The sequence below is a fragment of the Hordeum vulgare genome, chromosome 7H, assembly GCF_904849725.1.
Source record: "Hordeum vulgare subsp. vulgare chromosome 7H, MorexV3_pseudomolecules_assembly, whole genome shotgun sequence".
Lineage (NCBI taxonomy): Eukaryota > Viridiplantae > Streptophyta > Magnoliopsida > Poales > Poaceae > Hordeum > Hordeum vulgare.
In genome coordinates this window covers 601,092,797-601,154,614 of record NC_058524.1, presented here as the reverse complement: position 1 = coordinate 601,154,614, position 61,818 = coordinate 601,092,797, and the positions used below count along the sequence as shown (strand labels likewise).

General features: G+C 42.7%; 2 protein-coding genes and 1 long non-coding RNA gene across 3 annotated transcripts; all 3 read right to left on the bottom strand.

The window, feature by feature from the left end:
* Nucleotides 1-20,598: 20,598 nt before the first annotated feature.
* LOC123413448 lies at nucleotides 20,599-21,982 on the bottom strand. Its single transcript, XR_006613752.1, has 3 exons — nucleotides 21,903-21,982; nucleotides 21,155-21,357; nucleotides 20,599-21,066 (listed from the first exon to the last, which is right to left on the bottom strand). It is a non-coding gene; the product is annotated as an uncharacterized LOC123413448 (long non-coding RNA).
* An 8,546-nt stretch (nucleotides 21,983-30,528) lies between these two features.
* LOC123408333 (endonuclease V) lies at nucleotides 30,529-33,503 on the bottom strand. Its single transcript, XM_045101457.1, has 9 exons — nucleotides 33,399-33,503; nucleotides 33,110-33,222; nucleotides 32,724-32,994; nucleotides 32,155-32,217; nucleotides 31,639-31,678; nucleotides 31,253-31,317; nucleotides 31,025-31,141; nucleotides 30,768-30,896; nucleotides 30,529-30,684 (listed from the first exon to the last, which is right to left on the bottom strand). The coding sequence occupies exons 2-9, from the start codon at nucleotides 33,163-33,165 to the stop codon at nucleotides 30,631-30,633; spliced, it is 795 nt and encodes a 264-aa protein (XP_044957392.1). The 5' UTR covers nucleotides 33,166-33,222; nucleotides 33,399-33,503; the 3' UTR covers nucleotides 30,529-30,630.
* Nucleotides 33,504-35,641: 2,138 nt separating this feature from the next.
* LOC123408332 (probable E3 ubiquitin-protein ligase LOG2) lies at nucleotides 35,642-38,835 on the bottom strand. The gene is made up of 3 exons (XM_045101456.1): nucleotides 38,478-38,835; nucleotides 37,309-37,813; nucleotides 35,642-35,997 (listed from the first exon to the last, which is right to left on the bottom strand). Exons 1-3 carry the CDS (start codon nucleotides 38,747-38,749, stop codon nucleotides 35,863-35,865), a joined length of 912 nt encoding a protein of 303 aa, XP_044957391.1. The 5' UTR covers nucleotides 38,750-38,835; the 3' UTR covers nucleotides 35,642-35,862.
* Between the last annotated feature and the right edge of the window lie 22,983 nt (nucleotides 38,836-61,818).

Genomic DNA, 61,818 nt, shown 5'->3' with positions numbered 1-61,818 from the left:
CAAAAGAAGAACGACGTCCATCCTTGCTATCCCAGGCTGCCGGCCTGGAACCCATCCTAGATCGATGAAGAAGAAGAAGAATAAGAAGCAACTCCAAATGTGCAATCAACGCGCTCGCGTCAAGTAACCTTTACCTGTACCTGCAACTGGTGTTATAGTAATCTGTGAGCCACAGGGGACTCAGCAATCTCATTTCCAAAGGTATCAAGACTAGCAAAGCTTAATGGGTGAGGCATGTTTAAGTGGTGAGGTTGCAGCAGCGGCTAAGCATAAATTTATAGTGGCTAACTTACGAGTACAAGAAATAAGAGAGGGAAGATCTACGCATAACAGACGTGAACTACTGATGATCAAATGAATGATCCTGAACACCTACCTACGTCAGACATAACCCCACCGTGTCCTCGATCGGAGAAGGAACTCACGAAAGAGACAGTCACGGCTACGCACACAGTTGGCAAGTTTTAATTAAGTTAACTTCAAGTTATCTAGAACTAGTGTTAAACAAAGCTTCCACGTTGCCACATAACCGCGAGCACGGCTTTCCGAAAAGATTTAACCATGCAGGGATGCTCCAACTAGTCCATCACAAATTACCACAAGCCGCATAGAAATCCTCAATCACGAAGCTCGCGATCTCGTCGGATTCCCTAGTGGAAAACCTCAACTCTGAGATTACCCAAAGCATCACCGGAATCCCGATGCACCAGATATCTCGTCAAAGGTAAAACTAATCCAGCAAGGCCACCCGGTGTGTCGACGAACCCGATAGGAGCCGCGTATCTCGTTCTCAGGACACACCATCTATGCAAAGTGGACGGGAACCAAACCTCGAGTTTCCCCGTGGTGGCACCGCCGACTGCTAGGTGGGTGGACCAAAACTCATGCGGAGCACTGGCCCGGGGGGGGGGGGGGGGGTTGATTAAATTATCCTCGGAACCCGGGAAGTCCCTATGCAATTTTATTAGGTGATTAGGCAAATGTACTACCAATGTTGGGCCTTGCCAGACCAGCTTTAATCTAAAATTAATTATCAAGGGGGTCCCCATAACAACCCCGATCGTGTTAGGAGCGCTCATTTATGGAACATAACACCGGTAGCCGGAAAACTAAGGGGGCAAAGGTGGAACAAAACACCAGGCTAGAAAGGCCGAGCCTTCCACCTTTTACCAAGTATATAGGTGCATTAAATTAAATAACATTTAAATATGGTGATATGACAAGGGACCCATGCTTTCACATCGAAGCATCTGCACCTGCAACTAGCAACGCTAAACACAGGGTTAAGCAAGCAGTAACATAGCCAATCAGTGGTTTGCTAGGTCAAACAGGTTGAAGGTAATCACGGCATTGTTGAGAGGCTGATATTGAACAGGTGGTAGGCAACGAGACATAAATGATAGAAGCGATAAACTAGCATGGCAATGATATAATGGTATCTGGGGAAATGGTCATCTTGCCTGAGATCTCGCTTGGAAGAAGAATGCCTCCGTGAAGCAGACGAACCGACGTAGTCGAACGGGTCCTCACTTTCCGACACGCTGCGGAACTCTATCGAGACGAAGCAAACCGGAAACAAGAATCAACACACGAGATTCACCACACGATGCACAACACATATGATGCATGGACAGGCTGAATGCAAACAAGTCATGACAAGACAATTCACACAATCAAACACTACACATTAAGTGAAGTTCAATATGCAACGAGTTGCATATTGACGAAACTCCACGTTAATTATTTAGTTCTATACCGATTAGGTACACGGCAATATTAAATGTGGTTAAACATGGCAAGAGGTGAAGCACGAATTAATCTACCTAGCTAGGCATTTTAAATGAGACCGGAAACGACATATAGCATCTCCGAAATGACCCCATGTGTTAAATCTTAATTCTGTCCAGATTTGTCTTAATCACATTTTATGTTTGTTAAACAGCAAAACAAAGTGGTTCACGTGATTCTATTCGTCGTTCTGCTCCATTTACATATATGGCACATCTCCAACGGAGCTACGGACAATTAGTTACGATCTAAACCGTTTATATTACGTCGACATGCAAACCGATGCAGACATCACACTAACAGTTGTAATTATGCATGAGAGTTAGAAAAAAATATTACCCTACGCAAAATTCTAGACAAGTTACATAACTAACTTGTTGCGACCCGACATACGGATCTAAAACTACGAGCGTTTTAAAATATGCCGCTTTTTTTAAAATGATGCTACTACACTACTTGTGGAAAATCCAGGAACGGTTTACTATTGATGGATGTCCCCATGCAGTGTTAAAATGATGCTACTACACTACTTGTGGAAAATCCAGGAACGGTTTACTATTGATGGATGTCCCCATGCAGTGTGCAAATCACGCAAAAAAATTATATTGGCAAAGCTAGGATTCGAACCCCAGTCCTGTGGGAAGAAACCCAGCGTTGCTAGCCGACTCGGTTGTGCTTGTCGGTTGGAACTAGGAGTAGAGCAGAACCACAAATACTAATGATGCTGCAGTTTATACTTCTACACGAACGCACAGAGGCATACGCGGTGGAAACATACGCGGTGGAAACAATGGCTACAGACCTGCAACGAACGGGGATTCGCAGGGGGTGGCACGGGCAGAGGAAATCGAAGGCCAGCAGGTCCACGGCGGCGCCGGATCGGCCGGATCTGGCTGAGGGACTCGGGATCCAGCTGCAGATCGCCGGATCAGGAGCGGGGCGACGGGGAGCTCCGGCAAACGGGGGTTGCAGGGGCTCGTCCATGGCGTTCCAGAAGTCTGAAAATAGAACAGGAGAAGAGAGAATTCAGAGAGAGGGAAATTAGCAGAAGGGGAGAAGAAAGAGAGAGAGAGGGGACAGGGGCCTGACATCGCTCTTGCTACCCCGGATATCGGTGGCACGGTCAGCGGGGATGGCGCCTGGTCGCCGGACTTCGAGGATGGCTTGCATCGGTGGCCGGCGAGGTCCAGGTCGCCGGTGACAATGAGACCCGGGCGGTCTCGGGGTGGATCGGGAGCTGCGCGATGGATGGCTTCTAGAGCAAAATGTGGAGGTGGGCTGGTTGGATGGCTCATCGTGGATCCAGTGCTGGTTGATGGGATTTGGAAAACGAGGAAGAGGCTGGCGGCGGCTGATGGGATAGCTCTCCTAGAATTTAGGGTTGGACCTATTTTTATAGTCTAGGGTCTATATGAGGTCTAATACAGCCCTCTGATCTAGATCGGATGGTTAAAAAATAGGTTAGGAAGACCAATTGACAAACGATGATGTTTTGCGGTAAAACGGTGTTGATCCGGATCCAACGGTTACGACCGTCTGGTTCGGGTTTCGGGAGGTTTTTGGACTGGCCGCGGGTAGGGTCGACGCACTGTGCAGAGGGGCTAGGAGAAGATGAGAGGGAAAACGGGCGACCCGGCAACGTTTTTTTTAAATACCGAAAAACGTCCGACGATAGACCGAATACGGCGCCGCTACGGTCGACCGTTCGGGTACCAGACGGTCTCCGATCGCGACGAAATTCGACAGGCGGTCTAGCGATAACTAATTACGACCACACGTCAAATCTCAACCCGGTCAGAGAAAGTTTTACGCACACTTTTAAAACAGGGTTTCGATGGTGCCGCGGGCGCGTGCGAGTGCGGTCGGGCTCAGAACGGACAACGACGTGAACCGGCAACTAACAACAGATGCAAGTTTGAAAACTGACGGCAACGGAATGTCGATGCAATGCTGATGATGCGCATGATGCGATGATGATGCGACAAATAAAAATAACCACACGGCGAAAACGGAAAAGAAGGGGAATCTTCTGGAACGTCGGCATCGGGCTGTCACATCAACTATACTAAAAACTCAGCGAACCTTAAGTGTGCATACCCTGCAGGTTCGAGAACTATGTAGACATGCCCCGAGGCACTCCTCGGTCAATATCCAATAGCGGGACCTGGATGCCCATATTGGATCCTACATATTCTCCGAAGATCTTATCAGTTGAACCTCGGTGTCAAGGATTCATATAATCCCGTATGTCATTCCCTTTGTCCTTCGGTATGTTACTTGCCCGAGATTCGATCGTCGGTATCCGCATACCTATTTCAATATCGTTACCAACAAGTCTCTTTACTCGTTCTATAATACAAGATCTCATGACTTAAACTTAGTCACATTGCTTGCAAGACTTGTGTGTGATGTTGTATTACCGAGTGGGCCCCAAGATACCTCTCCGTCACACGGAGTGACAAATCCCAGTCTTGATCCATACTAACTCAATGAATACGTTCGGATATACCTGTAGAGCACATTTATAGTCACCCAGTTACGTTGCGACATTTTATGCACACAAGGTATTCCTCCGGTGCCAGTGAGTTATATGATCTCATGGTCATAGGAATAAATACTTGACACGTAGAAAACAATAGCAATAAAATGGCACGATCAATATGCTACGTTCATAGTTTGGGTCTTGTCCATCACATGATTCTCCTAATGATGTGATCCCTTTATCAAGTGACAACACTTGTCTATGGTCAGGAAACCTTGACCATCTTTGATCAACGAGCTAGTCAACTAGAGGCTTACTAGGGACAGTGTTTTGTCTATGTATCCACACGTGTATTTGTGTTTCCAATCAATACAATTATAGCATGGATAATAAAATATTATTATGAACAAGGAAATATAATAATAACTAATTTATTATTGCCTCTAGGGCATATTTCCAACAGGGATGGTTCTAGTCTTGGTGCGCCTATGCGAGATGAGGTGACAACTTCTTCCACTTGCAGCTGCACAAATAAGGTTTGTGTTTGGTTCTCCCCATATTTGAAGGTGATTCTTCCCTCTCTGTTCTTCCTGTATCACCTCGTGGTGGGAGGAAAGTTGTGGAAGGGAAGAAGTCGTATCTTCACCAAGCTAAACAAGTGGTTTGTTCCCATTGCAAATCATCGGTGCTGCTTGAGCGGGAACAACAAAGCTTGCTGGACTCCGGTGATCGGCTATCGGTTTCAGTCGCTCCGTCACCAACTTTTCTCGTTGAATGGCAACCAATCCCATATTCCTCCTGGTCGACCAGCCAAAAGGGAAATAGTGCAAAGACGATAATGTGGTTGCTTCTCCTATCTCTGGTTGGCCACTGGAGAAGGACTGGCGGCAAGCTCGTTGCTCCAAGTGCCCATGCCCCAGGCGGTAGCGATTATCCCCTCTTGCAACTTCGATTAGGGACCAAATTGCAAACTCTTTTTTTATCTGGGGTCCTTTATGCAAAATTCTGGACTTAGATGTCATTTATACTTTTGTTTGGGTCCATGTAAAACTTGTGTTTTATCTGGTTATATTTAATATAAACGTTGGGTCCTTCGGGGTCCTTCCCTGTTCAAAAAAAGGTAGTACGTGGGCAAGTGGGCGCTGCATTTCGTATTAGGCTGGGCTAGTTTTTTAAAATATTGTATTTTTATTGTTTTTGAAAAATATAGTGTCATCTGAGAAATTTTCAAAAATGTGATCTTGTTGGCCTAGCCAAGACCAATTAGTCCCTGTCGGCTATGGCTAGGACGACAGGCCTGTCGGGTTTGCATGCGGGCTCCTATCGGCCTTGGCTAGGCCAATTAGTACTAATTGGTCGAGCCGTGACCAATTAGTACTAATCGGCCTAGCTGTGACCAGTTAGTACTAATCGGTCTAGCCATGACCAATTAGTACTAATTGGTGTTTGCAAAGCCAATAAGTGCATGAAAAAAAATTGGTCATGCAATGCACAATTTTTGATGTCCACGATATGAAAATTGCCCCTCTATAAATTTGCCCGCCCTTTCTTTCCCGCCAGGTTTTCCCGCCAATTTATTCCCACCTCGTTTTCCGCTATTTTTTTCTCGCCTCGGTTCCCGCCATTTCTTTCCCGCCTTGTTTTCCCGCCATTGCCCTTGAGCTTGTCATCTGAGTCTATAAAATGAGGCATTGGATTGTCTTCTTCCTTCATCCAGCCACACTTGAAAACACAAATGCTTTAGTCATTATGAGTTTGCCTTGCTCGGATCAAAGCATTAGCCCTCGGAAAATGAAGAGTGATAGTTTGCCTCGGGGGGTGGAAGTAGTGCGTTGTTGGTGCGGTGATCTCTACAAGGTGAAGGAGGTGACAGATTTTTCAGATTGGTTGGGCATGAAGTTTTTCATGTGTGCCAAATATGAGGAAGATCCACCCGTTTCTATTTCTCCGTACATGAGGCCTCTGGTATGCTCATGTCATCAAGAATAAACACTTTGTTGATATTACCGTTTACTTGATATTTATATTTATCTTCTTTCATAGTCCCCTCCTCCTCTGTGCATGTACTATCGTTGGATTGACACGAAAATGTCGGACTGGGCGGTGACTGAGATTCGTGAAATAGGTCATCGTGCATGGGCTAGTTTGTACTTGAGAGTGCGCCGCGAGAAGGCCGAAGCAGAGGAGAAAGCAGAGAAGAAGAGAGAGTGACAAGAGTACTGCATGGAGCAGAGGGCTATGATTGATGAGATGCTGAAGAAAAACCGAGAAGAGGAACTTTGACTGGCGGAGGTTTATAGAGAGCGACAGGAGGCCCATGATGCTGAGAGGCAGAGAAAGAAAGAAAGGGCTCGTGCGGCCAAGGAAGCAGAAGAAGCTGGTGATGGAAAAGGAAAATATCCACGTTGGACTCAGTACATTTATGTTACTGTATCCCAAAATTGTTGAATACTTTCAGCAAGTTGTATCTTAATTTCAGCAAGTTGTATCTTAATTTCAGCAAGTTGTATCTTAGTTTGAACATGTTAAGTTTTCCGGTCATATCTTTACCGCCATTTCTTTCCCGCCATTTCTTTCGATCTCAGGCACCTATAAAACTCCCCTCCACACTAAGGTTGGATAGTAGTGTAGTCAAGTAGCTAACTTTTGTCAAGATGTCCCATTATCCTTTTGATCGTAGTTTTCACTCTGGTATGTCCGAATGTCTTCTGTGCTTAGCTAGCAATTTGAAGATAGAAAATAGAATAGTTACATGGGACGAACTCATCAGTAGTGACACGCTACTGAATGAAGTTGTCCATGCATTAGCTAGGAAGGGTTGGCCTGCAAGGACATTTGAGGAGATACGGAAAGAACTTATCAGGTTGAATGAAATATGGAAGAAGAAAGTCCAACACATACGTGGTGGAGTAAAACATCCATTTTTATGGATGGATGACAGCGAGGACGAAGACTATATCTTCATGCTGAGTACCAAGGACAAGAGTACCTCATCATCGAAGGGCAAGAGCTCTGCCTCGACGAAGGACAAGATCTCTGCATCATCAGGTAATGGGGACGTAGCGCGCACTAACAGTGGTGACATGGCTCTCTGTGAACATCACCTTCCCGAGAAGCCACATTAGGTATGCCTCCAGGCTACGAGTAATCTGTGTTGCACTTAAAGGGACTTGTGGATGCCCTGGAAAATTCTGGATCTGTATTCATGTTAGCAGAAAGTATTACTTAATAGCTTGAAGCATGTGAAATGAAAGATATGTGGCTTCGGAACTAACCCTGAAATGTTGTAACCAGTCATATTTAGGTTCGTGTGGCCCTGACGCTAGATCTTGAGTGTGATCATATATATATTCAAGAAACGGTCTTATGGATGGCTTACAGTGTCTATAATGCATTGTATGCCACAACAACCACAAACTTCACCCACACTCCACCACCACCCTCACCACCACCACCTCCACCTCAACCTCCACCACCTCCACCTCAACCACCACCACCTCCACCTCAACCTCCACCACCTCCACCTCAACCTCAACCACCACCACCTCCACCTCAACCTCCACCACCACCACCAAAAAATGGTCAATACAACCACCGCGAACTACCCCATTGCGAGCGAGACAGATGGTTTGGCTGCCCTAACCCTAGACAATACAACTACGATGGAAAATGTCAAATAATGGTTAGGATTTAGTGTAAAGATGGGGGAGTTTTCGGGTGGGGAGAGAAGAAAGAGGAGAAGGAGAGAAATAAAGAGATAAGGAGGAGGAGAGGGAGGGATGGCTGAGATCGGCCACCTATCGGCCTAGCCAAGGCCGAAAGGCCTATCGGCCATGCCTAGGCCAACTGGCCACCCTCCAGGCCCAGTGGATGCGAGCGACGTGGCCCGGCCAATTATCGGCTACCACGTGGCCGACTGGTGGCTAATTGTCCATGCCAAGGCCGACTGGGGGCACTCGGCTACGGCTAGGCCGACTGAAGCCAGTCGGCTTCGGTCAGGCCGAGGCCGTTATATTTTTGGAAAAATTTCAAACGAAACAATATTTTTCAAAAACAATAAAAAATGCAATATTAAAAAAGTATAGCTTAGGTTGGTGGGTTAAATGCGGGTGGGGCGTCGTGTTTCCTTGTTGTGTTGTATCTGGGCAGCGCGGTACGAGTGCTGGCCCGGCCCGACCTGCATATTAGGTGGGCATGGATGGGCCATGCCGTGACTGGCCCATTTAGGCCAGGGCGGGCATTTCATGCCATATGTCGGCCCATCTCGCCAGGTTTGATCCATATCCTAGTATTTTTCACACAAAGTTGTACTTGTATGTTTCGATCTATTATTGTTTTTTTCTCATTTGGTATTAATTAGTTGCGTGAAATTATGACCTTGGTTAGTTGATTTTGTATGAAGCGCCAAGGCAGAGACAAGGAACCGTGACGAACACCAATGAGACGTGACAATGCTAGAAAGATCGAGCTAGGAGCTTTCGACACCGAGGTCGATGGGACAATATTGGTGTCACCGGTATAGGAGAGTCGGAGGTTGATGGGTTCGGGGGTGGGGAGGTCGATGACAACAACGAAGAAGAAATGAGTGTGAATCAATTGAAATAAAAAAATCAAGTGTCTCATGCATAGGTGGTCGCGAATCAATTGAAATAAAAAAAATCAAGTGTCTCATGCATAGGTGGTCCCTAATATTTCCATGGTTGATGCACTTTGAGGTAATGTATCATAATATTATCTCAGAGCGCATCAATCATGGAAATATTAGCGCCCTGCCCGGACGTTTGAGGGTGGTCCCTAATATTTTAACCCACACACCTCTCTCTCCCCCTTCCTCCCCATTTTCCCTCTCCCCTCCTTTCTCCTCTCCTCTCTCTTATTTACTTCTCCATCATTGTTGCCCTTCTTCTTTCTTCCTTCTACCTCTCTTCTCTCCCCATTAGTGCCCCCTCCACCCTAATCCTCCTCCATAAATGACCTCTTCTAACTCTATGTTCCATATTTATTTGGCTTTCCCTCCTTCCATACATATAGGTCTAGCTAGATCATCTCTCTTCCTCTCCACTAGTTAGCTAGAGTCAGCTCTCCTCACAACAACTATATCTAGCTATTTGTTTAGCCGTGTACAATCTCTCTCGGGATATAGGTGAGTAAAAAGTTATGCATTTCAATAATGGGAATATGTGTGTGTGATATGAAGGGGTTTGTGTGAGTGACATGCCCCGTTAGTTGCTTATGTTTTGCCGAAATGTTGATTTATTTTTGTTTCGACTAATTTCGAGCAAACTCGATATGTCCTATTTTTAGGCAAGGTCATGCCAAATTTTTATATGATCGGTTTTGATGCATGTATGCATTTTGTTATCACCCTTTTGCTTGTTACACCGTTAAGTCATGAAGGTGAGTGGAAGAAAGGTGGATCAATACTTACAATCTGCTGTGATGGACATGTTTGCAAATAAATGGACTAGGATTAGATGTCCGTGTACAAGATGCAAAGAAGGAGTAATTTTGGACCCTTTTGATCGTGGCAGTTTGAAGGCCCACTTGCTGATCAATGATTTCATGGATGGCTATACTCAATGGATAAGTGAAGATGATGATGATGACGTCCACATGGCAGGAAATAATGACATGGGACTAGATGAAGAGATGACCGATCGACATGAAGACGATGGCGTCGGACACGGTGGCCGGGAAGAGTATGGAGACATCACCGGGGAAGAGTCCGGAGACGACGGCGGGGAAGAGTCTGGACACGGCGGCGGGGCAGAGTCCGAACATGGCGAAGAAGAGGCGACAGACACGCAATATTATTTGACGCTACTAAGTTCAGTCATGCAGGACCCTCATGTTTGAGACCTCCTTCGCAAGAGTACGACTAGCGACAAAGTTGCTTCTAGACAGGAGGCCAAGCTGGCGCAAGTTGAAGTAGACTCGAAGACTCCATTATATGATGGATGCTATCCCAAGGTGACCCGCTTGAGTTTCACGCTCGAACTTCTAAAGACGAAGGCAAAAAACAAATGGACAAAAAAAAGCCTCGATGAGCATTTGAAGTATCTACATAATAAAGTTCTTCCTGTGGGGAACCTATGTCCTACTAGTGCCGAGGAGGCCAAGAAAATTGTTTGCCCTCTTGATATGCCGCACATTAGATATCACACATGCATCAACAATTGCATCATTTATCGGGGGGGGGGGGGCACGCGGAAAAAACCAAAGTGTACAGTGTGCAATGCTTCTCGATACAAGAAGGCAGGAAAGAAAGCTCCTCAGAAAGTTGTATGGTACTTTCCGACCACTTCCCGTCTACAACGGTATTTCATAGATCCTAATGAAGCAAAGCTCATGGGATCGCACACGGAGAGGAAGAATCCCGATAATGGAGATGATCCGAAGCTGATCCAGGGACACATGCAGTACACATCACCCCCTCCTCACGACCTTCTCCCGCCTCACGAGCTCAACCCCTCCCGAGATTACTCCCTCCGACAGCCTACCTTGCGTGACTGTCTTCCTCTGTCCGACAACCGTCACACTAGCTCGATGGGGCTCAACCGCATGGACTTGCATCGAGTGTCAGTTTGGTTTCATGTAGTTGATTTCGCTTACTGTTGCAGTCGACCCCAGGGACACGTGCAGTACACATCACCGCGACCTCCGCCCCCCCTGGATTTAGCTGCCACCAGCGAGGTTTTTTCCAAATGAAGTGCAGCAACGCAACCATGTTGATTCTGTGGCATGATTGGTGCAATTTGATTCAACCCCTCCCCCTCCTCTTCCACATCCTCTCATCCATCCCTGGAGCAGCATGGGCATGGTGGTGCAGTGCACTGAGACTCCGCGTGTAGTGCAGATTAGGCATGACGAAGGGGTGCTATAGTTCGGTGTGGAGGCTACATGCCACAATGATTTTATTTAACTCATTTTGCAGTTCGCTCGCTTCTAGACCATGGCCTTGAATTGCAGTTTGCCAAAAGTTATGGCGTGTCGTTCAGTGGTGCAGCAACAATTTGGTTATTTGTAATTACTGAAGCAAATGCGGTCCACTTTCTCGCATGGAAGATTTTGTGTCCGACAAAATGAAATCATGCAGTGCACCTGCCTGCCGAATGCAGTGCGATCTTTAGTTTGAAGCAGTGTGTTCTTTTGTCTGATGCGGTTCACGCGTCGACTTTGATGATGTCGCGAAAAACAAAGTGTTGGGTAGTTTTTTCCGACACAAAATTCACTAGTCTCTGTATTGCAGTACCTTTGCTACAGAAAGTGCAATGCCCTCGCATTGAGCGCGCAGTTCATAAGTGTTATTAGGATAACTATTCTGCTCATATTAGTAGAATAGACCGGCTAATGATGTACTAACAAAATATAATGATGATCAGAATAATGAAAACAAAGCTAGGGATATTGAGAAATGTAAGATAATGTCTCTTCAATATTGTTCCATGGACAAGGATGCTCCCAAGCTTTATTGTTATGTGGAAAGAAAATCTAACTTGAAAAACTTCTTTGATAGAGGACAGTGTCGGAGTTCTCTGAACATACACATTGGACTTGCACCCTTTTGTTAGTCAAGATAAAAAAAGTAGGCATTGGTAATCATGAATTTACCTTACAATCAAGTTATTTGCTTATTAATCTTTGGGTTGAAGTATAGCTGAGACTACTATGGCGTACGCAAGATAGCATCTGAAGTTGAGAGTAAAAGAGTGTTTGAAACTGAGTGTAAGAAAGGATTACAAGTATTAGCAAACAACTAAAACATAATAACAAGAAGCAAAAATAAAATTAGTGAAGTGCATACAATTAGTGGCATGTTACCTCCAGAAATGCCTATCAGAATACATCGATTTTCTTCCCCACATTATATAGGCCAAAATATATTAAGCATACCATTAACCCATTTAGTTGTCTAGATGAGCATACAAAATTGTAAGCATCATATGGTTCTCATTTCAGTGAAAAGGCATTCAATTGAATAATGATTAATAATGCATGCTAGCATGTATGATTCAGAAACCGCACCGAGGGTAATTTAGGGAGCAGATGCATCTACTTTCATAGATCAATAGTGCAACTATTGGTTGGTGTGTGGAAGTGACAAATTAAGCGCAAGTTCTAGCAAGATACAGAATGATGGTCCATCGATATTGAAGCACACCAAAAGTAAGCTCCACATCCTTCCTAGAACTCTCTTATGCTTGAGAAAACCTAACCCTCTTCTCTCCTACCGGATTGAGGATTGTCTTGACAAGTTGTCCACTGAGGGTAGATACCATCAGCTAGGTAATAGTGCCTATTGATCTCAAAATTGTCCCCTGGGTATTTGCCTTTTGTAAGCCTTCTGAACACCGGAGAGCATTGAAGCATGTTGATGTCAATGTGAGAACCAGCCATGCCAAAAAAGAGTCACAAATTTAGAGATCTTGTGAAGCCACAACTTTAAGTATGATAGTCCAACCTTTCACATGCCCACTATACTACCCCTCTCAAGAAGATGTACAGTTCTTCCACTTCGTGTGCATACAATCTATGCTACCAAACCTCATAGGAAAGTCTCTATCTCCTTTGATCCCCAACAACCGGGTTGTATCCGTAACATTTGGCTTCCTCCAGTACTCTGGGACAAACACTGCTACCATAGCCTTGCAAAACTTATACATTGATGAAAGGAATGTGGACTCACTCATGCAGACATATTCATCAACAAGATCACAAGGAATTTCATATGCAAGCATTTGAATAACTCCTTGCATTTCTGATAAGAGGAGAAGCCAACATTTCCAAAGGCATCCTCCTTGCATACGAAATAATCATCATACACCATCGCCTCCCTCCCGAATACGGTTGGACACATGTCCTCGTCCTAAAGTGGCATCAACATAGCTTGAGATTGAAGAGTGGGGACGTGCACTGAAGGTAATCGTCAAAGAGTAGGCAATGGGTGGTTTATCTGTTGCGAATCAACGTCGGAGCATACTCGATATCGATCCCTCGGACCTCGGCCACTGCCTAGTAATGTGGTTATTGAAGACAATAGTCGCAACCACAAATTCCTCATTATCTAGTGAAGAATCATATGATGAACACATGAAGTTGTTGAAAGATAACTCATCCTCACTATCCATGGTAGCTTGCGAGTGAAGCATCGAACACCTTGTAGGTGTGGTGGAGAAGCAGGCCAGTGAAGAGCCCCATGCCCCTCCCCCGCACGGGTAGCAAGCCTGTCGAAGTGAAGGTTGTCGCGGAGCGAGGTCGGCAGGCCTGGAGTTAGGCAGGCGGCACCGCGGTGGCAGAGTCGATGTGGTGGCGTGGGCGTGGAGGTGCTACAATGGCGGAGAAAAGAGACCACCAATGCCGGCAAGAGCGGGCATCAGATGTGGCGTGGAGATGGGGGAGTGTGTGGATGTTGCCGACGGCCTGAACTGGGAGCCGGCGGCGGCAATGGCGACGCAGCCGGAGGTGTCAACTGTGGAGGTCGGAGGGAAGATTGAGCGTTGTGCCATCGACAGATGGGCCCGGGGAAGGACAAGGGCGTGCGTGTGTACAATGTTCGCGCCGGTGCAAACCTGACTCAAATTTGAATCGAAAATGAGACGCGGACAGGTGAAAAATGAACGGTTGTCTGTTTGTGTCGGAGTGTTGGGCCACGAGTTTTGTTTGTTTCTATATCTAAACGGACGCATATGAACAAAATGGATCGGTGCGCTGGAGTTGCATTAAGGCAGAAAAATATTTTTACCCCCGAAGCGAAGCACGAGGCACTTACCTAAAAGTGGACAAGCAGCAGTAGTCCAATATTACAGTATTGATCACGTCCACATCATCTTCCCTGTATCCAATAGATACATGCCAAAGAAACGAGTAGAGTAATTAATACGTTCACGCATATCTTCTCACTGCTGTCATATGTCCTTTAATGTCCGGCCTATATAAGCTTTCAGGGATAAGATTCCAGCGATGCATCAGCATATACTGAACAAGAAATCCATAGTTTCCGATAGATGGCTGCAACTTTTCTCTCTGTCATCTTCAAGATCCTCGTCGTCGCGCTAGCCTGTTCTTCCCTCCTTCTCACCCCAGGTATGTGTGTCCTAACCCCTCCAATGAAAGCTTTCCATTCTTATCTAAGATCAGTGCAAGTTCTCGCGAATTCCTTTCTAAGATAAATGCTACTTTCTCCGTCGTGGTTTAGAAGGCGTGGTTTTGTCTACATGTATTTTCAGAATAGAAAAAAAATTAAAACATGTTGTATTTATTGTTTGATTAATTAAAAGTACTACTCCCTCCGTTCCTAAATATAAGACATTGTAGAGATTTTATTATAGACTACATACAGAGTAAAATGAGTGAATCTACACTTTAAAATATGTCTATATACATCCGTATGTAGTCCATAGTGCAATCTTCACAAGGTCTTATATTTAGGAACGGAGGGAGTAGTATGCTGCATGCATTTTTTGTTTAATGATTGCGTGAGTTGTTGTGTATTATCTTCTTAAATAATTGGGCGTCGTGCCGTATTGTGTGCGCACTTGCAATTTTTTATAAAGCCAATCAAGATTTACCTTGATCACATAGATCGTTCAAACGTACTTTTAAATCGTGACGGAGGATAATATAAAAGTGATTTAACACTAGTGTAGTTTAAAAACATTTTTATATTATGAGATGGAGAGAGTATGTCTTCGAAACATAGTCTTCCTTTGATTCTGTAGATATTAACATTTTTGTATAAATTTTCTACATCATTTTGTGATTTTATTTTTTAACTGAATTACTTAGTCTTGACTCAGTCGGTGCTCCCTTCGTCACATACTTCCTCCGTTCAAAAATACTTGTCTCAGTGATGAATGTATCTAGACTTATTTTAGTTATAGATACATTCATTATATTCATTTATAGGATAAGTAATTTCGGACGGAGGGAGTATTAGTTATCGTTGAAATAGATGTATCTAAATATATTTTAATGTTAGATACATATGTTTGAACGACAACTGTTATATACCTTTTTCTACATATTTAACTACAATTATTTAGATATAGAAAAAATAAAACCAAAAAAATAACATTGGGAGGACGCATGCAGGAGAGGGCAAGTACGTGTGTCAAGGCAAATGCGAGGACATACCAAACTGCGACAACTGGTGCAAGTCGCCCGGGGGTTACCCCAAAGGAGGACAGTGCGTGCCGCCGCTCTACCAGTTCTGCTGCTGCATTGAATAATCATCGTGTATGTTTCTGATATGTTCTCTGTAATCGCGTGTAGAATCAGCATCGTTAATAAAATGTGAGTCGACTGTACGTAGGAGTAATTCCTCAACCTGTGAGTCGACTGTAATTAGGTTTCATGTAAAACTGGAGGCCTGCATTAATAGGAAAAGGACCGTTAGTCCTGGTTTTAGAGGATTTTTAGTTCCGGTTCTTCAATCAGAACTAAAGACCTAAACTTTTAATTTCGATTGTGTTATGAATCAGGATAAAGGTGCTCCACGTGACCGGTGTGGGGCGCAAGGACAGGAGGACCTTTAGTTTTGGTTGGTAACATCGACCGTGACTAAAAGGCGATCAAGCATCAGCAGCAGCAAGGCACTCTTTAAAATAAAAGGGGGTTAGAGGTTTTAGAGGGTTTAAGGGTTTCATATTAGAGATGTTTCTTCCTTTTCTTGTTGTGTCCATCATTTCTGGTTCCTTATGCCTGTTGGTGTTCTCGACTGGTGCCATTATTGAACTCCATTCAACTAGACGCTAGCTAGTACATACATATAGTAATGAAAGAATTGTTACACGACATCATCATGAATATGGGGAGAAGTGACCTCTCTTTCTCTGTGCTTGGTCGAACAACAAGTTTTTATATATCTATTCGACGGTACTACATATGTACACGTTCATGCGTATGTGCAATTATCTCTTGTGATCCCTAAGTAGCTAATATCTATCTACCAACATCGCTAAAATAATCCAGATGGTATTCTCCGTCTGTAGGTATGACATGTTCAACAAAGAATCCTGTCAATTCCTTTTGAATTGCTCGTATGCGATCAATTGGTAGGAGTTCGTTCCGCTTTCGCGTAATCTAATTTAAAGAAGGGGTCATAGATGAGTCAATACATTACCCAGTTTACACATTTACGACTAGCATGTACATGTCACTACGCACACAAAAACCATTACTACTTATTGTTCCTGATCCCCGCGATGCACGTTCACACAAACCAAAGAAACAAAAGAGCAACTCAGAGCTGCGATCAGCGGCTTGAGCTTTCGTTGATGACTACTTGACCCAGTTTAGGCGGGTACGTCTGAAGCGAACGATTCTCAATAATAAATGCCACTATGGTTCGTGGTTGCTCGGTTCTGAACACAATGTGACAAGCTAAGTCAGCGGGAGCTGGCATTCGTTTGACACGACAGATGAAATATACTGTGAGATTTGGACACCTCAGAACCCGCGAGTGATGCTTGGCTGCTGTGCTTCGTTGCTCAATCCAAAAATAACATGTTCTTTGTTACGTGGGTGCTTATATTGTCCATTGAAAACCTTTTATTATCCGAATTAACGTTTTATTACCCAAACATGACATGGAAAGAATCAAGAAAAATAGGTTGCGCTGGTCTTCTCGTGCGTCACAACATGTACATAACGATATTACAACATATGCGGCCCTAATATATATATATATATATATATATATATATATATATATATATATATATATATATATATATACTAGCAAAAGGACCCATGCGTTGCAACGGGAGAAAGAAATACCACACGCTCTTAATTCATAAAAAATGTTCTATAATCTGAGAATTTACAGTTACGACATAAACAAAGATGGTCTTATCCTACAAAAATGCAGTTCAAAATTTCACAGGTCTTCTATTTTAACACGGCTTGCATGTAGATTTAATACGTACAAAGAATCAGTCAAGTGACCTTCAGTTTCATCTCCAATCCTGATTTTGTTGACGTGTTCATCCCCAACCCGGATGAGTACTGGTATGAAAGAAAGACGAATAATGACTTATTTATTAAGATTGCACCCTAGATAGTATTTTTATTGAACGTTTAACAGATAAAATAATATCATATTTAGATTCTACATATTTTTCTAATCAAATTCCATATATAATATGTTAAATTTGAAGTTACGGTTTAAAAGATATGAGCATTTTAAAAAACATTTAATATATACTACGAGTTTAATATCATAAACAGCAAGGTCTTTTTTGTAAAATCACCTTGGTGGGTTTTCTGACGGAAGCAATAACCTCTTTATTATTAGATAAAGATATATATATGAATGAAACTCAACAAAATTGATGGTAATAAAATAAAAATATAAATATTGTTTACGTACCTAAAGTTGTTGAAAAGATCTACCCCCTCTCACAGGTCGTCTGATGAATCCACTCACAAACGTAGTATCCACATAAATTATTTCCGGCTTCCTGTCTCAATCAATACTTTATGAGAATAGTGTTTAATTAAAAAAATAATCAAGCATGATAATGGTTTTGAAACTAGAATGAATGAGAGATGCGCGGAACTAGCTAGTACTACTTTTTTTGGAGTGTGAAAATCGCAGCTCCTTTTACCATTCACCACTAGTTGTGCGAGTGAACTTTTTCCAAACACTGCACGGCAAAAAAATGATTACTTGATATCAGGAAATGAACGAAAGTTCCCAATATGGTGCGCTAATGATTGAACTTGCTTCTGAAGCATTTCACTCATCGTAGCGCACTATGTAGGGTCTTTATGTCTCGAGTCCAAGACAATTACTAGTCCCTCCTCAAGCTTAATGATTAACAGAATAAAATGAAAGCCACGCACGAATAACTCATCAATTACACTTAACCTCGATTAAGCGAAACAGAATATGCACAAGACAACTAGTAACACTCACCCAAAGTTGTAAGGAAATAGTATTTCCCTTCTATCATGTTGTCGCATTAACGCATTTAGCAAGCATTTCTCTGTATCCACAGGCATGTGATGTACCATATATGCATTTATGGTACTCCCTCCGGTCCTTTTTACTCCACGTATTAGATTTTGGTAAAGTCAAACTTTGCAAAGTTTGACCAAATTTATATTAAAAATATAAATATCGACAATACCAAATATATACATTATGAAACAACATTTCGTAAAGAATCTAACAATATTGATTGCCATGGTGAATGTTGATAATTTTTCTATAAATTTGGTCAAAGTAGAGATACTTTAATTTCGGACAAAACTTATATGCAGACTAAAAAGGACTGGAGGGAGTATTTGGGTTAATGAACCCAACGTCATATATTTGTCCTCTTTAGCATTCGAGGACCTTCAATCTGCATAATATAGTAAGGATAATTATACATACAATGAATGAGCTGAGCTAGAGACTTAATTGCAGAAATAATACTTACAGACAATAGCAACTGACGAGTGTTTTGTCGATGGTGTCTTGATTGTATACGAAAGAATTCTTCAAATGCAACGTACAACGACTCGACTCCAATGAAGTAGTGCTCATCTTTAATTCCCATGTAGATACAGTTGGTCCCATCCTTACAGGTATTCAAGTACCAGTCATGGAATCTTTGCATCATCGTTGATAGTTTCGCCAACTTCTCAGGTCTGACAAGAGGCTTCCCGTGCTCGTATCTTAAGGCTACTATCTCAGCAGTTTTGAATTGTACATCATCACTTAAGAAATCGCCAAGAGTGAAACCAGGATTAGCGGCCACTACCCCGGATCAATATTAGCGATATCGGCAAACACCATGAGCTAGGGGCACGATTGTTTTTTCCTGTTCGCCGAGTTGGGGAATTTTTTTTCCACTACTTCTTGCACCACTTCTAGTAGTTCCCGACCGCTTCGCTTCATTAAATGCCTTTACAATAAAGTGGTCATAGTGTGACAGCAGTGGAGGAGATGGTGGTCGCTTAAGGGCATCCAGACAGCGCTTCGCTTTTACCGGATCTGTTTTCTCCTTTGGAGCTGGACGTTTGGTGCAAATGTTGTTTCACTTGGGCAGCCGTGATTTCTTTGTTTTCCTCCACAACCATGTCATAGGGTCTATTGGGAGGAGCCTTCTTGACGCTTGGGAGTGCTCTGACTTTCTTTGTTACTGTACTGCTAGCCACCGGAGCAGCGGCGGCTCTCTTCCGCCGATGCTGAGGAGGCAGAGTCAGCTGACGTGGCGGAGGAGGATTCTGCTGAGGGGCCTCCTCTGACGGAGTCTGTTGACACGACAAAGACAACTGAGGCGACGGAGACAACTGACGCTTCGGATAAGACTGAGGCCGCGGAGATAGAGCTGGACTGTGATGAGTCTGCTCAGGGGCCTCCTCCAGCTGAGTTTGGTGAGGCGGCGTCCAGTTTGGAAGCAGGTTGCTTTCCTTTCCCCATAGACAGGTAGTCCTTATGGCATTTTCCAAATGAATATCCCCTTCACCTATAGGGTGATCAAGCTCCAACCCCTCAAATCCTTTCATTACTTCATCCACCCCGACAACACCAAAGCCATCTGGAATCGGAGTGACATGGAAAGTTCCATCAGGTCGACAAGGTAAGACATAGTCGACCGCCACCTTCAATGTTAGGTTATGGCATTTTGCAATAAGCTCTGAATGTTCCCTCTCCGCGATACCATCCATAGGATAGCGAGGAGCAATGATATCAGGCTGAACTAGCTCAGTGCAAGCCACGCTAATTTTCCGCGTAGATGGTGGGGTAGCTTCGTGGGCAGTATCGAACGAAGGATCTTCGTGCTGCTGACAAGCTTGCTAACTTGTATATGCCTCTAGTTTCTTCTCCTACAACGATGATCTTTCTTCTATCCTCTGCATCTGGTCTGCTTCCTCTTTCTTCCTTCTCCCTCGTCTTTTATAACCAGTGCTCTCCGAAAATCCATAATTCCACGGAACGGAGCCTCGTGTGCCTCGTGTTCGTCCAAGGTGTTCAGGATTCCCGAGGGCCTTTGACAGCTCGTCCTTTTCTCTATCGGGATGGAGCCTCCCTTACCACACTTCATTGATTGCTTCGATAATATTTAAGACGGATGTTTCAAGTTGAGCTTTCGTGAAAAGACACTTCCCTGTTTCTGGGTTCAAAGCTCCCCCATGCCCGAAGAACCAAGTCCTTGACCGATCTGGCCAGTTCAATGTCGCTGGCTGGACCCCTTTATCAAGCAGGTCGTTCTTAGCTTTGTCACACGTAGTCCGGGCAACCTCGTCGCCACTTGACCCCGTAACATGGTGATACTTATTCTTTGCAGGATTTTGCTTATTTACCTGTGACCTTTTCTTAGCTTTCTCTGATTTCTTGTACGCCACAAATGCGGGCGAGTGATCTTTTATGTTCGCATATTGACCGGTGAGTTCTAGAGTCTCGTCTTTCTCGACAAACTCAGTCAATCTTTTCTTACAGCTCTTGGGTAGTTCTGTCATCTTCTTAAGAGCGAACGCCTTGATTTTTCGTTGTATAATTGGGTTATTTGGATCCTGCTCTGGCGGTAGGTGAAAAAATTTCATCAGCGAGTTCCAAAGCTCATCTTTCTGTCTATCATCGACATAAGAAACTTCACCGTCCTTCTTCTTATTCCATTTTTGGATGCTGATCGGGACGCTGTCCCTAACAATAACTCCGCACTGATATATAAATTTGTCTTTGCTCCGCTTGGGAGCAATGGTTGGCCATCTAGAGCGACTTCTTCGATCATGAACCTTTCATCCTGGCCCAACCTTTTCTTCGGGCCTCGTCCCCTTACAAAAGTTTGGCTCGATCCGGAGGGCTAAAAGAAGAAAGAAGCGTTAATATATGTACATACAAAACAATTAATGCATCTAGTCAGCAGAGGCTTAACTAATATATATATATACCTCGACGGATTTTCCAACAGTTAAGGCTCCAACACTGGCGGAGCCGTCATCTCCTCCCTCCTCCATTCGATCACTGGAGCCGTCATCTCCTCCCTCCTCAATTCGATCAGTGTCGTTGAGATACGACAAGGTGGTATCATCACCTCCGTCGCGTATTATATCCCCCAACAATTCTTCCTTTTCTAAATCCCTATCCATAGTTTCTGCAAATATTATAACATGGCAATTTACAACCATGAGAGATGGATTACTGGAAACCATAGACCTAATCACAACAAAGGAATCATATGCATATGAGCAATGAATAGTGTCAAACATCATGCAAATTTGACAAGTTTTATAACAGTCAACTTCAAACGATCATCGAGGACTCCTCCCCCCTCATGTTTGATGAGTTGTCCTATCTTTCGGGAGAGGATACTTTGTGAACCGCCTCTCTCGTGCTTGTCCAACATGCAAATCATGTTTTCATATGCCTCAAAATCAAAGTTATCGGGGCTATGTTTCAATGCCCGCCTCATGTCGAACTTACCGAGGTTATGTTTTAACGACCCTCTCTCTCATGTTTTCATATGCCTCAAAATTAAAGTTATCGGGGTTATATTTTGATGACAAGATGAATACAAGATTTATACACAAGATGAATACAAAATAAATACAAGATTTATACACATGGATGAATACACAACTCAACAAATGAACCAACCATCATCGTATTAACGAAACTCAACATACAACAAATGCATACCTTCTGTCGAACAACGGAGGGATGATCAGGGGCCAACCACGGAGATGCAATACAACAATCTATAATTCCACCGATTGAAAAATAAATTAGGCAAAACCCAAGTATAGTAGCGTTTGCATGGCAAAAAAACTTAGTAAACCTAGTAAAACATAGTAAGAATAAATATATTTGTCACCAAAATACAACACTTTGACATGGCAAAAAAACATTTTTATGAAGGAGAAAATAGATCCTGTTGAACTTGAGCATTTCTCAGACTTTGAGATGCTCTTGTCGACTTGTATGAGAGGTGAGATGTTGACTACATCAATTGTTGTGTAATTTATTATTTCTATAATTAAAGGGAAACAAATTCTTATTCCAACCTAATAATAACACTCCTACTAGTTTGTAGCTTCTCAAGTCATTTATATACATATGAAACGGACTAAAGGGTTTGGGCTCCCGCCCTTTGCGCTGGTGAATTTCACCTTTAGACCCGGCTGGTGGCTCGGATCGGGACTAAAGGGTGGCCTTTAGTCCTGGTTGGAGCCACCAACCGGGACTAAAGGCATGTTCTTGGCACTGCGTCGGGGCGGTGGAAGTTTAGTCTCACCTCGCCAAGCGAAGGGCACTTGTACCTGTTTATAAGCCCCGCTACGTGTGCCAACTCGAGCTCCTCTCTAAAGCAGTTGTTGGGCCTACTTGCCCCGCGAGCCTGCATCCTGGTCCATATATAGTTGTGTTTCTAGTCATATGCAGGCCGTGGTGGCCTAGTATGCGGGCTTTTTTTTAAATTCTGCATATGTTATATCGATTTTTTGACCTTCTTCAAATCACATTCTAATTTTTATACATACTCACTTATGTGTAATGCACATGATTGTCAACGTAAATCATTAAAATATATAAAATTCTAAAAAATACTTTATGATTTTTTTTGCTATTAAAGTTTTTAACAAAAAATACTTTATGAAAATTCTTTTTGCTATTAAAGTCTTTAACCAAAAATACCTTATGAAAATTTTAGTTGCATAAATTTTGTATTATTTTACGTTAATACTATTTTGATCATAACTAGAGTTATATAAAAGCTTTTTAGTTGATTCTTTTTTGCTATTAGAGTTTAATAAAAGCTTTTTAGTTGATTATTTTAATGTTTTTTGAGCTAAATGAACCTGAAATGTAAAAGCACTACAAATGAACTCTGAAAAGGTTGAAACTTGGCATGGTATTATAATATCACCCACATAGCACGTGCTAAAAAGTTGAAAGGGTTACGATAAAAACTGGATTCACTTCGTGTACAAACTGGACAATCTCTTTCGAAGTATTAGGGTTTCGGGCAAAAACTCATCTGTTACAAAGGAATTTAATTTTTTTAACTTATTTTAACTCCACACTTTTTGTACGTTCAATACACACCATTCAAAGCCACATCATCAATTTTCAACCCTTTTCTGACTTCAATCGCTATTTTTGATGCATTTAAAGAATTGTTTTTGAGCTAAATGACCCTAAAGTTGAAAATCACTACAAATGAACTCTAAAAAGGTTGAAACTTGGCATGGTATCATAATTTCACCCATATAGCATGTGCTAATAAGTTGAGAGGGTTACAAAAAAATTGGATGCACTTCGTGTACAAACTGGACAATCTCTTTCGAAGCATGAGGGTTTCGGATGAACACTCATCTATTACGAAGGGATTTCAGTTTTTGACATGTAACTGGAGTGATATTGTAGATCAAAGCTTGGATAATCGTATAGCTTATTGCGCCGTAACCATCGATAATCTTCACCATTTAACATGATGCTTGGGCCAGCCTTCACTTTGAAGGGAGGAATTTCATAAAACTTTTTCATAATCTTGTGACATGTTTGTCTTATCCTCTATCCCCACGATGTTTCTTTTCCTTGAAAGAACTATGTGGCACTTTTGCTCATCGTATGATGTATTCGCTTCCTTATCTTTGTTTTTTCTCGGTTTGGTAGACATGTCCTTTACATAGAAAACCTGCGCCACATCATTGTCTACGACGAATGGTTCGTTTGTGCACCCAAGATTTGTGAGAACCATTGTTGTCATTCCGTGCCGCAGGTCTACCTGTACCCCGCGTCCTAACAAATTGACCCATTTGCACTGAAACAAAGGGACCTTAAAATCACGTCCATAGTCAAGTTCTCATATGTCCACTATGTAACCATAATATGTGTCCTTTGCTGCATCAAAGCAGACACCACTATTTTGGTTGATGTTTTTTTATCTTGAGTGATCGTGCAAAATGTATTTTCATTTAGCTCGTACCCTTTGAAAGTCAATACAGTCGAAGATGATGTCCTGGCCAACAAGTACATGTCATCTCCAAAAATGTTGTTACCCATGAGATGTGTTTGCAACCAACTGTTGAAAGTCCCGATGTGTTCACGTGTAATCCATTCGTCAGATTGTTCCGCGTGTTTGGAGCGTAGAATATTCTTGTGTTCAATGATATACAGGGTCTCCAAGGTAGAATTCTATAGAACTGTGTACTATGCTTGCGCCCAAGAATGCTCGTCCCTACATATTATTAAGTTTGGTCCTAGCGTGTCTTTTCCACTCAGTCTACCCTCATGCCATGATTGAGGGACACCAATCGGCTTAACGTCTGGAATAAAGTCAACATAAAGCCCAATGACCTCCTCTGTTTCATGGGCCTTGGAGATGCTTCCTTCTGGCCTAGCACGGTTACGGACATATTTTTTAAGACTCTCATGAACCTCTTAAAGGGGGACATACTGTGTAGAAATACATGACCGAGAATGGCAATCTCGTCGACTAGGTGAACTAGGACATGCGTCATAATATTGAAGAAGGATGGTGGGAACACCAACTCGAAACTGGCAAGACATTGGACCAATTCATTTTGTAACCTTGGTAGGATTTCTGGATCGATTACCTTCTGAGAAATTGAATTGAGGAATACACATAGCTTCACAATAGTTAATCGAACATTTTTTGTTAGAAGCCCCTCAATGCAACTGCAAGCAGTTACGTCATAATCATGTGGCAGTCATGAGACTTTAGGTTCTGGATTTTTTTCTCTACCATATTTATTATTCCCTTTATATTCGATGAGAATCCAGATGGGACCTTCATACTGAGCAGACATTCAAAAAAGATTTATTTTTCTGCTTTGGTAAGAGCATAGCTTGCAGAACCTTGATGCTGCTTTAGATGCATGCTGTCTTTTTTGTTCATACGTTGCTGGTCCTCCCATGTCTTCGGTGTATCTTTTGTCTTTCCATACACACCCAACAAGCTTAGCAGGTTCATGCAAATATTCTTTGTCACGTGCATCACGTCGATTGTAGAGCGAACCTCTAGGTCTATCCAATTGTTAAAACTAATTATGTAATTAGGGGAAAATCTCCCCTTAACCAACCGTCAAGCGGTTCCTCCCGCAACGACGGTTCTCTCTCTGTCTCTCCTGGAACCGACGCATTCCTTTGCGATCACGTCTCCTCCCGTTGTATAAAATGGCAGATCTCTGTCATCATTGAATCAAGAATCTCATTTTCTTCAAACACGTTATCAGCACGTAGAACTCAACCCACGAGTGGAAGAACACAGAGAGGAGAAGAGATCAAAACTTGTCGTTTTTCTACGGGGACAATCCGATGGAAGAGGAATTATGCCTTGTGGACAGTGGTACCACAAAATCCATACTGAGGGAGATAAAATATTTCCAAACTCTGACAAAGATGAATGGAGATATTCTAACTATCGCTGGACGCGATACAATGATTGTTGGTACTGGACGTGCCTTATTCACACTCCCAAGTGGTACACAAGTGACGATAGAGGATGCTTTATTGTATCCTGACTCATCACGTACCCTGATCAGTTATCGAGATATCCGTAAGAATGGTTTTCATATTGAAACCCATGAAGACAACAAAGAGGAGTATTTACTCTTTACTAAAGATCACGGATATGGCGAAAAGGTACATGAGAAAATTCCTTCTCTATCGTCTGGTTTGTACTATACGTACATCAAACCCGTGGAACACGTTGCATACAAAGTAATTTTTCAGAATGTTGACGCATTCCAAATCTGGCATGATCGCCTGGGCCATCCCGGAATCGGGATGATGAGAAAAATTACTAGCAATTCCATTGGTCATAATTTGCTTGAGTCAAAATTTCCTCAATCTTCTGATTTTGTGTGCACATCTTGTGCCACGGGAAAGCTAATTTTGAGGCCCTCGCACCTCAAAATACAAGCTGAACCACTTCAATTCCTTGAACGTATTCAAGGAGACATTTGTGGTCCCATTCAGCCATTATCTGGACCTTTTTGGTATTTCATGGTTCTGATTGACGCATCTACACGATGGTCACATGTGTTCCTTCTATCCACACGAAACCATGCATTTGCCAAGATAATGAGGCAAGTCATTAAGTTGCAAGCCCATTATCCTGAAAGTCGAATTAAGACAATTCGAATGGACAACGCTGCAGAATTCTCCTCACGTGCCTTCAATGATTATTGCATGGCTTTGGGGATTGAAGTTCAGCACTCTGTTTCATATGTCCATACACAAAATGGTTTGGCTGAAGCATTGATTAAGAGGATTAAACTCATTGCAAGACCTTTGTTGATGAATTGCAACTTGCCAACCTCTTGTTGGGGTCATGCAGTTTTACACGCTGCTGACTTGATACAATTGAGGCCAACTGCATATCACAGTTCTTCCCCTCTGGAATTGGTACGTGGCGAGGAAGACGGAGTAAGCAAGAGCAGAGGATTCGGCGAGCGTAAACGAAGGGTCTCGTCGGCCAGAGTTAAATAGAACACCGACTGGGTCGCCGGCGAGCGGGCCCGAAATGTTATCCGCCCAACCAGTCGCGGCGATATCGACGGAAGAGTTGAAGGCGCGAGGATCGAGGAGTCAGGCGCTACTCGAGCGCGCTGACGTCGCCCCCGCTAAGTGTGCGGAACCCGAAATTTGAGATCCCGGAAAATCCGCCGCTGTCAGTTGACCGGTCGTGTCAAAAGATGCCGCGAAAGCACTCGGTTCCCGACAGTCCGTTCCGCAGAACACATTCACTCGGATCATTGGCCAGGAGAGATAGAATGGATAGAGGCAAGCAACGCCCAAGCCGAACCTAGTCCAGTCGGATCTGAGCATCGAGCACTGCTTTGAGGTTTCAACCCCAATCCATTCGGGGACTAATGATGGGGTCATAGTCCTAGGGTAGGGTCATAGGCCTGTCCTACAGGTCCTACCCAAGGACTACCCCACGCAAGGGACAGGACCTTAAGTATGCCCGACTGTATTAAGGTGCCCCCATCATCCAGTCGGTAATGGGCCTAGAATCATCCAATCGAAGACTAAGACTCGGAGGACACCGGACCTACCGACTGGATACACTCGGTGCGTCGTAACCTCCCTGGAGGGAAACTGCCGTACGTTTCCGGGTGCATTAACTAGCATTTATAGCATATGTTACCTGTAACGCATGCATTCAATCGCCACTACTCCACCCTTGAATCAGAACCGTTGTGGAGGGCAGCGCACTCTATATAAGCCGCCCTCCCCCACTGGTAAAAGGGTTAGAAAAACATTGTACTCCATATTACACTCGGTAACAAGCTCCAGGAGCACTGAGACGTAGGGCTATTACCTCCACCGTAGAGGGGCCTGAAATCATACAACCTCGCCGTAGCTAGGACTCTGCCCATCTCATTCGTACCCTACACATCTACTGTCAGGCTTATACCCACGACAGGAGGTACCAATAAAAACCACTCAACTCCCTGTTCCTAAAAAGAGGGGGAGTAGTATGGCATCTGACCTAGAGCTAGCTTTTAGTAAGCAGCAAAGGAAATCGAGGAGAAAATCCTCGGAGTCAGTAAATGCAAGTCAACTCAACATTGACAAACACCTGATGGGTAGTTCACACCCAGTGGAAGGGCAACCTCCACAATCCAGCTCCAGTGTGCACAAACAGGCTGGAACATCGGAACACCCAGACTCAACCGTATTGAGAAATCACGAAGAGTCTCTAGGGGTGCAGGAAATTTCCATCAACTATGTTGATTCTGGAGAATCATTTGACCGCAAGACTACAACCGTCGACATATATTTTGCTGAAAAGATTGCAGATACCCTTATCACTGATCATGATCCAAGGTCTATCGTCGAGTACCAAAGGCGCTCCGACTGGCCTAAATGGAAGGATGCAATCCAAGCAGAAATTGCCTCGCTTAACAAAAGGAAGGTATTCACTGAAGCAATACCTACACCTCCCAATGTTTTCCCCGTGGGATTCAACTGGGTTTTCCTCCGGAAACGGAATGAGAACAATGAGGTGGTGAGATATAAAGCAAGGCTCGTAGCACAAGGTTTTACGCAGAAACCCGGCATTGATCTCAATGAAACATACTCTCTAGTAATGAGTGGAACCACTTTCCGATATCTTATATCTATGGCAGTGCAAAATCGTCTATCCATGCAGTTGATGGACGTCGTGACCGCATATCTTTATGGGTCACTAGATTCGGACACATATATGAAGGTTCCTGACGGAATCTCCGTCCCGAATAACAGTGCAAAACGCAACATGTATTGTGTAAAGCTGAATAAGTCATTGTATGGCTTAAAACAGTCGGGACGGATGTGGTACAACCGACTAAGTGAGTTCCTTCTTCAGAAAGGTTACACCAATAGTGATGATTGCCCATGTGTCTTCATCAAGAAGTCCTCTACAGGATTTTGCATCATTTTTGTGTATGTTGATGATCTCAACATAATTGGCAGTGCACCAGACATTGATGAAGCACGCAATCACCTAAAGATGGAATTTGAGATGAAGGATTTGGGTAAAACCAAATTTTTCTTAGGTATTCAACTTGAGCACATTCCCTCAGGAATCATGGTACACCAAGCTGCCTATATCCAGAAAATATTGGAGAAATTCAATATGGACAAATCCTATCCATCTAAAACTCCCATGATGGTTCAATCTCTAGACGTAGAGAAAGACCCGTTCAGACCGAGGGATGATGGAGAAGAGGTGTTGGGACCTGAAGTTCCATATCTCAATGCAGTTGGAGCGCTTATGTATCTTGCAAATTGCACAAGACCTGATATTGCATTTGCAGTGAACCTACTTGCTAGACACAGCGCAGCTCCCACCAAACGACATTGGTCTGGAGTAAAGAATATCTTTCGATATCTCCAAGGCACAAAGGATCTTGGCCTATTTTTTCAGTTCCGGCAAAATCTGGATTCTGATATGATTGGGTATGCAAATGCCGGTTATTTGTCTGATCCCCATAATGCCAGATCTCAGACCGGTTTTGTGTTCCTACATGGTGGTACAGCTATATCATGGAAGTCTTCCAAACAGACTCTAGTGGCTACATCTACCAATCATTCTAAAATAATTTCATTATTTGAAGCATCATGTGAATGTGTATGGCTTCGCAGAATGATAAACCACATACAACAGTCATGTGGAATTGGTTCTATTGAATCACCCACCATTATCTATGAGGATAATGCGGCATGTGTTGCACAGATGCAGACAGGATATATCAAGAGCAATATCACTAAGCATATTTCTCCTAAATGGTTTTTCCCCCACAATCTTCAGAAAAGCGGGGAAATAAGCATTCTGCAAGTCAAATCATGTGACAACCTTGCTGATTTGTTTACTAAGTCTCTACCAAACTCAACATTCCAGAAATATGTTCACGGAATTGGTATGCGACGACTTAGAGACTTGCAGGCAACATGGGGAGTTTCTTCTTGAGATATCCTTGTTCAAATGACATCACATTATGCTATCTCTTTGTGAGTTTACATTTCAGGTTCTCATCAAAGTCTTTATGAAGAACTTTTGAAGAAGAGTTTTTTGAGATGATAAAGCTTCCCGGACAATCATGAAGATAACTCCACATGGTCAAGTATAGATTAGGGGGAGTGTTAAAACTAATTATGTAATTAGGGGAAAATCTCCCCTTAACCAACCGTCAAGCGGTTCCTCCCGCAACGACGGTTCTCTCTCTGTCTCTCCTGGAACCGACGCATCCCTTTGCGATCGCATCTCCTCCCGTTGTATAAAATGGCAGATCTCTGTCGTCATTGAATCAAGAATCTCATTTTCTTCAAACACCAATAAGGTAGGTCTCAAAATATAGATTTCTTCTTGCACATGGGTGCGTGTCCTTCACCGTCATCTGAAACAGATTGTCCGAGAGGACCCTTTACAAAGATTACTTGTAAATCCTTGACCATATCAAATATAACATCACATATACGGAGGACGGGCTTCTTTCGATGATCTGCCTCACCTTTGAAATGTCTGCCTTTCTTTCTTAAGTGATGCCTACTTGAAAGAAATCGACGATGTCCCAAGTAAACATTATTCTTGCATTTGTCCAAATATATACTTTCAGTCTCATCTAAAGAGCGTGCATGCATTGTACCCCTTGTTTGTCTGTCCTAAAAGGTTACTAAGAGCATGTCAATCATTGATGGTTACAAACAGCATCGCTCGTAGGTCAAATTCCTGCTGTTTGTGCTCATCCCACACACGTACACCTTTTTTATCGCACAGCTGTAAAAGTTCTTCAACTAATGGCTTTTTCGTCAATTGTACATTAAATATGGCATAGTATTTTATAAAAATGATTTGGTCCAATTTTACAACAAATATATGATTGCCAAAGGTACTGTTTGCCATTGTCAACTCTTGTTACTGCTGTAATCTTTGGTGCTTTTGGAGGAATACCTTTGATCTTATATCAGCCTGGGATAATGATAGCCAATTAGTACACAAAATACAACTGTCGACGTGTGGAAACTCGAGATATGATTTTATTGAAGTTCAACCTGGCGTGTGGGCTCTGGGATACGATATCTAGAGCAATACTTCACTATCCCAATGGCAGAGTCGAGCGAAATGCGATGACCAACTGAGATGTAGATTGGCCTCGATGAACCAGAGCATGAACACATTGCCTAGGACAAGTTGTTTGAGTTCATGTGCAACATACATTTCATTAACAGGAAGTATGTAAAAGAAAGGAAACCCCGTTACACGTTTAGCAATATAATATAACTTTTTGGTCCAATATAGAGTCTCTTACCGCTCCCCATGTCGTCCCAGACTGCCCAGTCAATGAAATACATTCCTCATTGCAGTTTCCTTTTGCTTCAAGCTGTTTTCTGACTTCAGATTGGTTAAGACCATCCACATGGTGCAACTGGGGCATTGAAAACACTGAGGATTTAGTCTTCCCTAAAAGTAGAACTGTAGGAGAAGAACTTGAGACACTACAAAAAAAAAACTTGCAACAGCAGTAAAGTTAACCTACATTTTTTCCAACTCCGATGGTCGGCAGGTCTGCAAGGACACCGAGATGACATGCTAAACCAAAACCTGCTGAACATATATTTATTAGAGGACGACCCATTCACATATATTGACTACAGCTAATGCAGCTTGCCACAAATATGCATAACCTAACAAGATGTATTGTAATACCAGGATTACAAATGAACTCATCCTTTCATAAACACACAAATCAGCTTAGCCTTACGAACTAAGATCAATGAAAAAGAAATCCAATAACACAGCATACATATAATATGATTCTAAAACCTAATTTCACATGTGCAGCGTATTCTGCTAGTGCCAGACTTGTTATCCGCACCATACTATTACTTGAGAACTGTAAAGAGTGCATAAGTGTGACTGTACCTCGTGGATGGAGTAACCCATTTCCATCAACCATGACTAACTGCCAAAGCAGAATGATAAACCTTAGAAAATGCACTGGCAAAGAAAGATGATTACTACATGTTGAATTAGAAGACAACTACTGTGATATCTAAAAAGTAAATTCACATGAGATTTTAATCCAAAACGAATTATTTGCCTGAATAGTACTGTACTTTTTGTTCTCGTCATCACAGGCACACCAACCGGAAATAAGACACGCAACGCCATGAGATACTTCAGAATATATCCTCAGTAATCATGTTTGCAGGACAAAGAATCTTTACATCTAGTTCCTATTCCCTTGCGGACATTTGGGCAAGTGATGTCATCTAACTTAAGCATGCTTGCCATTTTATATTCTATGGAAGTTCCTCTTTACTAACAGAAACTCTGTACAGAACATCATGTTTTAAATTAGTGTTATTGACTAAATACAGAGCACAAAATCTAAGATTAGTGAAGCTGCAAGCACCAAAAAGGATAATTGTATTTCACCTGAGGGTAGAAATGATGAGCATTGATCTTAATCTTCTCCAGGAGACCAAGAAGAATGGGGGCCTGCAGAAGAAAGATTGTTTTTTTACATATAATACATGCAGGTACCTAAACTGAAAGCATACAAGAAAGATAAATGATCACAGATGTTTGAAACCAAACAAGGAAGCAAATTCAATCACGATTGCCTCTCCTATGCTCTATGATAACTAGACATTGCCCTGGCAATACTAGACTCACTTCTGACTCTATAGATAACAATAAGCTGAAGGCATGTGGAGCATGTACCAAATAACACTGATCGAGTCAGAATTTTTCAGCCTGGTTTGCGCATTTGAGGCTACTGTCCAAACATAATAAACTTTGTACCACTGATGCAAGTAAGACAAGATTGTTCAGTGACACAACAGTAGTCCAAGAATTTTATCTTATTTACTGTCAAAGCAAATTAAACCGTTGAGGTCCAACTGAAGTGCATATAAAGCCGCTACCATGGATAAAGTACACGCGTCTCAATTTTCTCGGTTCCAAACAAATTCACGAAAAGAAGCGGGTATTATGTGCAATACCTCTCTGAAAGCAAGAAAACCAGCGATATACGGAACTTGCATTCGGACAACATCGAACTCCTCGTGAACAATTCCCAAGGTATCGGCATCCAGAACCACCGCCGCAGCACACGCCGTAGACGGGTCTTCTTTGAGGAAGCTAATGTCGACCCCCCCTATGTACTTCAGCTTGCCCCTGGCACCACTCTGATCCGAGCTCGGGCTCACCGAAGGTAAAGACCACTCGAAATCATCCTCGAGGACGAGCCTACCCTTGAGCACATCCTGCGTTCTGCATCACCACACAACCAGCAGAGGGCATGAATCGACTCCCCGTTCTTGCCGGCCTAAGATGAATCAAATCGATATAAATTGCCACTAAAGAGTTAGCCATATACAGTACAGACCTCGCCCATTCTTGCTTCTGTAGCTCCAGATCAGAGCCGTCTCCTCCTCTATCCATCCCCCTTCCGGTCCCTGCCCGCACGGTGGTTCGGAGCTCTCGGGGGATGGTGGAAACCTAGGAATTTCAAGTTGGATCGGGCGATTCGGTAACGAGCGCTGCTGGGGATTGAGGAAATCGACGGCTTATGCAGCAGCTACGCGCGCGCCTACTCGGCGCGGTGGCTTCCGGTTAGGACCGGCGGGATAACGGACGGGCGAAGCAAGCAGCGAGAAACGCGCCGCGGTTCTCACCTGTCACGGCGGGGGCGCCCCGTCGGTGCCGGCGGCGAGCTTTTCCTCTCCGGGAACAGGCCGACGACTCTCTCTCTTTCTGTTTTTTGGGGGGCTTTGCTTGGGCTTTGGGCTTTGGGCTGATAACGGTGGTTCCTCGGCCCATCGAAAGGTGTTCACATTCGTTTCCTCATTGATTTGCCCTTTAAAAAACAAGCCTCCTTGATTTTTCCTACTACTAAAAACAAGTCCACCTTTAATCGGTTGCCAGCTCCTTTTTCAGCTTAGGAAATTTTTTCAAAAGAAGTACATATTTCAACCCTCAACTTTTGCCCGAGCCTAATCTACAAACCTCAAATGTAATACCGTCTAAGAATCAACGCCAAACTCTTGTAACCGGCCACTCAACTAAACCTGTTCATGGGCAGCCCGGCCCGAAAAACCCGGGCCAGGCTCGGGCTTTATTTTGCAGCCCAAAAATATATTCGGGCCGGGATCGGGCTTTCATTTATGCAGTTTTCAGGTCGGGCTTTCAAGCTTTGGGTCGGGCTTACGCGTGACCGCACAGATAAACATCATTGGGTCGGGCTTTCGGGCCTCCCGACTATATTTGGGACGGGCTTGAGCTTGAGAAGGTGTACAGTTTGAGGCTTCGGGCTGGGGCTTGGGCTTTTTGAAGCCTGACCCAGCCTGGCATATTAACATGTTTACATTCAACCCTCCCCTCCCCACACCGTGGTTTCGACCCCGTTGACCATCCGGTCAAGCCACTCAGCAAAAACTTAAAACAATCAGAGAAATAAATAAATTCCAAAAATAAATAAATTCCAAAAATAAATCTTTTGCATATTTTTTTAAATTCAAAAATCGAAATTTGGGGAAAATGATTTTTGATAATTTTCAGGAATTTAAGATTTTTTGGAATTTTCCTAAAATTCTTAGTATTTTTTCCCTAAGTTTATATATTTTCTACAAAATTTTGCAGAAATTTTAAGTTTTTGAAAAAATATGGATATGATAGTAATTTGACAATAATTTTCATTATTTTAAAAAAAAAATTAAAACTATCCCAGAATGCTTAGTATTGTTTCTTGATTTTACATATTTTTTCAAAATTTTATGGAAAATTTATTTTATTTTGAAAAACTTGGCAGAATATTACCACTTTTAAAAAAATGGATTTGCAATTTTAAATTTTCCAAAAGAATTTATTTGATTTTTTCAAAAAATTACAGAAATTTCCCTTTTTACATGTGTTTTTTATTTTACAGATTTGTTTTCGGTTTTCCCTGAAAATTTTGAATTTCTTGCTGACATGGCTTGATAACTTGATGGTCAATGGGCCAAAACCAAGGTATCAGGAGGAGAGGTTTGAATCCTGGTCGATTATAAGAGTTTGGTGTTGATTTTGAGAAGGTATTATAGTTGATAGTTGTAGAGTAGACTGACAAGAGTTGAGAAAATGCATGTTGTATACAATCTGAAGGTTCATCTTTTTTCTATTGGCAATTAATCTGTTCCAGTTCTTTTTGACATGTTGTTTTTACTTCTAGGGGAATGAATCCTGCCTGCAGAAGGTCCTCGATCAATCCCATCTTAATCTTAATCAACAAGATCACTAGATATTTATGCCGACCAGATTTTCTCAGATATTTATGTAAATTTATACTGACCAGAGTTTCAGAAATTTTATACTTACAAGGTTTTCTCCTTCATGTTCTAATACAAACGATTTTCGAAAGAAACAACATACCACAACACATGCTAAACAAATGCAGACATAACACTGCACAGATGAAAATGGAAACCTTCATCTTGCAAAGCTATGAGGAACATTAGAATCAGTCATAGGGAAACAATTTCAACTAAGGCCCTGTTTGGAACCATAATAGATTATGATAATCTGGATTATGAAAATAGATTATATAATTTGATTTATAAAAATAATCTAGTTGAACATGTTTGGAGGTCAAATTATATAAACTGTAATCCAAGTTTTACATTGCATAATGACTTGTTTGCCCTCTGTTTTTTTTTAAAAAAGAGGAGGCTGGCGGTGGTAGGAATGTAATTAACTCCAACTTTACAAAGGTAATGGGTCATTAGCAATCCATAATCTGATTTTAGCTGGGGTAGAGTAGATTATGAATTTTTAATAATCTGTCCATCTAGTTTTTATAATCTACACTATAACCTGTCATGTTTGGAAACAGAATAGATTATAAAAACTGGATTATATAATCTGAGTGGTTCCAAACAGGGCATAAGATGGTAAACTTTAAAAGCTCAAGACAAGACAAGGGATGTTGCGCGTTTTAAATTCCATGTCGCCCACAAACAGAACATCACGGTCAACTCAGTGTAATACCTTTCACGTTATGGTCTTTGCCGAAATCAGGGTAACTTCATTTTAACACACGATATATATATACATCCAATTACGGTTGCTAGCAATCAAACGGAACTTCCTTTGAGGGTTTCTTAGCTACTGATCTCCTCCTTGATGATGCCTGGGCATGCTGTCAACCTTAATCTCAAGAAGGCTCTCAACAGGCTGCCTGCACATGGGGCATTTGTTGGTCTGGAACCTTAATGTCTGAGCACACTCCCTGCATAGGCACTGCAAGAGAGCAAACGGCATGATTTTCAGTTTCACTGGTTTCATGAAGAAGACAGGTCAACGAAATTTGGCTTATTTTCATCTGCCACATAAGATAAAATGGTTGCATTTTGAGGAGATCTGCTGGATGTATGACAAAAGGTAGAAACGTTGGCCACATGATGCAAGTACATAATATTCTTGTCTTGGTTTCAAGCTAGGGGACAGTTTGCAGTTGATATACTGTACCATGCTGCACTGACATATATGCCCCATATGGGTCATATCTGTACTAACTATGAATATTTTGCAGTGTTTCAAACTATTGTTACATGCAAGTACATTTTGTAGTAGTTCGTCCATCTATGAATCAGTTTTCCAGGAAAGCATGGAAGCAATGCAAGATATATCTTTGCCAAAATCGCAAGCATCGAAGAAATTAGAAAGAAGTAGAAATGGATATTACAAGTAACTGGCTAAATAGCGACACTTCATAGAACTTTCGTGATAAGAAACGAATCGTACTCCAATGCGTGCTAACCAGATTCCTGGGTGCACTGCACAGCAACTGTAGGTACTTTCTGATTTTAAATATGCAATGATGAACATGCATGGGGCTCACTAGTCATCCTATTATGTTGAACTCCTAACTTCCTACCAAATTACATAGCTTTTCCTACAATATCACCACCACTAACTCATATAGCAGTAGGATACCCACCTTCTACTGCCCAGTTTAACAAAAATCAATACAGAAAATTCCACAACGAAATGAGAATCAAGAACTATACAAAGCTGATACTAACTCTATTAAAAATAGAATGATGTCTTAAACAGTGAAATGACCTCCAGCAATCATCTTTCATCGTTGCTTTTTGTACATGTTAGAAGAGACATAGTATAAAATATCATATTATGACAATCATGACCTCCAATTTTTTACTCCCTCCGTTCCTTAATATAAGACCTTTTAGAGATTTCAATATAGACTAGATACGGAGCAAAATGAGTGAATCTACATCCTAAAATATGACTACATACATCCGTATATAGTTCATAGTGGAATCTATAAAAGGTCTTATATTTAGGAACGGAGGGAGTATATAGTAGTAGTCACACTTAGAATTTTTTGGTAACACACTTTCTAGTATGTCATGTCATGAATTTGTGGACAAGTGCAATACAACTAATCTTGCTAAGCCTATTTCCATCATAATTTTCTTTAAGAAGAAAGGGTTATCAATTTTCACATTAAAACAAGTTTCAACAGCCATAAGCCTTATATCTACATCTATACATCTAAAGAACATTTAGTAGGAAAGGATAACCTACCATATGCCTGCATGGAAGAACAGTTGTATCTCTTGGTTCTGTAAGACAGACCACACATTCTTTCCCAGAATCATCCTCATTAACATTCCTGTCCGCTCTGTTCCTGTCCCCAATACCGTATATCTCCTGCAAGACATATCTAGTTCCATTTACCCACAGTATCTGCTGCACAATGTTGATCCCATATTCAGCACTGTCTTTCTTAACAAACACAGCAAATTTAACCAAAGACTTCGTGTCTTCAGCATCATGTTCCGTTTCTGATTCTTGGTTGCTTGACACACCCACTTCCACTTTGAATGCGAGAGGAAATACACGATCCTCCCCAACCTTAGTTAGCTCAGACTCCTCAAACATTGAGAGCTTTATTCCAGTTCCACTTGGTTGCCTGAACTCCTGACCATGACCTTCCTTGAAAGTTACTGTGACAGGTTTGAGCAAATTTTCCTTTGTACCCTTCAGGATACAGTCATCGCCTTCTTGTGCAAAGAAGTAAACTGTTATGCTGTTTGCAGGATCAGAAATTAAAAATCAGTATTTAAATAAAAGTAACACCCCAGTCTTGCCAAAAGAAAAAAGAAGTACGACGCTCACTAGACGGGTACAAAGCATGAGATACTACTAATAAAGACAATGCAAACAGATTGAGGGCATAAAATGGGATAGCCTAGCCTCAGAACGGGACAGAGCCAGACCGCATTTGGAGAATCTCAATAAGTATAGGCAGCTTTGCCATGGTAAAATACAAAAGGAAGTACACAGCCCAAGACAATTGAAGCTCGAGTTTTTCACATTCCCACCCAGATGAATACGATGAAGTTTCAGAATTCCATACCTAGACCTAATTTGGCTGCTTCCTTCAACATTCAATTTCCCACTCAACAACAAGCCGAGCAAACAATATAAAATACTTACTCCAATATATTAAGGAAGTTGTCTATTCTTCACCAAGACAAGCACTTGTGTAATAAGTAAGTGCAGCCTAAATCTGTTTCTGTAGGTTACTGCTCCTTGTTAACCGGCCTCAAATGTGAAGCATTCAGGCAATTGCCATGGAACGCCCCAGTTTTGTTCAAAGGGACAAATGAAAGTACGAATGCTCCAACCAGATATGTACAGGAGCCCACCTACTCCGCAGACGGAAGAGGAGTGGAAGGGGGGGGGCTGACCTTCCGGGGGCGTCGGCGTCGTAGGAGAAGGCGAGCAGGTGGCCGCCGTCGTCGTCGCGCTCCAGCCGCAGGGTATGCCCCTTGACGTTGACGCCGGCGCTCACCGCAACGGCCCTGTGCCGCTCCACGTGCGTGGGGAACGGCACCGGCGGCGGCGCGGCGGCGCCCGGGCGCCCTACCGGGTACTGGTGGTAGTACAGCGGAGGCACCCCGTGTAGATGAGGCCGCGGCGGTGGCAGGCTGGGGCTGCCGCTGCTCCCGGCGTTGCCCATCGGCGCGTCGCCGTCGCCGTCGCCTTCCTGCTGCGATTTAGGTTTTTGCTTGACTTTTAGTCGAGTTTTGGTGGGGGATCGAAGCTCTTGCGGGATAAGCTGCCACTTTGGCTCCCCAGAGTTGTAGTGTACTCGCTCCGTATCAAAATAAATGTCTAAAGCTTAATTAATATAAATTTTATAGACACTTATTTTGAGACTGAAAGATATTATTTTAAATAATTCGAAATGATATTTTAAAGTTTTAAAAGAAATTAAAAAATAATTCTATGAAAATTTATACATATCCGTGACGGATCTATAAAATTTCGTCCAAAAATATTATTATTTGCAAGCTGCACAAAGAAAAAATCATGGCCCAGCAACAACAAAAAAAGGGGTCATTTCATCTTATGTATTTGTTTCTTTATATACGTCATGTATGAAAGTATATTGTTATGAAATTTTTCTGAACATGTTATATATGTGTTTGTGTATGTAAAAATTAATTTTTTGTGTGATGTGGAAATATGTTTTTCTGAAAGTCCACCATGGAGCCCTTTCTCCATTGACCCTTTTCGTAGGCTCTATCACTACTAGCCACCGAAGTTCGTCAGAAGGGGTGGCGAATGTTCGCCTGACAAAACTAAAACTATCAACAAAAACATTTGAGATGCCACCATCTCCCAACGAACGTTAGCCAACTATGATTTTCAATCTAAAAAAGATAAATAATGTCAATCGTCTGATTGGTTTAAAAAATTAATGCCGCCAATGGACGATGCCCCGGGGGCACAAGCTAGGTGGCGTGTCCAGGTGTAGGGCCCACCATGTGAGCTTGTGGGGCCCTGAGGCTCCATTTGACCTAATTCTAACGCTATATATTCATAAATTTCAAAAACATCCAAAGCAAGATAATTTTATCACCGTCACAAGCCTCTATTCTTCCGCAATCCAGTCTGAAGGCCTTTTTCGGTGCTTTGCCACAGAAGGAATCCATCATGATCGATGGCCATCTTCATGAAACTTGTTGCATTTGGGATACTATTTTCATTTTATTTATGTGTATAGTGATGCCATTGATATATTGTACTCCCTCCGTCTCAAAAATTTTGTCTTAGATTTGTCTAGATATGAACGTATCTAGTCAAGTTTTAGTATTTAGATACATCCATTTCTAGACAAACCTAGGACAAGAATTTTGGGACGGAGGGAGTATGATATTAACTGCATGTTAAACATGTTGACCACTCACCATTAGAACAACCTGGGTCATTGGACTAGTCTGACTTGATGGCTGATATTAGTTGGATATGCTCCTTTGGATCTTTTTATATCTCTACTCTCAAAGAGGAGTTAGTAGTGTCTTCTCGTCTCACCTCCCACTCCTCCCAACACTCCTCCCACCGCTCTTATATTTCGCTCGCGAATATATTTCACGTCCAACTTTCACATGAGCCAACTTGGATCAGCCCATTTGACAAATGCAATAAACTAATTTAATCGACAATTTTCAAAAACAATGTCATTCATTAACTCATTCAAATCAAAACTTACCAAAGTGTCAACTAAATCCAAACTTTCCTTACCTTTCACTATTCATATGCAAATCAAACCAAATCACCAAACATCAAACTTGGCTAGCCAATTTGACGCATCCGCATTTTTATTTTTCATTTTTGGTTTACATTATTGGTTCTTTTTATGACCAACCTTTTTTTGTGCTCAACATACTATTAGAATCGATACTTCCTTAAAGAAATTCAACCAAATTGACACCTTCTCAAAACAACAGCATGCATTACCTCAATCAAATCAAATTAAAAAAAATCTCAAATAAAACCAAACTTTCTTTGCCTTCCACTACTCATACCCGAATAAAACTAAATCTTACTAAAGCATCGAATATGATCAAAGTTATCCGGTCCATTTGATGTAAGCATCGTTTTTTTCTTCTAATTTTGTATTTTGATTTTTTTCTTTTCTAATTCATTTTTTCTATGACCAACTTATTGCTTTGTGCTCGGCATACTATCAAAACTGGCACATACATGTACACCACGGTGAGCTGGTAGGGGCACCTCCATTCCGGTTAACCCCCCCCCCCCCCCCCACACACACACACACACAACACACATCATCTTTTTATCCCACCAATTTATTTAAACCAGTTTTTAATCCACTGATCTACTTAAACCCTTTTTATCTGCCTAGCCTACATAAATCAATCTTTAGTATATTTAGTAATGTTGTTATGGAAATGAATCAATCATGATGATCACTAATCAATCCTTAAAGACCAAATTATGGAAACGAATCAATGTTTGATAACACAAGGCAACATTTATAGAAATAAACCAATCACATGTCTGTAAGAATTCTCTTTATCATTAAATGGTAGTTCTATTATGAAGGCCCTGTTTGGAACCACAATAGATTATGATAATTTGAATTATGAAGATAGATTATATAATCTGGTTTATAAAAATAATTTAGGTGGGCATGTTTGAAGACTAGATTATATAACCTGTAATCCAGGTTTTACATGCATAATGACATGTCTGCCCTTTGTTTTTTTAAAAGAGGAGGGTGATGGTGGCAGGAATGTAATTATCTCCAACTTTACAAGGGTAATGGGTCATTGGCAATCCATAACCTGATTATAGTAGATTGTGAGTTTTTAATAATCTATACATCTAGTTTTTATAATCTACACCATAATCTGTCCTGTTTGAAGACATAATAGATTATAAAAACTGGATTATATAATCTGAATGGTTTCAAACAGGGCCTAAATGGCAATCTCTAATAGTCCTTGTTGTTGGTACCCTCGATATAAGGGATACCCCACTGTTTTTTATCATTACCCTCTCACCAGTTTTTTTTATTATTTTATTCCTCATTCAGCCTACACAACACAAGCCTCTCTTCTCTCTTTCTTCAGCAGTCGATTACCCTCCGCTTACGGATCCTCCTATAGAATGAGGTTGCGCCTCTGTTGCTCGAGTCATCCTCTCCCTTGAATAGGTATTCTATATCCGACGCGGAGTTTTTGCTCCCGAGATCATTTGAGCTCAGCGAACAGTAAATTCAAAAAAACTTCGGAAAACATTTACAAAATTCTGATTTTTTATGAGCAACATTGACAAAAGTTCTAAGTACACAAAATTTTGGCATGAAATAACATCCCTATAAGGCGTGACAAAAAACAAAACCGATACTATGAAAACGCGCATTTTCAGAGATTTTTTTGATTTTACTGTTCACCGAGCTCATTTGAGCTCGGGAGCAAAAGGACACTTTCGTTCTATATCAAGCTACTGTCATCAGGATGCACACATACCTATGGATGTCAACCTTCTTCCGCCATGGTGAGCAACCTCGATCGACCTCTGACAGCGGCATGTGCCTCTTTGCGACAGCTCAAGGACCAGGCGGGAATGAGGAGGTGGAGGAGTTGTGGCATCACGCGCTTCCCCACGGCGATTTAAAGTCATCTGACCTGGAACACCCACTCAATTTGGCTCCTACACACTCAATCCTTTTGTTGTTGATGTGTCGCACGAGCCTCCACGGAGGCATCAACCTGCGAATATGAAATTTGATGTCTGGCACAAATAGAATTGTTGTCAATTGGACCTCTTTGTGTTTCTTGAAATTAGTTTTGCCATAGAATATGAAATTTGAGTATGATGGTTGTTGAATTGAAAATAATCGGGCGAGCAGTAATAAAATGAAGAATAGCTTCTCAGATGTTCATCATGCTCGTGACAGCCATGGCGGCATTACGAAGCAGCGGCTGGCGATGGAGGTGAACAGAACATCTTAGAGAGGTAGGTGGCAGCGGCGGCCCCGAGCCAGCGCGTGGGCGGAGATGATCCTCATAGCCGGCGTCTAGATCCACTCCATTCAGCCATGCCCGAGCTTCTCGGTTGTTCCCCGTGACAGAGGGTGCGAGCATCGCAGAGCGACGAGTGACAATGTCCCAAGTCCTGCATGCAGGTGGACATGCTATTTAAGAGGTTTTTTCCACGGGGTGTTATTTAAGAGGGTTTACTTTTTAAATGAATTTGTTTGTTCTTTTCTTTCTATACATGATTTTCCACCTTCATAGAGTTTATGTTTCAAGTTAGTTGTGAGTGGTATTATTTAAGTTTTCTTTCAACTAATTGATTGCCATTGAAGAAAGGCCATCATGAATGGGTTCATCAGCCCAATATGATGTTTTTATAAGTAAAACAAGTTACATGTAACTCTTGAGTCATATGATTTGCTTATCTTTAGAAGTGCTTTAATCTCGGCCTACCATTTGATATCAAAACTTAAGCATGCTAGGGAATCACATTGGTCAATGAAAAGGTGCGTATGGGAGAGGAAATTACCGCTTGTTGTAACTTGTTCATGTCATTTTTCGACTTTTGATCGTAGTCACACACGAACATTTCTTTGCCACTGTAGACCCATGGGAAGGTGAGGTGGGAGTCACCCGATTTTAAAGGAGGCGGATCTAGCGATAAATGTTTGAGTGGGAAGGAGATAGTCTGACAGGAAAAGGGAAGGATGCATCATGGGGTGTTTTTTTGTAGGACGGGTGTGTTAGAGATAAGATGGCGGGTATTCCGGAAAACCACATTTTTTCATCACATATAGTCTACATTTTTTCATCACATATAGTCTACATTTATTTTGGGGAACGCCCGTACATGCCCAAGCATATGAGGGAGAAATAAGCTTCAACCTTGAAGACAACCTTTATCATTTGTTTGATTCATTAATGTGTATTGTAGCCTGTAACAATGCACGAGCGTTCAACTAGTTGACATTGATTAAAAAATGAATCGACTCGCTCGACCCTTGCTGTTGGTGTTTTCTTCTCCCCATACCTTGGTTTTTTCCTCCACCCCCTTGGTTTGCAATAATGGAAGCCAAATCAATGCTTTCCTTTCCTTCCCCTACAAGAAGTCATGATGTAGATTAACTTAATCAAATCTTATCAGAACCATGTACCACATTAACTTAATCAAATAAAATCAAATTTTATGAATACCTCAACCAAATAAATAATTTCTTGCCTTCACGTAACCATATCCAAATCAAATCTTACCAAAACCTCAACTAAATCAAAACTTTCATTTCCTTCCCCTAACTATACTCAAATCAAATCAAATCAAATTTATAAAAATCAATAAATGTACTATTAAAGTGGAGTTGGTACGTTCGGATCAGCTCCCACTGCCTCATCCACACCGTTTTCTTTCTCCCACTGAAAATTGAATCGATTCACTCGACCCTCCCCGTTGGTCCCCCCCCTCCCGACCTTGGTTTTTTTCTTTCCAGTCCCACTTGTTTGCAAACGTCTAAACCAAATCGGTGTTTTGCTTTCTTTTCCTACTAGAAATCAAGCCCTACAATAACTCAATGAAATATTATCAAAACCATGAATTGCATTAACTCAATCAAATCAAATCGAATCTCATCAAAACGTCAACTAAATCAATACTTTCCTTGCATCCTGTAACTATATTCAAATTAAAGCAAATATTTCCAAAACCTTGACTAAATCAAAATTTTCATTGCCTTCTCGTACCCATACTCAAATCAGATCAAATCTTACCAAAATCTAGGATATCTCTACTGTTAAAATGGAATTGGTTTACCTCACCATCAAAATTTCCGTTGCCTTCTCGTACCCATACTCAAATCAAATCAAATCAAATCTTACCAAAATCTAGGTTATCTCTACTATTAAATTGAATTGGTTTACCTCACCATCAAAATTTTCGTTGCCTTCTTGTATCCATACTCAAATCAAATGAAATCTTACCAAAATCTAGGATATCTCTACTATTAAAATGAAATTGGTTTACCTCACCATCAAAATTTTCGTTGCCTTCTCGTACCCATACTCAAATCAAATCAAATCAAATCTTACCAAAATCTAGGATATCTCTACTATTAATTTTCATTGCTAACCATGTAAGTATATCTACCAAATATCAAATGCAATCATTATCTTTCCTAATATTAACATTCAACACAACTAATATATTTTCATAATATAACATAGTAATTATATTTACCTAATATGAACGTACAATCAATATCTTTCCTAATATTGACGTGTAACGCAATTAATTTATTTTTTGATATAGCATTGATTCTACGTAGAAGATTAGTAGTTTGTTAAAAAAAAAGTAATTCCTAAAACACCAAACACGGCAGCACTATAAGAGTACCGCAATTACTTCAAGAACATGCGGTCCATAAACGTATCATCACATTTCCCATCCTCTCGAGTCTTGATTTCCTGAAGACATGAAGCCTTGCCAAGTAACACTCCTCCTGGCCATGGTCATTCTTGCCTCATCACCGGGTACCTACTTTTGTGTTATTATTGTGTACCATATGACATGCATGGCAACTAAATATCAGTGTAGTTTTCTCCCCGTGTATCTCCGCAACTGTATATTTGGGATGTATTTACCTATTCTTGCTTCTTGTGTCAATTGTGCAAGCAGCCATGGCAACCAAGTGCCCTCCAGAGTACACCTGCACCAAGTACATCAACAAGGGCATGTGTGACGCTGCCAAGTGCATGGCGGACTGTGTGAGCGCATACAAGGGCGCAGGGGAAGGTCAATGCTTCACTCAGGGATGCAGGTGCTCCTACTGCTGCAAGCCGCATCAAGGAACTATTTAACCGAGCTCGGCCGCCACGCCGTTTGGAGACGTGTTGATGGATGATGTGGTGCAAATTGCAAACTTAATTAGAATTCGTTTCTTCTGCTTTTTTTGAGATAGTTGTAAGAGTCTCTTGTAGCATGATCGTTGTTCTTTCTTGGAAGAAGAGTAACAAAAAATGGGCGTATCGTAGGATACACTCCCTTCATCCGAAAAGACTTGTGTCATAAGAATGGATATATTTAAATGTATTTTAGTTATAGATACATTTTTTATCTATTTGTGTGACAAGTAATTTCGAACCAAGAAAGTAGTATTTAGGAAACAACTGTGTATGTGCAGTGTGCGTTCACTTTTCGTTCCATAAATACAAAGAACTAGACTAGACTCCGTGGCTGGATCGTATAGCTGACGTTGGGCAGTCTTTTTGCCATGGCTTGAAATCCCATTAACCCAAATACTACGTTTCCCTCCACCTCCCACGCACACCTTCACCCCTTTATTTTTTTCATACTATCATTTACACTAAATGACCTTTTTTGAAACTTAAGAACCTACTTCCTCCATTCTTAAATATTTTTCTTTTTAAAGATTCAACTACTGACTATATACGGAGCAGACTGAGTGAACTTACACTCTAAATTATGTCTATATACTCTTCCGTTTCTAAATATAAGCCTTCTAAAATATTTTACTAGGGGTCTACGTACGGAGCAAAATAAGTAAATTTATACTCTAAAATATGCCTATATACATCCGTATGTAGTTCATTAGTGAAACTTCTAGAAAACTTATATTTAGGAACGGAGGAAATACATCCGTATGAAGTCTGTAGTAAAATTTCTAAAAATATAAATATTTAGAAACAGAGGGAGTATATGGCACTTCAGAAAACTTATTTTCACGTCTGGGCCCTCCGGAAATTGTGTAGCCAGGACATAGGCAGGCCCCAGGCCAACCTTAAAACTACACTAATACTCCCTCCGTTCCTAAATATAAGTCTTTTAAGAGATTCACTAGAGGTCTACATACGAAACAAAATGAGTGAATCTATACTTTAAACTATGACTATATACATCCGTATGTAGTCTACTATTGAAATCTTTTAAAAGACTTATATTTAGGAACGGAGGGAGTAACAGTAGCTACTATGACAAACATTGATATCATCAACAAAGAAATGTGTATATGCGCCCTAGTCCAAGGCCCCTGCTGCCTTGGGCGTTGCTACGTCCCTGTCCGTCGGTATGCATTGCAATTGTTTGGTGTTTTTAGCGTATAAAGCGCCATATAATAAATTACGGATTGAGTCACGCCATGTACGGATTGACACCTCTAGTGAACCTCGTTATCCCACACGTCTATTTGGCTAAGACAGATGATATGCAACTATATAGTATTGTAGATGTTGATATCTTTCATATAAATGCGGTTAAAATTTATGAAGTTTGACTGAGACAAATATTATATGTGGTGTAAAAAGTATTGGAGGGACTACTTCAAAATATGTACAAAAATTGCAACCTCGCTATAAAGAACTAGTAGCAATTGACGTATTTGGACGAATCATTTTGTCAGATCAAAGGCAAGAGGCTCATGGAGGACCATCGGCCTCGCATCAGTTTCCCACCAGTGTGGGCGGTGGTTCACTATCAGTCGCCCTGGACTCATGGACGAACGACCAGCGCTGGGTGCGGCTGCAGAGCGAAAGTACATGGCGGAACGATGATGCATGACCCGTGACCCCTGGGCAAGCCACACGATGTCGCCCTCCGTTATGGCCCTGCCTCTGGTGGTGGATCCAACGGGTGGCGCTCTAGCGAAGAGCAGTGGTGTCATCCCATGACTACCCACATGCACGACTCCCGACTGCATATTCGCCATGGCCGACGTGTCACCAAGACGGACAAAAGAACCCTGTGATTGGGAACCGCAAAAGCAACCTGGATAGGGGACCTTAGGCTGGCCATAGTGGGGAGTAACATAGTAGTAACATCACACATTACAATGCAAATTTGCTTATTTGGCAGTGAGTTAATGAGGAGAGAGATGCTTGTGGTAACTAGCTATGTTACAGTAACATCACACATACCAATACAAAATGAGTCTATATCCTAATTAATATGACATCCCACAAATGTTACTACCCACTATGGAGGTAGTAACATAGACCAGTAACATGTGCATGTTACTTGGCTAAGTTACTCCCCACTATGAGCAGCCTTAGGCTGCTCGTAAGGGAGTATCATAGGTAGTAGCATGCATGTCAACTAGACAATTTTGATGATGTGATATAGAATTAAATGAAGAAAAAAGGGTTGAATATCATATCATAATACCGTATCATATTAAATGATGTGTTACTACTCCCTCCGTTTCGGTGTATAAGTCATTTGCGTAGTTCTAGGTCACCGATTTGAGGAATATGTGTTATATGTCATGAAAAGTATATCACTAGATTTCCACACGGATATAGTTTCTAATTTTTTTTATCACATATGATACATATTTAGGTAGTTAAACTGTTGATCTAGAACTACGTGAATGACTTATACACCAGGACGGAGGTAGTATGTGTCTTGCATGTCAATAAAAGAGTCACTCTGTGATACTAACACATGGTATACTATGCATTACGTTTGTGATATCATACATTAGTACTGTATCATATGCATGATACTAGTATATGATACTACCCATTACGACTAGCCTTAGGCTGACCATAGTGGGGTATCATAGCTAGCATTATAGTCTTGGGACTAGTAAACATGCTGATGTGACAAGTAATTAAAGAAGAGGGAGGGTAAGAGTAACATAGGTAGATACTGTATCATGTTAAATGCTATGCTACTATGTGTCATGCATGTCAATAAATGGGATCATCTATGATACTAGTAGTTTATGATACTATGCACAATAAAAATAGTATTAGACAGTAGTATCATATGTTGACATGCCAACTCATATCCTATATCCTTTATCGGATCATATCAATTGAAATCATTTATAATATTATTCAAACTATTAAAACATGCGTGCTACAAATAGAAAAATGATGTGCATGCTTGATCACACATGGAACATCCAAGACACCGTCACTTTGAAGATCATTCTCCTCCTCTTCATGGTCCTTGCACCCCTCCGCATGGCTGCCGCCGCCACCCACATACCGTGCACCTGCGTGCCAGCGAACGGCATGGTAGCGGCTTGCCACCAAGCGTGTCGCACGAAGCTCACCATCGACCTATATATCTGTTGAGTAAATAGTCAATTTTTCGAGTAGATTAATCCATGAAATAATTACTAACATGGCATTGACTAGGTTCATGACATACTGATCACGGAGTACACTAGCAAGTATTACGCATATAACAGAAATATCTACGCATATAGGCAGTACTACTAGTGCAGACAGAAACAGGAGAGAGATAAACATATCATACCCTCCGATCGGCCAATTGGCCGTAGCAGCAGCGGTGGCGGCGACAGCATCCTCTGCCGCCTTCTTCTCGGCTTCGGCCTTCTCGCGGACGAGACGGTCAGCTTCGCTTGGTGAAGACATGGCAATGACGAGGGCGACGCGGACGTAGTCGAAGCAGACGGACGGAGGCGAGCAGTCGCGTGATCGTTCCCAAAAACCTAATCGCCCCTCTCCCGTACAGGAACCGGAGAGGCGGGGTTTTGGAGGCCTGCTCTCCCGTCGACCGTGTACGCGGTAAACGGGACGGAGTCGCCGGCGGCAGCAGCAGTAGAAGGAACGAACGCGTGAGGCAGATGCGATCTGATTCTCGTGACGGCTAGGGTAGGCGATAGCCTGCTTATAAAGGCGGCTGGGTGGAGAGACGTGGGCCGAACCCACGTCCGAGTCGGTAACAGCCCACGATCCGACGTCTCGGATCATGTCGTGTCCGTTACGTATTCTCCGTTCATGACCGACAAAAATAAGCGCGTAGGTACGAGCTCGGCTCATTCCCGCAACTCGCGGCGCGTCGTGACGAGGCGGCCGACGAAGGAGGAGTGCGCGAGGGCACCTTCTCTTCTCACTCTCCAATAGCATGTGGAAGAGAGACCCTTATAAAGGGGTCCAACTTCTCCTCCACTAGCGGGGTGAGACTAAATTTCCCACCACCTTGTCATGCCACCACCTACATGGGCCCTTGGAGATTTTTCTGAAATTCTCTAATGGGCCTAAAGCCCACTACCAATTTCAACAATCCCCCACCAGATCTCAAGGGCACATCGTGTTCCCTCGTTCCAATCACTGTTTTAATATACCAGCATTTCAGTGAAGACCTGTTAAGGTTGAGCTTCACCTAAAGCAAGTAGCTACACCCCTTTACAACTGAACAATGGACTATGCCTTGAATTGTCAGTTTGGCGTAAAGGAGCTTCACCACAAGTCTTACTAGTACTAGACTGCCGAAGGTGACCCCTCGGGTGGAGCATATTAGTCATACGCCTAGCCTATTCATGAGTTTACTAGAGATCATCCAAATCTCATAGACTGTGACCAGCAGTCAAGCTCATATAGGTGTGTTCCTCCAAAGATCGCTCTGTAGGACAGCATCTTGCTTACATATAAGCCTTAGAACACATTAAGACAGTAGTCATCGTACCATACAGTATCCGAGAGTATTGCATCTCCAACGGAGTGGGTGAGTAAAGTTACTCTCCTCAGTTCACCACTGGCTTATTTTCCCAGGTCCTACTTCATGGGATCTCCGATCATATAGGTTGGGTTACTACCATGGCAACTCATGTGGGTCTCATACCCATCTCCCTCGATGCACTATCTATCACAACACGTGATAGACCTTTAGTAAAGGGATCTGCCAGATTCTTAGCCGTTTGGATGTAATCCAACGCTATCACTCCGGAGTTTTTCAAACGTCTGACAGGCTTCAATCTCATTCTTATATGTTTGTTGGACTTCATATTGTCCTTTGAACTCTTCACTTTAACAATAATTGTTTGATTATCGCAGTTCATAAGGATAGACGGAACCGGCTTATCAACCACAAGTAAGTCCATCAAAAGATCTCGAAGAAATTCTGCTTCGACACCAGATGTGTCTAATGCTGTTAATTCTGCCTCCATTGTCGATCTCGTTCAGATCGTTTGCTTGCAAGACTTCCAGGAAACAACACCACCCCCAAGAGTAAACATATACCCAGTAGTGGCCTTCATCTCATCAGCATCAGAGATCCAATTCGCATCACTATACCCTTCAAGTACCGATGGGTATCCCGTATAGTGAAGCCCGTGGTTGACAGTACCTTTCAAGTAGCGCATAATTCTTTCAACAACACGCCAATGAACATCGCCCGGGTTTGCAACAAACCGTCTAAGTTTGCTCACAGCAAACGCGATGTCAGGCCTCGTTGCGCTAGCTAGGTACATAAGCGAACCGATAATTTGAGAGAATCTTAATTGATCTATAGTTGTGCCTTTAAACTTTCTAATAAGCACACTAGGATCATATGGTGTTTGAGAAATCTTGCAGTCTGAATATCCAAAGCGACTCAAAATCTTCTCAACATAGTGGGATTGCAGAAGTGTAATCCCACCCTCATCATCTCTCAACAGCTTGATGTTCAAGATAACATCAGCCACCCCAAAGTCCTTCATCTCAAAGTTTTGAGACAGAAAAGACTTGACCTCCTCAATTACTTTGAGGTTGGTTCCAAATATCAGTATGTCATCAACATACAAGCATAATATAACTCCTTCGCCCCCACCATGGCGATAGTATACACATTTGTCAGCTTCATTAACAACGAAGCCAACAGATGTCAGAGTTGTATTAAACTTCTCATGCCATTGCTTAGGTGCTTGTCTCAGACCATATAAAGATTTCAGTAACTTACACACCTTTCCTTCCTGACCTTCTATCACAAAGCCATCTGGCTGTTGCATATAGATTTCCTCATTTAGCTCTCCATTCAGGAAAGTCGTCTTAACGTCCATTTGATGAACGAGAAGACCATGAGAGGCCGCCAATGAGAGAAGTACTCGAATGGTGGTCAGTCTAGCCACAGGTGAATAAGTATCGAAGAAATCTTCTTCTTCTTTCTGGGCATAGCCCTTGGCCACAAGCCTAGCCTTGTACTTTTCAATCGTACCATCAGGCCTAAGCTTCTTTTTGAACACCCACTTGCATCCCAATGGTTTGCAACCATAGGGACGATCAGTGATTTCCCATGTCCCGTTAGCCATGATGGAATCCATCTCGCTACGGACCGCAACTTTCCAGTAATCAACATCTGGAGAAGCATACACTTCTGAAATAGAAGTGGGATTATCATCCACGAGATATACGAAGAAATCATCACCAAAGGTCTTTGCAGTCCTTTGTCTCTTGCCCCTACCACGGGCTTCCTCGTCATCCTCCTCAGGATTTTCATCATGTGTTTGTTCATAGTATTCCATAGGAATGACAGGCTCAGGAGTTATCTCAGATTCCTGTCTAGAAGTGCTTTGCATATCTCTCATGGGAAATATATCCTCAAAGAATGTAGCATCCCTCGACTCCATTATTGTACCGACCTTCACGTCAGGTACCTCAGATTTCACTACTAGAAATCTATAGCCTACGCTATTCTTAGCGTATCCCAAATTAACGCAGTCCACAGTCTTTGTTCCAAGCTTACGCTTCTTGGGGATCGTTACATTGACTTTCGCCAAGCAGCCCCAAGTACGTAAGTACGAGAGTGTCGTCCTTCTCTTCGACCACTCCTCGTAGGGAGTGACCTCATTATCTTTTGTAGGAACTTTATTCAGGACATGACACGCGGTCAATATAGCATCCCCCCATCATGCCTTGGATAAACCCGATGTATCTAACATGGCGTTAACCAAATCAGTTAGAGTACGGTTTTTCCGCTCGGCAACCCGTTTGACTAGGGTGAATAGGGAGGCGTCCTCTCATGAATAATGCCGTGTTCCGCACAAAATGAATCAAATTCGTTTGAGAAGTACTCTCCACCACGATCAGACCGGACTCGTTTAATTTTCTTTTCAAGTTGATTCTCAACTTCTGCCTTATAGATTTTAAAGTAGTGTAGAGTCTCATCTTTAGTATTTAACAGATACATGTAGCAAAATCTAGTGGAATCATCTATCAGTGTCATGAAGTATTTCTTTCCACCTTTAGTCAACACACCATTCATCTCACAAAGATCAGGATGTATGAGTTCTAATGGTGCCAAGTGTCTCTCCTCTGCAGCCTTGTGAGGCTTGCGAGGTTGCTTTGCGTGCACACACGAATGATACTTAGAACCTTTGGCTAAAGTGAAAGTTGGGATTAAATTCAGTTTTGCTAGCCGCGACATAACACCGAAACTTATGTGACAAAGACGTGAATGCCAAACTTTAGATTCATTAACACTCGAATGAATATTGTTCACGACTTTATTACAAAAATCTGCAAGAGAAAGGCAAAACAGACCTCCGCACTCATAACCTTTTCCAACGAAAAGTCCATATTTCGTAACTACTACTTTATTAGACTCGAATACCAACTTAAACCCTTCTCTACACAGAAGGGAGCCACTAACGAGGTTATTCTTGATGGCGGGGACATGCTGCACGTTCTTCAGCTGCACGATCCTTCCCGAAGTAAACTTCAGATCGACCGTGCCAACACCAAGAACAGAAGCACTCGCGCCATTCCCCATCAATACGGACCCACGACTGGTGGCCTGATAAGAGAGAACAATGATAAGTCAGCACACACATGAATATTTGCACCCGTGTCCACCCACCAATCGGTGGACTGACAAACTGTAAATACAGTAAGTAAATTACCGTACCCAGATGCACCACTTTCATTGTTGCCCACAATCATATTGGCAGACTTGGAGTCCTGCGCCGGCTTCTTGTACTTGTTTGGGCACTTGTTCGCCCAATGTTCCTCTGAACCACAAGTATAGCAGCCATCTCCCTTCTTATTCTTCTTGAAGGGCTTCTGTCCCTTCTTCTTGAAGTCGGTATTCTGTTGGACAGAATTCTTTCCCTTGGGCTTGTGGGAATTGAGGTTCCTCTAATGTACCATATTGGCAGCAGAAGAGCTTTCCACCGCTTTTCCATTGGAGTCCTTTGCTCTAGAGTTCTGCTCAACACTCAGATAGCCGATGATGTCCTCTACTGAGAACTCACGCCTCTGATGTTTCAGAGTAGTAGCAAAGTTCCTCCAGGAATTAGGAAGCTTAGCAATTATACAGCCCGCGACAAACTTGCCCGGCAAATTGCACTTAAGAACCTCAAGTTCTTTAGCTATGCATATTATCTCATGAGCCTGTTCCAATACAGAACGGTTGTCAACCATCTTGTAATCGTGGAACTGCTCCATAACATACATCTCACTCCCAGCATCGGTGGCCCCGAATTTAGATTCGAGCGCCTCCCACAAGTCCTTGGCAACATGCATATGTAAATATGCATCAACCAGCTTATCTCTGATCACGCTAATGACTGCTCCAAGGAATAGGACGGTGGCCTCCTTAAACATCTTCTCCTGTTCAGGAGTGATAGTTTCCATAGGAGTGACACCGGCTACCCAGAACACGTTCATAGCCGTAAGCCATAAGGTGGTTCTCGTTTGCCAACGCTTGAAAAAGGTACCGGTAAACTTATCCGGTTTCAGTGCAGCAGCAAAACCATTACTCGAAAAATTCCTACACACATTAGGTTTTTGGATTGTTGAGTAAATAGACAATTTTCCGAGTAGATTAATCCATGAAATAATTACTAACATGACATTGACTAGGTTCATGACATACTGATCACGGAGTATACTAGCAAGTACTACGCATATAGCAGAAACATCTACGCATATAGGCAGTACTACTAGTGCAGACAGAAACAGGAGAGAGATAAACATATCATACCCTCCGATCGGCCAATTGGCCGTAGCAGCAGCGGTGGCGGCGGCAGCATCCTCTGCCGCCTTCTTCTCGGTTTCGGCCTTCTCGCGGACGAGACGGTCAGCTTCTCTTGGTGAAGACATGGCGATGACGAGGGCGACGCAGACGTAGACGAAGCAGACGGACGGAGGCGAGCAGTCGCGTGATCGCTCCCCAAAAACCTAATCGCCCCTCTCCCGTACATGAACCGAAGAGGCAGGGTTTCGGAGGCCTGCTCTCCCGTTGACCGTGTACGCGGTAAACGGGACGGAGTCGCCGGCGGCAGCAGCATCAAAAGGAACGAACGCGTGACGCAGATGCGATCTGATTCTCGTGACGGCTAGGGTAGGCGATAACCTGCTTATAAAGGCGGCTGGGTGGAGAGACGTGGGCCGAACCCACGTCCGAGTCGGTTGCCGTGTCCGTTACGTATTCTCCGTTCATGACCGGCAAAAATAGCGACGCGACGCGACGCGGCGGGAAAGGAGTGCGCGAGGACACCTTCTCTTCTCACTCTTCAATAACATGTGGAAGAGAGACCCTTATAAAGGGGTCAAACTTCTCCTCCACTAGCGGGGTGAGACTAAACTTTCCACCACCTTATCATGCCACCACCTACATGGGTCCTTGGAGATTTTTCTGAAATTCTCTAATGGGCCTAAAGCCCACTACCAATTTCAACAATATCCTTGTGGGACAAGGAAGAAACCACCGTGTACGCCATCCTTGCAGCACGCCTCACCGCGACCTCCTACGACAAAACGATTCTTACACTCACCACCCAGCTCCGGCAGAACACATCGCTCTCCGGCCCAGAAGGGACCGCCTATGGGAACTGCCTGCACGACTATGTCGCGGCGAAGAACCCCATCAACCGCGTCGCCGACGTGATGTTGTCCACCTGCTTCTTTTGAGGGCTTGGTGAGGAGTACAGGAGCGGGATGACTAGCCTGGAAAGTTGTAGGGACAGGTTGCTAGCGCCGTGGATGAACAAGTCGTTGTTGCACCACATGGTTATGGGCGACCGGGGCATGGTCTTGCTGCTTGGGAAATTGTTAATTTGAGCGTGCGATTAGATTGATCGACAACATGTAGACCGAAGAATGAGCAATAATTGCGAGGATCGGCTACATAATTTTGCATGTGCGTATCTATTGTTTGTGTGTCCTCTCTCACTCATCTAAAGTTGTTGGTGGGCGAAACCGGACCGGTAAATTTGTGGCATCCTACTATAACCACAAGCATCAACTAGGAGGAAATTTTCCCATAAAAAAAAACTGGAAAAACATTTGGAAATAAGAGCCTTGTTAACCTTGAGTGAGTCTTTAGTAGTCGGGAATTTGAGCTGGAAATGAGAGAATGTTGAAAGCAGTGTTTTAGAGCACAGGCTCCATGGATGCCGTTGTTTCAAATTTGTTAAAATACTATTTAAAATTTCAAAAGAAAAAAACGTTTTTAAAAATATGTATACGTGTTCTCTCATAATCTATATTTTTTGTTAAATAATACTTCCTCTGTAAGCTAATATAAAAATATTTAGATTACTAAAATAATGTTCTAAATGCTTTTATATCAGTTTGCGGAGGAAGTACCCAATATGATGACATTCATGCGCAAAGTATGAAAGAAGTACATTATACGTCAGTACTCTCTCACATCCGCTCCTAAAGTCAATGGCTATAGAAGTCCGACACTTTAGTGCGTGAAGAACCAATTGTAAATGATCAGATAATGTTCGGTTCCTTAGACTTTACAGTTGTCAGAAACACCTCATGGATTAAGTATGAGCATGCCCTCTTAGTTATGATCGGGATACTCGCAAACTGTTTAATCCTGTTAGAATTAATCCGAGACACTTTATTGATCATTCGAGGATCAAGCAATCACAAGCACGATAACAAGATTTGTTAACGTGGTTCACCGATATGACTACATTCTCGGGGCCTGATTACGGATGCTCTACGGGCGCTCCTCCCCATACACCGTCACAATATCACACCCCGGCTGCCCGGGCACCGGCACATGCCGCCGGCTCCCCCGCGTACATGTGTTATTACGTTGGCGTACGTTACATCGTGTGTTTATCCTCTCATTATATAAGAGGCATAAGGGTATAGGTGTCCTAATAGGACACGACTCCTATCTTGTGTATACACCGTATGACTCCAAGTCCAACTGTAACCTTCCTTGTACAATAATATTTCACATAACTCTAACAAACTTCACCTTGGCGAATATTCTCCACAACCTTGAATTCATCCATGCGTCGAACCTCTATGTACATTGGACTTGAGATTATACCATGAGCACTGCTGCTACTCTCCCAGACTCCACGTAACTCCACGTGCAACTGTAGTCCCTTCTTGTCTTCTTCACGATCAACACTCAAGCAAAATTAAGTTTCTCATTACTCTACCTTGTGCTCCAACTTCTGGAGTATCCGTTCAAGCCTATCACACACCAATCGCTATCTGCGTGAAAATGAACAACTCATGTATTGGACGCCACATATAAGAGTTACCTGAACTCAATAGCATCGCTCTTTCTTGACCGTATGTCTGAAACTTGAAGGAATTTCATCGTCGCCTTGTGTCACCCTGAGTCAAATTCGTAGTTGTCCCACCCTTTTCCCGGATAGTCTTTGACATTCCCCACAGTGATAGCACTCCGCCTCCTTCTGTACTTGTCATCCGCACTTTGCCATGTGCAATGAACACCACGGAATATACGGTCATGTGCTCTCTCCGCTTCTGACAATTTTAGACTTTCCGTCACTTTCTCAGATTCTCCATGACCAACTCTTGTCCATCAACTAGCATCGATAGACCCAGTCACCAACTTGAATCTAGCATACACTCGTCAACACTGCTTCAGCACCCCTACACACTTTGTCTGACCACATGTCTGACCACCAGTGCCTTGATCTGTCATTGTGTCTCGTGCTTGCCGCACGCCTCGCCTCTATCACTGCATCGAGCCTCTGCTGTCCTGTTCGAGTCTCCAGGACCAGGGACCCACACCACTCAACCCCCACTGCAGAGAACCATCGATCATCTCTGACCGATGCCGAGTATCACGTCTCCATCAGACCACCGGTACCTAGTCCAATCCATATGTCTCTCGTTATCCCACTGAAATAGGCTACGGATTCTTACGCCGTAGCCCCGCCATCAGCACAGAGTAAAGTCTTCCACCAAACTTCAGCTCCACCTTCAACATCACACCATGTAGCTGGCTGAGCTACCCCGCGCCCTGTCGACTTCAAGCTCTCATGTGTGCACTATTTGGATCAACCTTGCGTCATAGTCTTGTCAAAGCCGCACAAGCCCTCAGGCCTGCACCATGTGTTTCCACGCCCCAGAAGTTGGTCGCCATGAGCATCACGCTCCTATATGTCGTCGTCGCTGAAATCATCGCCATCTTCTGCTTTGACTGACACCCACGTCGATCCATCAGACTGTCGAGTCCGACCCAGTCGAAATTATCCGACTGCAACCATGCTCCACCTTGCGTCATATCCGCCCGCACATCTCCATGCATTACTTGATGCCCCCGTGTATGCATGATCCTACCACAACGTGTTCCATACTCCTCCGTGACTTATACGCACGTCGTCATCCTCGGTTCCCGTTTGAGTGCCAGTCGAACAACGAGTAAATTGCCAAAAACTACCACATTTTTCACAAACGTGTCCAGTAGCTACCACTTTACGATTTTGTGCGAAAAACTACCAAATTTTTCCTAATCTGTGGCAAAAAACTACCAAACTTCTTAACTGCCCGATTTACCTCTTTTAACCGTTTTTCTGGCAATGCTGGCCCACATGTTAGGTGCCAGCGTGGCCAGCTTTGACGGCCCCCCGCACGGACGGCTGTTAACGGCGCCCGCTCGCCGTCTCCGTCGTATCCCTTCACGCTCTCCCTCCAGATCCGATCCAGTACCCTGTCGCTCCACTCTCTCCCTCCTCTCCCTGTCTTTGACCTAGGTGGCGGCCGCCATGGCGTCGGTGATTCCCGACATTGTTGGCAGCGACATCGTTGGCGGCAGGGACAACGACATCAAGGGCGGCAGCGACGGTGTACGTTTCCATGAAGTGGATAACTGGTTGGGGAGCCGCAGCTACGCGACGCAGGATGGCTCGCAGCGGCCTGAGGCACCTCTGGTCAAGTCATCGCCGCCTGGATGCTCTATGGGTTGCAGGTATGGCAAATTAGTAGAGTAGATGTGTTTGTAGGAGTTTTTTTCTGCAATCTTAAATGTGTAGTTGTAGTTGTAGTTCACTTATTAAAGTTCCACCTCTCTTAGGTATTTCATCTTATTTCTGCAATTTGGGTAATGAGAATTACATGAACACTCAAGAGAGCTGAATTGTGAATGATTCTGATGTTCAGATAAAGATAAATGATAGAAAGGCTCAGCTTGAGAGGAGCAGGATTCAAAGAGAGTCAGATTTGAACCATTTTGAAGGAGACACTGAAGTGTCTGAATTCTGTTTTGATAATTCAGTTCATTCTGATGGGAGTGCTGATGAAGTTGTTCAAATGGAAATAGATTCTGCCTCTCAAGAGGATAGACCATTGGAATTAACTGCTTTAGTGAAATATGTGAAGAATCCTGGTCCAACTAGCAGATGTCACAGTGATGTAGAGCATAAAGAAAACCCAGATTGGTTTCCTGAACCAGATGAGTTTTGTTTTGCTGGTGATTTAGGCACAAGTGATGAGGAAGAAGAATATGAAGGTGACCTACCATACCTCCTGAAGAAGGGAAAGAGTAATAAGAAAAAGATGAAGGATGGGGTATGGTTTGACCCCTCAACTCCCAATTCACATTTACTGTTGTTCAAGAGCTTGTGTTTTGAGAGTGTTTACCAGTTTAGAGAAGCATTAAGGGATTTTCATATAAGGACTCTGAGGTCTTTTCACTAGCACAGGAACTCCCCAACAAGAATTATTGTTTGGTGCTCACAAAGAGAGCATGGGTGTGAATTTTACATGTGTGCCTCCAAGATAGCTCATGAAAGAACTTTTTGCATTAAGAAGTGTAACATGGAGCACACTTGTCCATCATCAGCGGAGAACACAAAGGTTACTACTAAGTGGCTTGCCAAAGCAGTTGAGCCTTCTCTTAGAGAAGATCCAAGAGCACCTGTGGATGCACTTATTAAAAACAGCAAAGTCAATTTTTCAGTTGATGTATCAAGGAGTGTGGCATATAGGGCAAGAAGGAATGCTATTAAGGTTGTGCAAGGTGACCAGAAGGAGCAATATTATAGACTGAGGGACTACCTACAAGCAGTTATTGATACAAACCCTGGTAGCAGGTGTATAGTTACAACATTTGAGGACCCAGAAAACCCTGCACCAACTCCTAGATTTAAGTACATGTTCTATTGCTTGCATGCATCAAAGGAAGGATTTCTTAATGGATGCAGGCCCTTTATAGGTATATTTACAACTGTTTTTTCTTGAAAAAAATCTTCTTAGAGAAAAATTATGGTATGTAATTTGGTTATGGATGCAGGGTTGATGGTTTCTTCGTCAAGCTAACCACTGGACAACAAATTCTTGCAGCCACAGGAAGAGATGGCAACAACATCTACCCCATAGCATTTGGTGTTGTTGACAAGGAAGATGGTGATAGTTGGACATGGTTCCTAACCTAGCTAAGCTGTTGCATTGGAAGTGGAAGCAAATTTGGAACCTACACCATTATTTCTGACAGGCAAAAGGTATGCACCTATCTCTTGTAGTAGTTCAGAAATATTGCTAGTAGTGGTTGACAAGGAAGATTCTGATAGTTACTAATTTACAAATGGGGTCTTATTAAGGCTATAAATGAAGTGTTCCCTGATTCCCCTCAGAGATATTGCCTTAGGCACATATATGCAATTTTTCAATCTGCTGGCTTCAGAGCAGCAGAACTAAAGAAGCTAGTAGATAAGGCTAGCTACTCATTCACCAAACATGGCCATGAATTAGGAATGACATTGCTGAAAGCAGAGTGTGAGGGTGCTTGGAAGTGGCTTGAGAAAATTCCAAAGGAGACTTGGTGTAGGTATGCAATGGATTATAATTGCAAAACTGATCTTGTTGTGAACAACCTTAGTGAGGTTTTCAACAAAATGATCCTTGATGTTAGGGACAAACCAATTAGGACAATGTTTGAAGGAATTAGGACTAAGCAGATGATCAAAAGGCAAAAGACTAGGGAAAAGACAATACAACAGGTGGATGATCACACCCAACTATTCAGAGAAACTGGAGGAGAATAAGAAGTATGCCAAATATTGTGAGGCACATAAGGCTGGTCCTGACATTTGGCAAGTGTATAGTGATGAGAAACAGTACTGTGTGAACCTTGCTACTAAATCATGTGATTGCAGGAGGTGGGACATGACAGGTGTGACATGTAGTCATGCAATAGCAACAATGAGCAAGGTTCATATGCACCCAGAGGACTTTGTGCACGAATTTTTCAAAAAACCACTTTATATTGAAGCATACAAAGACATTGTGTACCCTGTCCCTGGTCCTGAATTCTGGCCTGACACCCAAACCCACGATATTGAGCTCCCAGTGTTCAAAGAAAAATCAGGCAGGAAACAGACAGCTAGGAGGAAGGGACAGTTTGAGGTGCCTGCACCAAAGGACACAAGTAGGATGGGAACAATTACATGCAGCAATTGTGGTCTACAAGGCCATAGATTTACAAACTATGGGAAAGCTCTGAAACCAAGTCTGCACATGAGAAAGAACTTACACCAAGTCATTTCACATTTTGCATTATATGTTTCCTAAATTTAGGTTAGGTGTGGTCTAATCAATAACTGTTTTTATTTTGCAGGAGAATAGAGCAATTTTCAATGGTTCCTTTAGTGCTACCCAATTACCTCCAGAAAGAGCACATCAAGACCAAAGTTCACACATCCCAGCCTCATCTGCTCCACCACTTGGTCCTAACACAATGAGAAAGAAAAAAAAAGCAGCTCCAAAAGCAGCATCATCAACAGTTTCAACAGCAGCTCCAAGAGCAGCAGCATCAACAGTTTCAACAACAGCTCCAAGAGCACCAGCAAGTGCATCAAGAAGGGGATTCAGTGCACCTAGAACATCCACTGGAGTATTGGGGAACGTCGCATGGGAAACAAAAATTTTCCTACGTGCACGAAGACCTATCATGGTGATGTCCATCTACGAGAGGGGATTTCCGATCTACGTACCCTTGTAGATCGCACAGCAGAAGCGTTAGTGAACGCGGTTGATGTAGTGGAACATCCTCACGTCCCTCGATCCGCCCCGCGAACCGTCCCACGAACCGTCCCGCTATCCGTCCCACGATCCACTCCGATCTAGTGCCGAACGGACGGCACCTCCGCGTTCAGCACACGTACAGCTCGACGATGATCTCGGCCTTCTTGATCCAGCAAGAGAGACGGAGAGGCAGATGAGTTCTCCGGCAGCGTGATGGCGCTCTGGAGGTTGGTGGTGATCTAATCTTAGCAGG

Excerpts from the sequence above, each read along its gene's own strand:
- LOC123408333 (XM_045101457.1), bottom strand. The coding sequence starts at position 33,165 with ATGGATAGAGGAGGAGACGGCTCTGATCTGGAGCTACAGAAGCAAGAA. Across the intron at positions 32,995-33,109 it reads CAGAAGCAAGAATGGGCGAG|AACGCAGGATGTGCTCAAGG; the intron begins GTCTGTACTGTA and ends GTGGTGATGCAG. Across the intron at positions 30,685-30,767 it reads TCCCAGAGCCCACACGCCAG|GCTGATATAAGATCAAAGGT; the intron begins GTTGAACTTCAA and ends TCATTATCCCAG.
- LOC123408332 (XM_045101456.1), bottom strand. The coding sequence starts at position 38,749 with ATGGGCAACGCCGGGAGCAGCGGCAGCCCCAGCCTGCCACCGCCGCGG. Across the intron at positions 37,814-38,477 it reads GACGCCGACGCCCCCGGAAG|CATAACAGTTTACTTCTTTG; the intron begins GTCAGCCCCCCC and ends TCCTGCAAACAG. Across the intron at positions 35,998-37,308 it reads TTCTTCCATGCAGGCATATG|TGCCTATGCAGGGAGTGTGC; the intron begins GTAGGTTATCCT and ends GCTCTCTTGCAG.